This window comes from Anguilla rostrata, chromosome 13 (assembly GCF_018555375.3).
Source record: "Anguilla rostrata isolate EN2019 chromosome 13, ASM1855537v3, whole genome shotgun sequence".
Lineage (NCBI taxonomy): Eukaryota > Metazoa > Chordata > Actinopteri > Anguilliformes > Anguillidae > Anguilla > Anguilla rostrata.
Genome location: NC_057945.1, coordinates 11,547,076 through 11,608,023, shown reverse-complemented (window position 1 = coordinate 11,608,023; position 60,948 = coordinate 11,547,076). Strand labels below are relative to the sequence as shown.

Sequence of the window (60,948 nt, the reverse complement as noted above, 5' to 3'; positions counted from 1 at the left end):
CGCAAAAGTTCTAACAGGTCTCAACGAAGTGAAATTCTTAGTGCTGCCAGCCATTCGATGTAGGCTACGCAGTCTCCATGCGCATGCGACATGAACGCTAGCGCTTGAGAGCTACGATTTCCGGGTTTCAGTAGGTTTTTTGTAACACAGTTCTTTGGGTTTCAGGGATATGGCGTTTATCTGCTTCTTCGGACTCGGGAATAACATGATGTCAGAAAATAACTTGCCGCTGTATTGCGGCACGATTATACTCACCAAATGAGTATAAGCGAAGGAATGCAGAAAAATAAAATAAAATAAAAATAAAAAATTGACATGCACTTCCGCGAATCTGAAGAAAGTCAAAGAAAATGTCCATATTTGGCTCGCCAGGATGTTAAACTTATTAATTTATTTATGTAATCATTTGATGTACAAGGCATAATAGTCAGCATATTGTCTACTACACAGTAGCCGAACACAATACGTTGTTTTCACCGAGCAGCTATTTTTAGGAACTCCCTTTCTCTTTTTGTTCTCACAGACCTCCCCACAGCTCGGGCTTGTGTCACAGCCAGCCAGGGATTCCACTACGTCAATGAGAACCTTGATTTACGTCATCCGATAGACTCGCCCCGTTGTTCTGAGCGAGACAAGCATCTTAGGGTTTCTGGCGAAGGGAAAGCTCTTGCGTTGCACAATAGAAAAAAAGTAACCAAACTGGAAAAACGGCGGGCATATATCATATTACGCGGGGAGTCACGAAGAAGAAAACCCTTCACTGTTTTGTGGTTCGACTGGTTTTCCTTTTTCATATCAGCATGGCCTCTACAATGAAAGAGACGAATAAAAGACACGGGCGCTGTTCCAGATCTGCAGGCGTCCGTAAGCGGAGTATGAGATGGAAAAGAAGACATGCTGCGATAGGACACGGATGAACGGATGAACAGATGGACTCCCGAATGGCTACATGTATCACTGCACTGGCTACAGTATTGCTGTTCATTCAGGCAAGTTAAGGCGTATCTATCACATTTTTATTTAAAGAGTGAGGAACATTCTATAGTTATTTACGCATCACGCATTTCATTTGCGAAGAATACTAATGGTATAACTCAAAGTAATGCCTTTGAGCATCTCGGTTCCATCTCATTCACAGGGACGTCTGCTGGCTCTGATAACTGAGTGGAAAAGGACTAGAGGCATATGACATCTAAAATTGGAGGCATCATGTAGGAGAAGAGACCCGAACGTCTGTTTGGCCATTTGTCACCTTAAATCAATAAGTTTGGAAGATCCACGGCAATTCTACCGATTTATATAAAGCATTATATAGAGATTGTATATGGGTATTTCATTGTATGAGCAGGATGGGTACCCAATCAGTGTCTGTGTATACAACACACACACACACACACACACACACACACCTAGGGTGTAATACACATGGCAGCGTGTTTAAAACTTCTTTCCTTAATTCATATTTCAGTCGTGTCTCCAGCCAGTCTGTGAGATGCAAACCTGCGCTTAGCCTTCCATTCAACCTCAATTGAAAAGGAGTTAAAGAATCGATCCTTTAAAGCTGAAACGGCATCCAGTTCAGCGTTGTGGGGAGGCCGTCGGTCTGACCTGGCTGAACGGGTGACATAAGCATCCGCAGTTTGTGTATGTGGGCGTGTGCGTGTTGACTCACTGAGGGTTCCTTAGCTGTCATCTCCAGACCAGTGCGTGGCTGCAGCACAGGATATAACGTAAGGGTTGAGTGGGCCAGCGTGATAGACGAGACAGCCCTACAGACATCAGACGTGTGGTGTTAACTGCGTATGGAGCTTCCGCCTCAACCTACGGGGGTGGAGGGGGGGAACCTAACCCACTGAGGTGTATTTCCTGTGATGAGACCCAGTTGTTTAAAACCAGTGGGTTGGGTTTCATTGGGTCAGTAATGGTCCCATATCTGCTCTGGTAAAAGCAGTCAACTGGAAAAAAGAAGAAAAAAAAAAGGTGTGGTAAAGTACCCGTCTGGCAGAAGGGACCGTGGGTAAAACAACTGCCTACGAAAAGGGGTGTGACTAAAACACCCACATAGGAAAAAATGTGCGTGAGAGACATAGAATTTAAATTGAGGCAGATACCCAAAACGCACTTTGAGGAAGGCGTCCACCCCCTCCGCCTCAGTCCCCCACCCTGTTTATTTTCCTTGATCTAAAGCTGACCTCTCCCTCAGGAATCTCAAGTTTCTGTCCAGTGAAGTTATCATACGCTCGGCTTAAAATATACCCGTTTGCATGTGCAGAAAATGCATTAGTGTATTTATGTTTACACACACTACCAAACAGACAAAAAACACCAAAGCAGAAAGTGTATTTTGGTAGTTCATAGGTTTGTCTCAGTGAGCTATTAGGCTTAATATGCTGTAATATGCCCACAGACTCAGAGGGCCTGGAGGATAGGTGAGGACAGGCTGTATGCATTGTGGGAATCACCAGTCCCTTCTCCATAGACAGCTCACGCACTGCTAGCACTGGACAACCCCCAGCAGGGGCGGCACCAGGGATTTTCGGCCCCATGAAAAGATCTCATGTCGGGCCTCGCCACCCCAGAAAATCCCATGCTCTAATATTTTTTGAGGGCCCCTGTCCGCCAGGGCCCTTGGAATCATCCAAACTTCCCCCTCCCTTGTGGCACCCCTGGCACCCAGCACAGTCCCTCACTCACAGAGGTGTTTGGAGAGAGAAGGATTGTACCAAACAGGAGAGCAGCTGACGCAACGGCCTTTTGCTGGGGTTTAGGTGACGGTTAAATAACACATATGCTGCTAATGTATGTCACGTATTTAATATTATAGTCAATTAACAGGGATATGTCCCAAATACATCATTCGTCTAGCACGTATACTGCATACGTCACATAAAAATAGCACAGACTGTAGAAACTATGCATTTTCCATTTGCTAAACGATGCAGGACTCACCATAGGAGATACTTTATTTGACATCTTTGGTTATTGTGCAATAACCCTATTATGTAATGAAATGACACGGCTGCACTGTGCATGCTCACACTGCTGCTGATGAACGCTAGGCTAAGCTACAGTGTGCTGCTCGGCAGTGAGGAGATGTTGGGTACTCCTATACATGCAGTGGCTGGAGCAGGTCTGGGTTTAGTCTCAGTTATGGACACACTTCTGGGACCCACCCAAGCACATAATATTGTGCGACCCAAAGGAAAATGTCACAGTTGCTTAGATTTTATTCCAAGGCTGAAAACAAACTGATTTTCACTTTGAGCTACCAGTAAAAACCAGGAAACCATACAAAATTTAAAGTATGGGAATCTAATAGACTGTCCATTTTTGTACCATTTACTTAGATGCAATTCTCATGGAGTTTTTTTCTCCCTCTTGAAAGTGCTTTGAATTACAAAGCTACTGTTTCCTCTGGCACGCAGGTGGGTCAGACCAGTGCACAGATCATAACAGGGCCCACAGGGTGGATGTGCGCAGTCTTTGCAAAGCTTTCCACTAGATTTCCTGTGTACGCCACCAGATGTGCAAATATTGACACCATAATATATTTTACGTTGGACTGACGAATGAGTCAGTAAGTCAAATAACGGAATAGAGATTTGAATAACCTCTTTCACTCAGCACATCTCTGGCCAGGATGTAGCTGAGTGTCTGTGCTCTATGCAAAAGCCCAAATACTTTCCATAGATAACATGACTGGCACCCTCACAGCGTTAGGGGGTACACCATTTGCATTACTTTGTATCCCATTTAACTTTTCATCTTTTTTTGCTTCATTACGAAAACAATAATGAATTAATTGCAATTGATGAATTAATAATTTTGTGGAGCCTATCTAAAACATAGGTTCCATGAAATAGAGGGACATTTTGAAACCATGTTAAAGCGTGCCTGTTTGCTGACATCCATTCCTGTTGAACTGAAGTGTCCTTTCTCACAGAGGTACTGCCTGTTTCTTCCTCACAAATAAATGCTAAAATTTAGTTTTCCTGTTTTCAGTGATGTTTATGCCAGCCACTCAAATTTCAAATAGCCTGCAGTGTGTATTTCAATATTTGCATAACTCATTCATGCTTAGAGTGAAAGTTCTAGCTTTATGGCTGAGGGAGTTAAAACTGGTAAATAGGGCCTACTCATTCAAACAAATACGTGACTGACTTTATTATTCATAAAGCTGTAGCTACTATACACATGAGTATACTGCACTTTGCTAAGAAAGACGATCTTGCTATTAAGCTAACAAGCAGATTACTTTGAAATAATAAATTAACTGCTTTAAATGTTGATATCAAAAGAACAGTTATAATCATCGCAATTATATATGTAGTAATGTGCACCGTTATATTTTAAGTGAAGCCGTACATCATTAAAATAGAGAAATCATCTGTATTTTATCGGATTGTATTGTGTAGGCTACATACGCAACACACGTGCACGTATGTTCAGCGCTGCACTTGTAGTCTACAGCCTTGTCTGGACGTGTGCACATGCAGTACTCACATTTGAGTGTGGAAAGTTATTATTACAATAAACTAGAAGTCAACACAATCAAACAAAACATTATTGCGGTAATATGGTAATGCAACAGAGCGTGCCTTACCATTGGAAACCAACAGCAGCTGGTGTTCATTTTAAAAGCATCCCCATTGTTCATATACAGTAAAATGTCCAGTGTTATTTCAACTCTAACCAGATAACATTTGGTCCAACATTCCAGAGTGGGCACAAATGTTATCTGTCATGAGTTGAATTAACGTTGTTAGAAGTGAATGAACACTGCACGTTTACAAATATTGTTGTCCAGTATGACAGTTGGGTTCATTTAAACCAGGCCCATCTACAGCAAACTGGTACTGTAGGGTAAGTACATAAATGTGTCACACTTTAGCTATACACTTGAACAAAGGATGTACAACAGTTGTGTATTGTATTTATACTTTAAAAACAGCCGAAACAAAACAAATAGCTGCCTCTACGTTATGATGTGAATTGTCTGTTTTTATTAATTGTCTACTTAACTCTGTTCGTTTTTAGAATGAAACACCCTCAGTTGTAAAATCTTAAATAATTTTAGTACAAAGAAACATAATTTTAATAGCAACTAAAGATCACAACCAGCATTTAAGGCGAAATGACTGATTTTTGTTCTGGGTAGTTGCTCAAATCTGTACAAGAATGTAAATTGTCTCGTCAGAGCTGCAATGTATTTATTTTTCTTAAAATGCTGTGTTTAAACACACCTCAACGTCAATCAACAGCTCTTAGCAAACTAACTATTGCAACAACGTTATTTGAGGAATCCTCATCTTGTCTTCATTTGACAGTTCACATTTTTTCATCGCTTTTAGCTATTTATGTCATCATTCTGCATCTATTTTTAGGCCATTCCAGGCTGTAATAGCACCGCGCGTGTAGCCTTGTAGTTCATACAGCTAATTTTAGATCAGACACACCGCATGGTGTTTGCGTCAATGGAATCCCGTGTGTGCGTCAGCCTCGAGGACGTCTGCCTGCGAGGGGCGCCATTGGTCCATAGCCGGGAAGTTCTCCGCCCCATTACCATCTATGGAGAGTGGCTCTTCATGCGGCTTTTACCTCCTGACGTAACGGCACAGTAAATTGTATAAATTGCGCTGATCGAGGCAGCAGGCTACCACAGACGTTCATAACGATGGGAGAGAGATAGAGAAGCACTTTCTTATCATTTGGAATACAGACACATTGCTTGAAATCCTTATTAAACAGAGGATATAAAAGCAGGTAGGTTAATGCACTTTGTTGTGTATGTTACAGTTTTCAGTGCGTTATTATTAGGCTATTTGTATGGACCCTGTATGACATTACGAACGGAGGGGGTGTGTCAGTAACAAGGGGGAATAAGCTTTAACAGGCAGAAGTTAAAATCTGAGTTTAACAATTTTGTTATTTAATAAACGTCATCTGTATTTTATTTTTCTCTCAAGCTGCTCATTACGTGTCACGAAGCTGCCGTTAAAAATAAATATTTTAAACTTGAAAACTATGGCTATACTATTCCAGCTATAGTTCTGTAAAATTCATTGTCGTAGTTTAAAAAAAATGTTTTTGCTTCACTTCTTATGTCTTATAATAAAATTGAAGTAGGAAAAAATACTGACAATTTGTTCAGACGTTTTTGAGACCTGTGCACCTGCTAAACCCAATGTATTCACGCGTGACGATATGAAATGCTTCCCAATTCGACTTTAAAGTGAGTTTGCAAACTCAAAAAAAGAAAAAAAAGATATGCAAATACAGCTGTTCGGGAAAGTCGATAATCTGATGTGCTTTACCTAGTTTTAGTAGCAATTACAAGTGCAATGGTCTCGTGGGTGCAATATCTGATACAGTTCTATACAAGTCTTCTCATTGATACTGACTGGCGTGGAAAGCAAGCATAAGGGACGTCTTTATTATGGTTTTTGTTTTCATTTCAGATCTTTTAGCTGTTTAGTCTCAAAATCGGAATTATCTTCATAATACCCCACAAACTAATCGACTCACTGAACATTTACTAGAAAAAACATTGCTTTATTTTTGTTGTTGTCGTTGCTGCTGTGGTGCTACTTTTGTTTACTGTCCTGCTGGTGCTTTTTGCTGTTTGCTTGTTACTTAAACATGGAAATTACTTTGTCAAAATGTGTCATTTGGCCTTGATCAGGGCTTGATCAGGTCTGTGAATCACCGTTTTAGTCTAAATGCGATTACAGGCTCTAGGAGACGAAACTGCAGAATTGTGCCTTTAATGTGATTTGTCTTTAGTGTACATGTGCACGCAATTGCCTGTTTGTATGTACCCTTTGGAGAAAACAAATCACGGCGTTTTCTGTTGGCGCCTTTCATTGGCCAAGGTTGTGTCTTGGTTAGTTAGTGTGCAACTGGTGTGTGGTTACTATCACCAAACTGAGCACTGAAAGAGACACGGAGAACGCCCACACGCAATGTTAAGGGAACCAACTGAAAACCTGGAAACGGTACAGGTCTGAACAATGAGGAAACAGGAGTGAAAGTCTTGTTGGCGTGGACAGTCTCACTGGCGTGGGTGTTCATTTCTTGTCAGATTGGCCAACAATGTTTGAAAACACTATGCTGTTGCTTCAACATTTTTGTTAAGTTCTGAAGTCTGAAAATAATTCTTATACTAGGCTACCATAGGTACTGGAGAAGTTGTCAGCATTGGTACATCTTAATAGCTCCAACTGTCAGAAGCGGAGAGATCAGCAGATTTTAAAAAGCTCTATTGTACGAGAGCAGCATATAAAGCTTCATTCATGGAGGCCTAAAAATAAGTAGTGGTTCTCAGAGTTTTGTTAAACATTGAGGACATTTTGTTCTCCATCTTGAGGGCTAGTATTGCGAGTCACATGGAGTTGCATCAAGTTTTTTCTCATTGGGAATCTGGTGGTCATTTTGTGACAGCTGTCAGCTTGTCGTATTCAGATTCATGTGCAAAAATACTTGCTCATTTTAGCAACCAAGTGAAATTGAATGTGAAAACATGAACAGGGCAATGGAGAAGTTGAAAAATATTTTTTTTCCCAAAATAAATATGTAATATTTAAAATTATTAGCAATTTTTATGTAAAAAGCTTATGTATCCGTTATCACTATTGTAAAACAAAGAAATGTTTAATTGAATGAATAATGCAATTAATACACATTTAAAAGACCTGGACCGTAGGAAATCCCATGTACAAAACCATTTTTCAGTATACTAGACAAAAACGTTTGTAGATCTCACTGATGAACCTGTTGCGCCTGTCCTCTTTAGTACAATCTAAGTATGACAAAAATCTGATTTTTCTGAATCTGATCTGTTTAAATAAAAAAGAAACATTTTTCTGATGTTGCAATTGGCTTTGACCTGAGACAGCGGCACCTATCCTCTCCCCTGCTACCATCACACACATACATACACACACACACACGCATGCACACACTCACACGTACATACACACGCAGGCATGCATGCACACATACATATACACAGACACACACACACACACGTTCACTTTGTTTGGTGTTCAGCCAATTCATGAACTTCAGCTTGTTAGGCTTCTTAGGCCTGTCAGCCCTGCAGGAGGTGTGTAGTGTGTTTATACGTGTGGGGTGTTTGACGCTTTATACACCAGTAATGCAATATCCTGTGGCAAGACTATCCTCCAGCCGGTGGCCAACTTTGTAATCTTTCTCAGAATCTCTGAGGGAAAAAAGGCAACCCTGTCTGTTAGCCATAGTGGGTGGGAGGGGGATGGGTTCCACCAGTACCTTAGGAGAGACTGGAGGGTGTTACAGGTGCCCCCCGTCCCCCGACGCGTTGGGATTCCTGGTGGTGCAGAGCAGTTTGACGATTTGGGCGGGGCTGGCGCATTGTCCCTGGAGCTGCTGTTTACGGCTGCAGGCTGTCCCGGTTCTCCCACCCACGTTGAAATCCGGAGCATGCCAGGGGAACACCTCCCCCTTGAGGGCAGCCTGGCCTTCGTTTAGCTGCAGAATCGTATCTGTCATGTCAGTCCTTGGGGACTACCCTACCCTAATGTTTGACTTTAAAAACAACAAAAATAATTTGCTCATGCTCCTATTTTCAGTAACCAATTTCTCAATGAGTGTAAGTTTGCAAGTTTAAGGGACTAGTTTTATTTTATGACACCTGTCACGTCTCATTTATCAAGGGTGCTCCATCCACCCCGTGTTGCTTTGGAGGTAGCATCCCTAGGTCGTGCACCAGTCCTACATTAGTAGTTCTCTGGTTCCCTTCTTGAGCTGTGAATTCTGAAAGGCGCGAATGCTTTCCCTTTCTCCCGCAGAAATGCCCTGTGTTCAAACCCAGTATGGAACTCTGCCTTACGAGAACAACCACTACCCCTCTGAGTTCCTGAGCTCCGACCCCACCGCCAAGTTGGTCATGGACGTCAGTGGCCAGCGGGACCAGCTGTCCGCCCCCTCCCTGCCCAGCATCAACACCCTGGTGGGCGGGTACGCCGGCGAGTTCGACGCCTACTCCTGCCAGATCACCGCGTCCGCCGCCCCCACCCCCGCCGGCTCGGGCCAGCAGTCGCCCTTCAAGCTGGACGACTTCCAGGTGTACGGCTGCTACCCCGGCACCTTCGCCCTCAGCTACCTGGACGAGACGCTGTCCTCCTGCGGCTCCGACTACTACGGCAGCCCCGTGTCCGTCTCCTCGCCCTCCACGCCCGGCTTCCAGGTCCAGCCCGTGTCCTCCTGGGAGCCCCCCTTCAGCCCCTTCTCGCCCGGCCCCGGGTGCTGGCTGGCCGAAAAGTCGGCCCTGCCCCAGCAGCCCTCGTTCTTCACGTTCAGCCCCCCGTCGGATCAGCAGTCCCCCCTGGCGTCCCAGCAGCCCCAGGGGTCCGAGCAGGAGCCCTTCGGCCCGGCTCAGCACCACTCCTCTCCCTTGCACTTCACGCCCCTCGCCCTCGATCAGGGGTGCTTGGACAGTCCCGTGCTGGCCGAGGGGCCCATGTCGTCCCCCAAGGCCCGGAGCCCCGGGGCCAACGAGGGCCGCTGCGCCGTGTGCGGGGACAACGCCTCCTGCCAGCACTACGGCGTGCGCACCTGCGAGGGATGCAAAGGGTTTTTCAAGGTCAGCCTCGGTTCCTCCTCAGTTTGAGGTCTCTCTGTTCACAATGGATTCATTGTACTTTTGTACTTGTTTGGCTGTGTTAAGGCAGCGTTTTTATAGATGCAGTGTTTCAGACTAAACTAACAGTAAAAGGGTTAATTAAGTATATGTATGTCATCTATATAGTATGTATGTGTGCGTGTGTGTTTGTATATGTTGCGCGCGTGTGTGTGTGTGTGAGTGTGCACGTGTGTGTGTGTGTGATAGGGACCAAGTGAATCAGAGGTCTGAACTTTCCCTGTTCTCTTCTGGTCCAGTCTGTGTGAAATACCCACTGCCACACTTGCTGAACTACGCCTTTTGTGTCCTGCAGAGAACTGTACAGAAAAATGCTAAATACGTGTGCCTAGCCAACAAAGACTGCCCAGTGGACAAACGGCGGAGGAACCGTTGCCAGTTCTGCCGTTTCCAGAAGTGCCTGGCCGTTGGGATGGTGAAAGAAGGTATGACAGATCAGATTCTGGCTGCATCAGCCAGAGTTGGCATGTTCCCTTGCTTTAAGGCTCAGGTTGTGTTTAAGTAATCGGTAAAAGAGCCATATTAGGCTATTATATATTATTGGAACTTGAAGTATGAGTCATCAAGTTCAATGACACACCTACACTTTCAGTTCCCTTTATTGAGTCTAAGTGAGGGCGGGGAGTGTAGCCTCACACTCAGCCCTGTGCCAGAAGAGGACTGCAGGGGGCTAAGGGTACTTCAGTTAGACTTGGGTGACATTGTGAGAAGTTGTGAAGCAGAGTCACCATTTCTTTTTTGATTGGTTGCAGTCATGTAACCACCAGAAGTGAAAACAAACAGCTAAATTCACGCTAGGCTAGTTCATTTGTTTGAAATACAAATGCTATGAAGTAATGTTCTCATTGCACTGCTAGATTAGTTTAGCTAGTTAGTTTAGAATTTTGTCTCAAAAATTTTGTCAGTGAGCATGTTCTTGCGACAGGGGTTTGACAGCTCAGTTTCTATGTCAGAGTTATTAGTTTGCAAAAGACAGTGGAAAAACACCAGGGCTTCCAAAGATGGGACTGGAGTTCATTGCCACCCCTCCTCATCCAGTGGAAAGGTCTCACTCTTGGTCTAACGCTCTTGCTCTGCTCCTTTTCCCTCTTTGTTCCTTCTCAGTTGTTCGGACGGACAGCCTGAAAGGTCGCAGGGGTCGCTTGCCCTCCAAGCCGAAGAACGTGCAGGACTCGGCGTCCGCCACGCCTCCGGTCAATATCATCGCCTCCCTGGTCAGGGCACACATCGACTCCAACCCTTCACTGGGGAAGCTGGACTACTCCAAGGTTCGGGTTCGGGTTTGATCATGGCAGGCCATCTGTGCCCACTGCAGAGTATTCCATAGGTGTCATTGTCTGGAAGAATGGAAGCAGAATGGAAGAGGTAATGTGACTGGCTCATTCACCCGCCTGGCTCTTGCTTCTTCCCCCAGTACCAGGAAACGGTGGCCAGCCTATCAGAGAAGGAAGACGCCAGCGATATCCAGCAGTTCTACGATCTCCTGACCAGCACCATGGACGTGATCCGCAAGTGGGCCGAGACCATCCCCGGATTCACTGACTTCTGCCTGGAGGACCAAGAGCTGCTCCTGGAGTCTGCCTTTGTGGAGCTGTTTATCCTCCGGCTTGCATATAGGTATGGGACCTCTTTATCCTTTGGCTTGCATATAGGTATGTGGAGCTGTTTATACTTTGGCTAGCATATAGGTATGGGAGCAGTTTATCCTTTGGCTAGCATATGGGTATGGGAGCTCTTTATCCTCTGGCTAGCGTATAGGTATGGAAGAGGTTTATCCTTTCGCTAGCATATGGGTATGGGAGCTCTTTATCCTCTGGCTAGCATATAGGTATTTTAGCTGTTTGTCCTCTGGCTAGAATATAGGTATGGGAGCTGTTTATGCCTTCAGTACAGTATAGATCAGTGGTCTCCAACCCTGGTCCTGGAGAGCTACAGGATCTGCTGGTATTCATAGTGACTGCACTTCATGAATCAATTAGAGCAGTTGATTACACAGTTAACTCAAGTCACCTGGTGTCTTTGGTCACAATTGTGTGCTGATTTTAAGGTGAAAACAAAAATCAGCAGACCCTGTAGCTCTCCAGGACCAGGGTTGGAGACCACTGGTATAGATATTGCCTAGGCTATCTTCTACTTATTGCAGTGAAGTATCCATCTTGTCCTTATTGAATCATTTGATTATTAAAAATGGTTGGAGTGAAGTCAGGATGAAGTCTGTATTCCAGAGGCATTCAAAGAAACAAAGAATGTAATATTTACGTCCCTCTTCCAGCTATTAGACAGTTTGTAAAAAACTTCACATTTTGAAGGTAGCATCTCCCCGGCATTGAAAATGTGATTATTGAAAATTAAATGCTGTGTGTTTGTTGTGTGTAGGTCCAGCCCTGAGAAGGATAAGCTGATATTCTGCAACGGCGTCGTTCTCCATCGAATGCAGTGCGTGCGTGGCTTTGGCGACTGGATCGACTCCATCATGGACTTCTCGCAGAGCCTGCACCGGATGAACCTGGACGTCTCGTCCTTCTCCTGCCTCGCTGCCCTCGTCATCATCACAGGTAAACTTACCCGCCGAACAGGACTGCAGGAGAAGCGCACCTCGGCCGGGGAGCAACGAGGGAAATAACATTGTGTGTGAAACCATTTTAGCGAGAAGTACCCGCTTGATCGAAAACGATAGATTTTCAATATTACAAAGGCATTCTGAACATGTCGTAGCAGTCTGTTGTTGATGAAGAAATCACGGTCACGGCTGGGCTATTAAGCAGATTGTGATCTCGCAATTTTAAAATAAATTTAAAACAAAACCTATGGCAAGTAAGCACCCTTGAGAACAAAGAAAACATGCTTTTGTTCCTTTTTAAAAAATGGCTGTTAGATATTTTATCTGATGTGCTTAAAAACGTGACGCTCACACAAAGCCCTAATCTATGCGTGCTCGCCATCTCCGCCCCTCAGACCGCCACGGCCTGAAGGAGCCGAAGCGGGTGGAGGAGTTCCAGAGCCGGCTGATCGCCTGCCTCAAAGACCACGTCACCAGCAGCGGTGGCGACTCCGGCCGGCCCAACTACCTGTCCCGCCTCCTGGGGAAGCTTCCGGAGCTGCGGACGCTGTGCACCCAGGGCCTGCAGCGCATCTTCTACCTGAAGCTGGAGGACCTGGTGCCCCCTCCCCCCATTGTGGATAAAATCTTCATGGACACCCTACCTTTCTGAGGGAAAGGATACGAGACAAAGGATACAGTTGTCTGAACGGTCCGGTGGAGGACAGGGGAAAAGCGGAATCCTGTTTCTGTGGCCTTGGGGATTGCTGGGACATTGCGTTTTGAAGGGCGGAGCTTCCCCCCCCGCCCCAACCCCTTGCAGTGCACTGGCTGACTGGCATCCAGCTATCACTAAGTGACTCGCAAAAGACATTTGAAACAATTTTTACTTAAAGATTAACATGAACTTGCTGCCAGCCACAGTGAAAGAAAGAACTGGACATTGATATTTCTTTTCTGTTGTCTGTGGATTACGTGCAGTGGTACAAACGGGGACGCGAAAAAACGACAGTGAACACTTTCGTATAATCGGTTTTGTACGTGTGTTACATCATGGCGTGGTGGCAGGGGCATAAACCGTTCACACACGTTATAAGAGGGGGCAGGGAGAGGTCGGGCTGGCACACTAGAGCCTCAAGAGTAGGAGAGGACTATATATCCAAATATAACAGCAGTATTAAAGCTCATAGGTTTGACTGCAAAAGGGGTTCCACTGCCCCAGCGCAGTGCAAACAAGCTATCGCAAGCCGACGGTTCAGGTGATTTGAGACTCATCCAGAGAATCAGTAAAGTTCAGTCTCTTCGTTTTGGCTGCAGCCCAGAGATCAGTCCCACGTTTCAATGGCAGATATGATCTGGAGCGCTGCTCATCCTGGCTCTGAAATATCAAACGATGCTTGCAGAGCAATTTATATATCGATACCAGAACTTACATCAGGAAAGGCCTTGGACCAAAAGAAGCCCAAAGGGGTGATGGGGGGCCCTGGCTTTGTAGGTGAAATATCAGTACACCCCCTAAAGCCTTATATACCACAGTGACGCTAGGGCTGGGCGATATGGCCTAAAAGTTTAGTCACCATATGTTTTTAATTTTGCATGGTAGCGATATATATATCATGGTATATATTTTTTCTCCCAATTTCAACAGAATATGCATTAAAAGGAATACAAGACTCAGGCTAGTGACTGTTCCCTGTAGTTAACTATAACTTATAACTGTTACTAATTAACCATTTTTGCTTTCATGTAAAAGTGTGCACCCACATGTTTTTATTGGCCTATCAATATAGCTGTGTTGCCTGAAGTAACAGCCACAAGCATTAGCAAGCTATGATGCAATTGGTGTGAACAATATCTTTTCCTGGGCTCGACATTAAGGATTTTTTTCATCAGGGTTTTCGAATATATTTCCACTGGCCCAGCTGCCAAGATAAACATGGCCTCTTTTTTAACAAGATTCTACAGAAGATTTGTATTCAAAAGTGCCAAAACACCAATCTACAGCATTGGTTTAAAAAAATGTAGTCCTTTATTAAATACGAATCTGCCAATCATCGCCATCAAATTATGGATGCATTCTCCTTTGCCTAGGAATTCAGAATTTTGAGGCTAGATGCTTGCAGTTTAACTGACGACAAAACTATTACTGCAACAGTCAGTTAATAATAGTTAGTGCATTCTTTCAATCGCTTTTAGCTTGCTAGCAATCAATAAAGTACACAAGTTGGGTGGGTAGCTACCGCTATTGTTTCAATCTTACTTCATTCAAGAGCTGAGTTTTATTTTATGAGTAAATCTTAAACCAACTGAGACGTTTGTTGCTACAAATTTTGATAAATAATCAAGCTTAGGTTAGTTAGACTTAAGTTAGTTATTTGTAAGCAAGTGTCGGTACAAAAATAAATGAATGCTAAAGCTGCAACATTATTTATTGATAAGTTTCTGTAGTGAAAGGACACAGTGGTCGCACTAGCCACTAGAATGCTGTGTCTTTGGACCGAAGGACATTTCGGAAATTTTCTTTGAATCTTGCAATGCTACCAACAACTGTGTAAATGTTGTGTTTAAGAAACAACACAAATGTCAGACCAAAAAATGATTGGCTCAAAGGAACATTGCAATTATTTTGGTGGTTCAAGTCTGGGTCACCGTCCCTTGTAAAAACACACCTCAGAGTATCTATGTTTATAGAACGTAGCATATGTTTTTCCCTGTGTTTTAGGACTTTTTTGTGTAAAAGCAGTAAAAAAAGGTAAACAAAAAAAAAAACTTTGTATTCGACCCAGATAAGATTTACTTAGGATACTGGCCTAATTGGACAGGTGACAAATCAATCAACTGCCTTGAACCAATCCCAGGCCAGCGGGAACTCCTTATTGCCGAGCCCTGTTTTCTGACCAAAATCTTTGCACTCTAATGTTATCATCAAAATCCATTCTTTACCGATATGGACGATATTGCCAAATTCATATCGGGGTGCATATTTCTACCGGTATACCTCTTATACCGTTTATACCGCTCACTTCTCAGTGAGGCTTTATAATGTGTAGGAGAATTTTGGTGACATCAGTGTCTACTGTTGGGCAGAAATCCTCCCTTGTGCACACCGTCTCCCAGATCGCCTTGCTCTGTTCTAAGTTAGACGGAGTTCGCAAGTCTAGCAACATTGCCACCCCAGGCAAACAATCAGTATATTGTGCCTTAAGAAGAGATCCTTAAACACAGATTCCATATGACTGAAGAATACGGCAGGCAAAATGTGTGAAATACTAATGACTCAAAATGAAGTAAAAGAAAGAGAGAAATTGGCTGGAGATAGCGCGTGCCCCGATGTTCGTTGGCAGGTTTCTGGGCTTCAAGTGCCAAGCAAACTTTGTAAATACTGCACAAAAAAAAAACAAACAAACAAAAAAAATATATATATGGGGAAAGCTACTGTTAATGTTGCAAGTGTTGCCTTATAAATACTGTATTCTCCTTGAGAAGAATATGTATTTACATATCTTTTTTTTTTAAGTACCTTCAGTGGCTTTTCAAAGTCACACTAAATACGAGCAGCTATGAGCACCTGAGTACAACTTTCTATCAGTCTGTACTTCCTTTTCTAAGTATGAGTATGAATATATGTTTATGAATTTATGTATACTAATGGCAGAAGTACTTTATATTTGTGAAGGTTTTGCCAGTTCTCTGGTTATGTGGTTGTTTTCCTGTGAGTGTATGTATATATATATATATATATACATACATACATACATACATACATACGTACACACACATACAAACACATTCAGCATAAACATTTAATATTAAAAACATCCAAAAATTGATGCTTGTTTTGTTGCTTTTGTGCCCATCAGTTTTAACATAGATCAGACAACAATAGATCAGTAGTGATGGGGAAATCACTACTGAGGGACATGAACACATAGATCAAGCACAGTGGTTTTCATACTTGGGGGTCAGGATTCAAAGAGGCTGTTGCAGGGTGGTCCATGAATGCAGCAAAAAAAATTCATAGCCACCCTAAAACTAGTTATAAATGGATCATTTCCTTTCTCCCACCCCAGGCTATGGCTTCCAAATGGCGCCCTTCCAAAAGTGCACTTTTTGTACAATACCCGGTTGTCTATCTGCAAGAAACACGGTGGTCAAATTTCAGAAACTAAGCCTTACCAAAGGAGAAGGCACTTTAACAAACGAACGCTTGATCGATCACTCAGGGTGCTAACGGTGGAAGAGCGCACCCGTTGGTTTCTAGTCAACTCATGCTCCCTAAAGCTAAGAGGTCTGGCAAGCTCCTGTAATCCAACCCCCCCCCCCCCCCGCGCCCTTACCCCCAACCCACCCCACCCCGTGGAAATCAGACCTGACTGAAGTGGTCTCCGAATTTGTTGGCAGGCCAAGTGGAAAGAGGTGGAAAGGGGAGGGCAGCGAGAGAGAGAGAGAGAAAAGGTGGATTTGTGTGAAAGCCAGCCCAGCGTCTCACATCGTGACAAAACGCATGGCATGCGACCACCACCAGAATAGGTAATGTGAAACCGGCTTCTCAGGACAGGCTCGGGGCGGGTGACTAGGGGCTGACGGGAGGGGTCAAGGACGAGAGTGACAGCATTCCTCCACACCAGTGCAAGACACATGACAATTCTCAGGTCACATTCAAGACTAATGTCAATGTCCCTCACATGTGTATTTAGACACATGCATTCACGCATCTGATTGGTTTAGAGGTAAGAGTACAGTTGTAGTCTCTTACTACGTAGCTACTACTTCCTACTTAGTGACCAGTGAGTAGGGAGCAACGCCTTTATTGTTAATTTGTAAGTAATACCTTTATTCCTGTTTAATGCACTGTTATGATCTATCCCAGGGGTCTGCAACCCAGGTACTGGACCTCTGCTGGGTTTTGTTTCCACCTTAAAATCAGCATCCCATTCAGACCCAAGTAACCAATTGATTAAGTTAATTAACTGTGTCATCAAGTTCTCTAATTTATTAATTAAGTGTAGAGTGTTAAGTGGCTCTCCAGGATTGCAGTCCCCTGATCTATGTAAAGCGATATTCAGAACATTACAATTCAGAAGATGGTATGGTATTTATGATAGGTATTGTACAGTATTGGCACTGATAATATTACCCGATTCAAGTGAATTTCAACACATGACCTAATTCACAATTCTGCCTCTCTACATGAAGAGAGTAGCAGCTGACAACATCAGGAAACATGACGTGCTGCATTGCACAAAAAAACCAGCTAGACATTTTATTCATGGGTAGCAAGCCATGAAGCTGTTGCCCATGTCACTAAATGGACTGAGAATCGCTACTAAAAGTCTGATGTATTCAATAAAATGAATCTCATAAATGGAGACTTATTTGTCACTGTGTTGGCCAAAAGAGGGTGAAGCATGTTTGCGGGAGAATGATGAAATCAGTTCTGACCATCAGGATCGTCTTAGGTCGATTTAATTCCAGGTTTTTTTTTTCTTCCCCTTAAATTCTTCCGCACTTCTTCGGCTACCGCCGCAGAATGTTCCTTTAGCGAAATCTCATATTCGCCCAGGGTTTCGTCACGGCGCACGGCTCTCGCACTCCAGAACGCAGCAGTTCCTCCTTCCAGCGAGCGTGCCAGCGCCGGCAACATGAGCCAGCGGGGGCCAGCCGCCCTTTTTTTAGCCGCAAGGCGCAATTTATGTGCCACAGGTGCAAACTGCGAGCCGGGCCGCCCCGCAAGCAGCTGCCAAAAATACTGTTTCGCTGCGTTTCTGTCAATTTTAGTCGCAGTCCCGGGGCCGCTCTTCTTCTTCTCTTTTTTTTTAAACCCAAATATGGGGATGTTAGGCATAAGGCGCTCGTCCCTCCGGCCTGCTGAGCGTCGCGGGCGAAACCCTGTCACATAACACTTCAGGCCCAGGGACATGCCAGCCGAAATACAAGCCTCACGGAGCACGAAGTTCAAGGCCCTGAACTTGATACGCTTGTCACCATGATTTGCACTGTGACATGCTACCTGACCGTGATGCATGCGTGTAGTTTCCGGTTCCAGAGGAGTGTAGAGTCTCGGAGCAGGCGGTGAATATGGTCTGGGACAGAACGAGGATCGCAGGTTTTCACACACGGCCTGCCGGCTAAACGTGTCAGCCCGCATGATAGGAGTTTGCGGCTAATCTCCTGATATTAGCATAGCTTTTGCGGTTAAGTTCATTTCCAGATGTTCTGCCTGTAGAAATGTGCTCAGCTTAGGTGGCAAGGGTAGCTCAGTGGCATATATGGTACCGATTTCTAATCTTGTTCGTTCTTTCTTTTCTCCACCTAGGAGAAGTTTCAGCCAATTACGTGCTGCTGCACTGTACAGGTACCAGTCACAGCTGGCACAGGCATGATCAGGATTTCATAACAGGCCATGAGGTGGATCACATACAGAAATCTGATGTTTTGCCAGGATGAGCCACCGGGTAGGCCTTCAGAGAGATGTTGACAGGGCGCCACCTGTTAAAATGCACACAAATCGTCTGCGTCCTCCGCCTCACGTCTGTGCAAGCCCAGTTTGCACACACTGCTGTGCTGTGAGACATCAGGTGCTTCTGAGAACAGCACTTGCATATGATTGGGCATTCCGAACTGGGGAGCAAAAGGGGGAAAAAACAATAAAAGCTAATGACCTGTTATTACGACCTTGACATCACCTCATAGTTTAAAACACCTGCACAGATTACAAATGCAATGTTGATTGGAGCAAGATTACCAGTTTGCTGTCTTCCACTGGCAGACAGTTATAATTTGTGAGATTGGTGTCCTGCAATCAGATTAGCTCTAGCATGTTTTAGCCAGGGTAATGTCAACAGTTGTCTTTATTTTCCAGTTCCAACTCAGGCCCCAATCTACGCAAGATCATGCTTCATCAAAAGGAGCAATTTACTAGTTTAATAGTGAAACACAAACCACAAGTAAGCCTGCAACAAGGGTAACCCCCGACCCCCCATCTCTACAACGGTGATGAGTTTACGGCCTTCTGTTGAGCTTGTCACTGTCAGCCAACTCCTACTTGAACTGCCTTGATATGCTCTCTTTCCTCCTGACCTGCCCGGCCCTCCCCAGTCCTTGGCTGTCCAATGCCCTGCATGCTGACACAGCAACATTAACATTCAGCTGAAAGGAACCTATGCCTACTGACCTTATCACACACCAGTCCCATTTCTCTTTTGGTAGGGGTTTCCAGACCGATCCTGGAAGTCCTAGTTTGTTTATGTGTGCGTATATGTGTGTGTGTGTGTGTGTGTATGTGTGTGTTCTGTGTGTGTACATGCGTGTGTGTGTATGTGTGTGGGTGGGTGGGTGTGTGTGTGTGCATGCGTGTGTCTGTATGTATGTCTACCACAACAGAGAGCCTCTACCACTAGATGAATCTTTTATCATAAGGAAATTAAACCTTCATTTGTTGAATCCCAGCACAGAATCATCTGATTTGAAAAATTACGGTGCAAATTTCTGATGATAACCTTTTGCTCCAGGCTCTCTGGGCACAGTGAGTACCTACTGTACCCTGACCTGCTTGTTGCCAAGTGCTTAATTTTTATTGTATACTGCTGTGCCCAGATGCCTGAGCTGCCCCCTTTTTATTAATTCATACGTACATTACATTACGGGTATTTAGCAGACGCTGTTATACAGGGCAACTTACACAATTGCATCCATTTATACAGCTGGATATATACTGAAGCAGTGCAGGTTAAGCACCTTGTTCAAGGGTACAATGGCACAACCCGGGCACTGAACCTTTAGACTTGTGTTTTTAATTTTGTAAATCTGATAAATATAGTTTTTTTTTTTGGAAAGAGATACGTCGTTGTGAATGCAGAGCACTATAAATATTTTTTGTGTTCATCCTGCTGTTCAAGCCTTAGTGTACAGACCAATCGGTTGCTCTACAGAACAGCACTAAATTATCAGACAAGATGTGAAAATAAGAGACGAGTGCCAGAAAATAACGTACTTTGTGTAATTCCCTCTGAATCAATGATGAATCACTATTTGCTACATTTGTCAATAAATGCTAGGATGTGCTCATGTTTGCATATCCATTGTGACGCGTTGATTGCGGAATAAAAACCTGCTTGTCGATGTGAAAAAAAAGTTCCCACAGAGATCCCAGGCAATTGTGTCACAGACAGTCGGATAATTGAAAAGGAAACAGCGTTGCTCCAGAGGATGTAAGCAATACGGCTCTCTAAGGGCGGGACGCCTGTCGTTTTGTTGATGGACCGTGCTGGAAATAACGGCATGATGTCGTTAAGGACCCGAAGCTCCCCCGACTCACTCATCCGCCTTGCTGCCGCTCAACAAAACATGCGAAACAACCAGACCGGAAACAACCGGTACATTCATTCACTCAGCCTAGATGTCGGTGTTCTCCCCCGTCCAGGGTAATCTGCTCTGCCGGACCCTCGAGGCCTTCAGATTGACACCGAGAGCACAGGATATCACATGAGCAGGTAGGTACGTGCATGTTTGTGGGGGTGTGGAGGCCAGTATTAGCATGGCCACTAATATGCTAAGGCACGGATTATCATATTAGTACCCCAAATCGATTAATCTGATGAATAAATGGCTGAAAAGGTAAGTTTTATGGTGATATCACCTTCTAGTTGGAAAGAAAATAAAACATACAGAGGCATTGCTCTCTTAACATTACAATTCAGTATAGCCTAAATGAACAGAATTGAATGGAAAAACCTTTGTCGTTTGTACGTGCTGTAGGCTAATATCCAGATAGCCAAAGACATAAATGCACAAACGCGTATTCTGCTCGTTCATTAAATATCATCGGTGGGGATTATTTCACACAAACATGGGAAGCACGCGCTCCATGTGAGAGCTGGTCAGGCCCGGGGGGCTACGTGCATTTGTTTGGTGCTGCTGGGGACAGGTGCTGGTGGCAGTGGAGACCCTGGACAGGGTATATTTAGCTCGCCATTGTTGGGCAGTGGAAACCACTGTAACCTGAGCTCCCTTCTCACGGCTGCTGTGATAAATGACTTGGCACAGACTTGACCTTCATACCAAAACCGTACACGCAGTGCTTTTCCTGACACTTTGGCTTGCCGGAATTAAAAAAAGTAAAGGAACTGTAAACCTGTGTCAAGATGTGAAAACAATGTCATTACACAGCAAAATGACCATTGGTAATTAGACCCTGGAGAGATCAAATTGAGCTCCCTGAGTCAGTATTCTCTCAGAATTAGCACTGGACATTCTTTGTAGGAAATGGCGTATTCCTTATTCTTATTTTTTCTAAATATCTTTCTGCATAGGCCCATGCTGGATTTATACACGAATAATATAACATCTTTAGATTGTAGTCTGCGAAAAGGATTCTGTTCCACTGTCGAATCAAGGTCTTTGACCCCTCCCCCTCCGTAGACATACTAAAATGAAAATATAAACAGGAGAGGTGGGGGTGGACGGGAGGGGGAATGGTGCAAACAGCAATGCAAATATGTGCGATATTTTTAGGAACCCCTGTAACTTATTTTTGTACATTGTGTAGCTGCTGTCTCGAGGTCCTTTTTCTGTAATTTTGTTTTCATTGTCAAAATGTGGGTTTATATTTTATACAGAGCTACGTATTTCCACATTAGTCGTATGAGGGGTCCCATAGTTTAGGTAGTAAGGTAGCAAATGCTCTGATCTCCATTGGCTATTCGCTGACCTCCTACCTTCCAGACTGAAAGTGGGGACCACCCTAGCCCTGATTAATCAATTTTCCCCGCATTTTTCCCTAAGTAAAGGAAGAAAAGAGAAGAAAATACACACGCACAGGAATTGCTTCTCTCATACAAAGTCAAGTCCACCTCCTCCAAATGCCCATGAATTATTCTTGTTGGATTCTGAGTGCATTTGTAAATTTCTCCATTGTGAAGATCTGGTGGGTTAGCTCCACCCAACCTCGGGAGCCCCTGGTTTAGGCCATTGTCGTGTAATGGCTTTCTTGCTTGCAGCTAAAGGAATTGCCTTAAGTGTTCTATCATCAAAATCTCCAAGTACCTCTGAGATCTTACTCAAGTATATCACATCAAATCCATTAGGGATCCTTGTCCCAGTCACCTCACCCAGAGTTGCAGTGGTACTTCCCTAAATCTACAGGACAGATGTCAGCTACACCTTTTTTTTGCATGAATACTGATATATGGAAAGGATCTCTGGTTTGTAGTCTGAGAACGGGACTGAACCTGGCTTCTGGGGTGAGATGATTGATTCTTCTCCACAGATGTTCATGCTGCGGTAACTGAGTGGATGTGAAGGGTAGGGATCTGATAGCAGATCCATAAGAAGAGAAGATGAGTAGGTACCTGATACCCTAACCACACACATACATACACCCCACCCCCCCAGTCTGTGATCAGTTCCAACACTCTTCTCACTCTACCCCAAATTCCTTGGCCTTGCATTGACTAGCCAAAACTTGTCGTGTCACTGGTACACCAATGACAAAAAACTCTTTCATTCCCTCCCAAAATCTGACCCGGGTCTCTGTACACATCTTAGCTTGCCATCTTGAGCGAGATGCAAAATTACCACCTAAAGCTCAACTCAACTCAACTGTTCTGGCTTCCTCTATCAGAAAAGAACCTTACAGTAGTGTTAGACAACAAGCTTAAAGGGTTATTTCATTTTATTGAGTTTTTAATATTTAGGTTTTAGTGTATTTTTTTCAATTGGTGAACAACAACTGGTACTGTATATGAGCATGGATGGATTTCTGGTTCAACATTTGGCCTGGCCAAGGGGTAGCCTGTCACACTGTCTGTGTTGTTGCATGCTAACATTTGTCAAGCTACTTTCAAATTGAAATGGAAGTTACACTTACTTCTGGTTGTTTAACGGTATAGAATTGCAATTATGTTACTGAACCTTATTTATTCAAGCCTGAATTAGTGCACATCTGACACTTCACCTCACTGTACTTTTCCCTATAGGGAATTTCTACACTTTGATCCCTGATTTTTTGCACTCGTGCTTGCATTGGCCTGCTCCTTGTTTTAGCTTGGCTTGGAACCAACAGTTCCATAGGCTGTCACTGAGACATACCAAGACAAGTAATGAAGAGAAGCAAAGGATTATGGTCCAGGCATGAAGAAGGGGGGGCCTGAAATGGAAAGGCAATGCTGAGCATGTATCATATTTTACACACCTGATATGCAGATGATCTAATTCACTGACTAGCAAGACCTTACAGTGTTCATATATATATAAAATTTAATACAGCAGGGGTAACTGGATAGTCACCGTATCTCAAGTTATGAGCGGTAAGGGATGGCGGCTACAGCACAAAAATAACCTCCCTGTTCCAAGCACCTCATTGATGAAAGGCGAAAAAGTACCCAGTGATACGACTGCAGCATCCAAGCTCCTCCAGATTGCGCGGCTGAAAAAAAATACTGCAGCAAAATAGGTTGCACAGAACACTGAGCAGTTATCAGGTTCAAAGAGCTGATACTACACAACCAATACCCCCCCCCCCAAAAAAAAAAAAAAAAATCACCGTATCACCTCGCATGCTGTATTAGAAATCTGTATGAAAGAATTTTAGCATGCTGCACCTACAAAATAAGCGTGACGGGAAGGCTTGGGTTTCACTGGATTTCCAGCGTGGTCCTGCCAAGTCCGCGCTGGTCAGGAAGAACGCGGCCTGCCCGAAAGGGCGATGGCCGCGTGGCTTCGATACCGACCCAACACAGCGACGCCCGCGTGTTTCCAGGGCGACTTCGGTGTTTGCAGCTGGTGGCTAAAACTGGAAAAAAAATGGAAAAAGGTCAGATGTGCCAAAATGTACACATTCTAACTTGCCGTGCTGTACAGAATACAGTACCTACATCGTACCTAGTCTAAATGTGGCGTGGACACATTGGTACGAACAGGAAAGTGTGAGCTATAGAATGGGTTTGATTTGTTTGTGAAATGTACACAGTTTATTGTATATGACACTCTTGACACAGAAATTCCCTGATGTCCTGCCTGTAAATTGCTGATCAGCATTTAAGTTGCATTTTGCTGTACCCAATCACCGAGATTTTCATCTTATGGATTTGTTTGCTGAAATACACTATTGATTTAAAAGAGTGACCAGGGCTAAAGATTCCTCTCTTATTTTTACAAAGTAAAGAATAAATGTAAAATTTGTTGAATGGGAGAAATGAACGTGTTTGTGATTTATGAACCTCAATACGTAAGCATGCTATCCAATCACGGACTAGGGCCGCGCTCCAGGCACAGTACAGACAGGCTCATTTTTATAAAGAACAAAATCTGCCCCCTTCTGAACACCCCATTCTGCTGCACTCGTATCTCAGAACAGGAAGTACTGAACTATTTTCAGACTATTCACACCCTCCTCCCAGTAATCACCCCATACTTACATACAAAGTACCCAATAGGGCGCAGCAATGTGTAAACCTAGCTGGAGGCTGCAGACAATTTGGCCATGGCACTGCTAACTTTAGAGTGCTCAAATCAAACACGAATACGAATCAAAGAACCCTAGGCAATGGACTTCTCTTTTGCACCGTGTCTAGCAGTGATAACATTTCAATGCTATCAGTTCTTACGAGGAATAACACCTAAGCAGTATAATAATAACATCATAATAATCAGCCTCTCTGTACTATCTTTAACTCTGCTCATCTGTTACAAAGATGAGCTCAAAGGATTTTGCGAAAGCCTGTTCACACCTGAGCACTGTAATAACACCAGTCATCCCTCCTAACAAGCATATCTCTTAGCAGGTGTGACTGTAGTCCCTTTGTGGGAACACATCCTTATAATTAGGGACACCCGTATATCTAGGGAAGATTTTTCACCTTCAGTTCAGTCATCCCTCAGCCAGAGGTCGATAGAGCCTTTTTTTTAAATACCAGAACTGAAAGCCCATGTGAGCAATGCATGTTACTTGCCTGACTTGTGGTACTGTATATGATACACTACATGGCCGAAAGTATGTGGACACCTGAACAACATGCCCATGTGTGCTTGTTGAACATCTCCTTCCAAAACCATGGGCATTGATATGGAGTTGGTTCCCTCTATGCTGCTGTAACAGCCTCCACTCTTCTGGGAGAGCTTTCCAGTAGATTTTGGAACATGGCTGCGGAGATTCGCTTCTATTCAGCCACAGGAGCATTAGTGTGGTCGGGCACTGATGCTAGGTGATATGGCCTGGCCTGCAGTCAGCATTCCAATTAATCCCAATTTGATAAACTGAATTGTTTCTTGTTCTTCAGCATGACCCATTCTACTGCCAATGTTTGTCTATGGAAATTGCATGGCTGTTTACTTGATTTTATGCACCTGTTCCCAATGGGTCTGGCTGAAGTAGCCAAATCCACTCATTTGAATGGGTGTCCACATACTTTTGGCCATGTAGCGTAGTTGCAAATGCTATGCACTCATGACAGACAACTACTGTGTATGTATATACTTTGACCAGATACTGTACGACTTGGCCACAGATGTATGACTGCAAGCAAATGGACCATATCAACTGAGAAAACACACGTGATCATGACTAGACAGACTATGACCAGGCTGTACATGCATGACATATGTATAACCACAATCAGGTGAATATTTGACCAGACCAAACTGACATCATGATGCAAACAAACATATCCACATATGAACGATTATCATGATTTCCAGACTTCAAAGAACAATACCAGTAAATGTACTCACAGCTATGGACAGTACTGTGGCGATATTGCTATCTCTGCCAAAAAAAAAAACATAAAAAAGACAAGGAACCCAAGGTAGATGTTTCATTTTAAAACAACACATGAACATACCTTTTTTTAATATATAAAAACACAATAAGATTTGTACCTTAAAACTGTAAAATAAAATAGAATAATCTCTCAAAACTCTGGAAAACAATACATTTGACAACTAATACTTCTAATTTTTTCCTCATCATATATAGGTACACTCAGAAATTGTTTCTTATGAACCAGCAATGATCATTGTAACCAACAGTGTTTAAACTCTGGGTTCTATTCTCTGTTTCAGGACATCCAACACCAATCCAGTTTTTCTCCCCTCAGGAGTCAGAAACCTTGTCTCCCAAAGATTAAAAGTGTGTTGAATTTCCTTGCATTGCTGCAGCTCTACTCATATTGGAGAGGATGTGGCTGGACTGTGATGTCCTACTGTATGTCTGTTGGAGGTGTTCTGGGACGCAGGCGGCTGTATTACAGGGCTGATGAATGTATTCTCTGACTGCGTCTTGGAAATCCAACGCTAAATGTCACAATTTGCATGCCGGTCCTCTGGGTTTGCGAAATCAGAGCCGGAGATAGAGGCACGGGGGTACGGACCAGTAATTGCCCTGAGAAATTTCTCCCAGGAAAAAATGCTATTCATCTTAAAATATGAAACATTTTCCCACCGATTGAGTCGGACGTTCCACGGCGTAAAAAAAATGTTGCCCCTTTGGCAGAGAAAACAACATTCACCCGAGGAAACGTCGCTTCCATCGCTTTCAGTTTTTAAGAACTTGCCACGGGGAAGCCAAGGACAAAAGAGCCATTGAGGGAACTCAGAACCAGATGATCTCGGGGGCATGAGCACAGTGTACTACAATGCGAGTCATTAGTCATCTTTTATTGCCTCGGTGACAAAAAGACAGAGGAATCTCATTTTCTTTTCTCTTCTCCTTTATGGAAGTGTGGGGACATTTTTGAAGATGTGGGATCAGGGAATCCTGAGTCATACATAAAGCACATTTAATCTTAGCAGAATGGTTTTTGTTTGGAACGCTTTTTGGGAGAAATGTTTTCCCACTGAGCGGGCCCAAACTGGTGAAGAAGTCCATTGTGCGGTGGGTGCGGACGCTGAGGGCTTTTCAGGAAATGTAACCGGGTTCATCTTTTTGCTTTCTCCATTATTTATTTTCGAAATCTCGTTTCCGACTCAGTTGTTTGCGCCTTCCCTCTGCGGTTTTCTTTCCCTCCGTTTGGCTGGTAACCTTAACAGCAAAATGGCCGCAGTGCACAAATCTTCCCTGCGACAGAAAGAGGATCACTCCAAGCCAATAAATTCAAGGGATGCATTTTGTCTTGAACAAAAATCAGCACACAATTGGACTTAGATTAAAAAGAAATAGTGATAATGATAAACATTCTGCATTATATATCATAATTCACTTCTTGTTTTAACTAACACCATAATGTTTTTTAAAAAGTCATTTAAAGAGAGAGTTCACTTTCTGCAGTTTTCAATTAGCCCAGACAGTCTTTTTTTTACATGCAGTGAAAAAAGCTCAGCTCCACTGCCCCGCCCAGAGGTCTCGCCAGAGGTGACAGGTCTGTCGTCCTGTCTAGTGGAGTTGCTGGAGTCTGTAACCCCATCCATTCGGCCCGAGAGGAGCTGCCCTCACAAGCCCTCCAGAGGGTTCCTCGCCCTTATGGCCTGCCGCCTGCCATCATCAGCCTGCCAGAGGCTCCATCTCCAGCCCTGCGGTGGGTCCCTCACCGCTGCTTGATGTCATGAGCGTTCCAGAGGGTGTGCCTGCCTGCCATGACCCCACCGATGCGTCCGCCTGGGCCACCAGTGCCAGGAAGCCAGGTGTTTGATCCTGGGGGTGGCCTTGGACTTCCTGGCACGGGTTATATAACTTCCTCCCAGGGCTCAAAGCTAGGTGAGGGTGTGTGGTGCCAGGAGGGAGTTAGGGTGCTGTCCACCAGGGGGCAGCACCAACCCTATACACAGGTATGGCCACAGCTGTGATGCATCATAATCACTACATCACTACAGAGGCCCCTTCCCTAATCAATGGGCTTAATAAAAGGCCTGATTGTGAGGCCTTTTTGTAGAACTGCTGTGTTGGTGCTTGGGGTGGCATTTTTTGGGTCTTTTTGGGTCTTTGTTTCCCACTCAGTATTTACTAAGTATTTTTGTTTTTGTTCCAGCGTAATAAACTGAAGTCAGCCAATTCACCCTCAGAGAGAAACGGTGATCTGGAAATTCTTGTTTATGTGTCTGTAATGTAACGAGCATTTGTCCAGCAGACTTCAAAAATTAAATTATTTATTGCAGCACTTGACCTAGGACAGTGGTCTCCAACCCTGGTCTTGGAGAGATACAGGGTCTGCTGGTTTTTGTTTTCACCTTAAAATCAGCACCCAATTGAGACCCAAGACACCAGGTGAGTTGAGATAACTGTGTAATCAACTGCTCTAATTGATTAATGAAGTGCAGAGTCACTATGAAAACCAGCAGACCCTGTAGCTCTCCAGGACCAGGGTTGGAGACCACTGACCTAGGGTATATGTTACAAGCATATATAACCATTTACATAGCTGCATTTATTTATATATGCAAAGACATGCACACAGACGCAAGTGCGTGCATGCACACACACGCACACATAGTCCAAACTGTATAGTATAGGTTAATGTTTCTGTTTTTGCAAGCTAAGCAGTACCAAGTGTACAAAATCATAAATCACCACTAAGCGCTACGATATAAATATCTTCTCCTTTCTAGGGTGAAATTTACAGATTGGTCCCATACCTAGTAAAAAAAAAAGAAAGAAGATAGACTAGTCAAGAATTAAGACCATTGAATTTATTTAATATAACTTCTAAAAATGTTAATATGCAAGTACAAATTAAAGGCAACATGTGAGTTTTTCTGGCCTTTTGCCACCTAAAGCACTCTTGCATGAGGAATATAGTGCAAGATGCTGCAGCTGACAATTGCTTTGGTAAATTCTGAAATGCATTAAAAATCTGGGAGCAATGAATTTTAAGTGCATTTTGCTGCAGCACTGAGGAATGACTGCACAGCTCTGCTGCAGGAAAACTCTACAGCCATAAACATGGCAGCTGTGTGCACAAGTCTAGAGGACCCACATGCCAGTGTGCACTCATATAAAATGTAGTCCAAAAAAGAAATGGATTCAAAAAGCATAACTGCCTTTAACATATTATAATCAATGATAAATTGCAAACTAATTTTCCTTAGCTGTTCTGTACGCTGGAAGAAATAATGTGTACTCTATGCAATTTATGCTATATCAGATTTAAATGTATGCTGTATCTGGGATTTTAAAAAATCAACTTGTCATGGAATGTGATATTTTATTGACACGTTGTCAGGAAGCTACAATAGAAGAAAATCTATCGCTTTAAATTTATGTGTTTCAAGTACACCCAATTTAAGAAAACTCTCTTATTGCTTAGGACTAACAGCAGAGACCAGTGTTATGGGGAATCTTTTTACTAGCAAGCTAACAAGGCATTCACACCACATTTTTTCCCCCCATCTACACCTCCCAATATGAAAGGGGAACATTTTGACACACAGCATGTGTAATGCTGCACTGTAGGCGTCGGTCGTCATATAAGATGTGACACCATGCTAAACCACCCCACGGAACACAGGCTGCTCATCTGTATTTTCTCATACGGTAGCATCAGTAGCGCACGCTAACAGCGCCTGGTTAACTTGTAAGCCGTTAGCTAAGCAAACCCAGTAAAGTAGGTATTTATGAAACACGCGAGGACCCCTGCTTGGTTTCACAAGCCTTCAGTAATGGTATTGATTTTCTGGCCTTTCACCTCCCTGCTGTTCCTCAAATCTTTTAGTTCAGTGAACCTACAGTGTGTAAGTTATGCACATGTTACAGTATTGCACAACAACAATATATTCAAGCAGAGCCTTATGTTAATTTAGAACAGGTTTGTTTATCATATTTCATTTACCTTTGTTACAGATGTGTTGATTGAAAGGTTGCACAGGTTTACCTTTGTCACTTTGAATAGTTAGACAGGCATGCCATCAGGATTTAGTTTTGTGGCTTGGCCTCTAGTTTTCCTGTATTTATTTATGTGTTTCTATGTGTGTGTGTGTGTGTGTGTGTGTCAATGCCACCTGTCATTGTCTGTGGTTATTTTAATCTGCTTAAGACTGAACAAACACAAACACATAGCACATTATCAAACAATACCAGTATATTATTACTATGGCTATGCAAACTCTACAGTATATATTACTGTATATATATATATATATATATATATATAATTATATATATACACAATAACAGAGTATGATTAAATTATAGCTATTGCAATCTACAGTGATATATTACTGTATATTTATAATATTAATTAATGGTTGTGTGTGGTGTATGTAGATATGTACAATAACAGTATATTATTACTATGTAAACTCTACAGGGTTCTTCCTGCATAGCGAAATCTTTAGCGTGAACCAAAGCAAAATTTGCGAGCACCGAAGTGGGGAAAAAAGGAGAATAGTTAAATGCAAACAATATGGGATGACCCTACATTTGACAGCAAGCACTGGCCCTAGGATGGGGAGCACTAAAGACCCGTTTCATGCCAGGAAAAACCCTGCTCTATCCCTTCTCATCTCATTATAGATGATAACATGCACATACTAAGCTTTTCACACACAACATTCTCCAGTGCTTGTCGGATGCAACCACACACCTTTGGCGTTGAAAATATAATATAGTTGATAATAATTTTAAGCAGATGCTCTTATCCAGAGCAACTTACACAACTTTTTTTTTTAACATTGAATCCATTTATACAATAATAACTACACTGCAGCAATGCAGGTTAAGTATCTTGCTACCGCATACTTGGGAATCGAACCTGCGACCTTTCGGTTACCAGACGAGCTTCTTACCCGTTATACTACACCGCCACCCCAGTTAATGTGCTATTGAATTGGATGTGAACATTGGAAAGTAATTATCGCAGCATATTTTGTGACGGGAGGAGCGGATAGTGACAGAGGCGGTTAAAACCCGAAGCAGTTTGGAAGCCTGGCCTCGCAGCCGGGGGTCCTGATGAATGTACACAGTGTTCCTGCAGACTCACATTTTATCTGCCCACATGGTAGTGGCAGAGTCATTAAAGCCGTTCCAATATTAGCCAAGAGGTCAAAAATAGCGGCTCTCCACATGAAATCAATAATGCCACTTGAAAGTGACGGCCTGTTTGTGTTGGCTGCACGGGCCCGTCTTGGATTATCGCTGCAGTTGTCAGCTGCTCTGATTGGACACTGATCGTGTGCACTCATCTAATCTAAGGCCTGAGGGAGCTCAACCCGCACCAGGCCTGGGGCCTCATTTATAAAAATGTTATAAAAATTTATAAAAAGATTTATACTTGAACTTAGTCTTCGGATCATTTCCGACGGTGTGCTTACGTTCGATTCATAAAAGATACTGAGCATAAAAAAACCTTGCTTACGCAGGTTCTAAGAAGCCCATTTGTAACTTATGCACCTGTGATCTATAAATCTCAAATTAACTTAAAATTGACGGCACCTGAATGTGCCTTACAATGAGTGATTTCCCCTTATATAATGCTAGCACAAATGAAGGTTTAGTCAGGAATAACCATGGACCAAAAGAGAAAAGCAAACTTTTAGGAAGATCATCATGCGCAAAAAAGTCATTCCGGTCTCTGAAAACTCTCTCCCTTCTAAAAGCACGGTTTTCAATGTCTTCCAATAACGCAAGAACAGCCATGGTTACTTTTTTCTAATTTAACACACTATTTATAGAACATTGCATCCTGTTTTTAATTTCTCACAGCTTGTGTCTGGCAATTAATTCCTCACACCTTTAATTGATAATTCATATCAAATTGTTCATAAAGCTAATGCTAAGTTCACCACAGGCTTGGACGCGTATGCGTCCCAAACTGCAATACCCCTACATAACCAGCAGGAAAATCACTTGCGTAAAGTCTAGACTTTGCGTAGGGATAAGATAATTTCCACGTCAAAGTAAGATTCTATAAATAAATACTTATATGTGGTTTTCTGCGTAAGTCATACTTTGATTAAGATCAAAATTGATCGTAAGTCCGTTCTATAAATGAGGCCCCTTGACTCAGGATTTGCACGGGAAAAAGAAAGTGCAGACGGACATTCATTTCAGTATGTTTGTGTTAAAATGATTATGTTGAGCTAAAAAAGAGTGTCTATATAAAGTAATAAATAACCCAATTAATGTATGGATTGAGATCCAGTTTGTTGCAGTATTATTGGACCCTACCATCATGATCTGTCCATGTATCTAAACAGGAATTTTAATGCTGGATTAAATGAGTATGTATTATTCCAATAGCATCGATATACATATCTGAAACTCAAAAGTGGCAAAACAAACCAAAATTTAAAGCAATGCGCTTAATTATGTGCTTCCCCTCCTATGTGATGCTGCATTGTGAAATAATACTGGGTAGAAAGTTGCCATTGTGTTGTGAATTGATGAGAAGCCAAGCATTTTCTGATGTAAAACTGTAAGGACACTACAGCTGTGGTTCAGCAAGTGACAGAGTATACCATCCAGACCTGTAAACCTACAGCCGGTAAGTTTACAATATTTGTTCCTCAAGACTTATCAGTCCTATATCAGGCCCTAGATCTGACTGAGCACCAGACCCCTACTCAGTTTGCTTTATTGCTTGAAATGGCACCCATATATACAGCTGAGTGAAGGGATAGTGAAATGTGTTCTATAACAGTGTCGTGATGTGTGTACATCAGACAGACTCCAGCAGGAGGAACCTGACGAAGTAGTCACTGCAGACCAGGGATGTTCCAGCATGTTGCACTGAGGAGAACTCTAAGCTCTCTTCATCATGTGTGCTGCCCCTGGTTGCTTGATATGATATATGATTTACTGTACTTCACCTTTCTAAAATATTAATTGCATGGAAAGCCCTACGCATTTGTTTCTTTACTGTTTCCCAATTATTTTTAGATATGGCAACTTTTCAGATTGGAAACTAATCATCTTTGAATTTGGAAACATATACATGCGCAAGCTATGCTGTGCCTGCTCGTTCCACTGTATTCCTAACATTGGTAGCTTTGCAACTTTATATATATACTGCAGCCTGCTCAACTTGTTGAATCATTGATTGATTGATGAGAGCAATTAAATGTTGCAGCGCTTTCTATTTGTGGCAGTTTCCACACACTGGTCTCAGGTGTGGCCATCACTGCCAGATGAATGGAATTGCTCATGCAGTACTACTACCTCAATACTGTTGATACATAAACTATGTTGTGCTGCTTGTTTCCCAGCATTCCCGTGAGAAGGGATATATATATATATATATATATATATATATATACATTTTTGTATTGTGTATCTAAATGTGTATCTACACTTGTGTCTATAATATTCCCTCATTCTATATCTTGAGCATAACAATTAATTTCATATGTTATCAGAACAATGCATGTGGATGTGATACATTTGAAATTATGGGACGTCATTTAGAAGAAGAGGCATTACCTCACGGTGGAGCTTGTTTTCACCGGTTACAAATCTTTTAGCGTTCCACTGAGCCCACTCTTCGACCACACAGATGACATTATCGGTCAGAAGTGCCATGAAGCAAGAGGTCGCTAAGAGGTAGGGGATCACGGAAACCACTTTAACCAATGAGCTGTTTTTGTCAGGCTTAACTCCAGTAATTTGGCACTGATGGGCAGCTTATGTCTTTTACATAACTGAACTTTTCCATTGCTCTGCATCAAATGCATTAGCTATCCTGACAATTATTTTTAGTAAATGTTTTTTTCAAATGTACCCATATTAAAAAGCTTCTCCAGATACAAACTGGCAACCTTGGAATCTCTAGAACTCAATGTTATAATCAAGATATAAATAGCCTGCCTGTCACCACACCCTGGATACCTCAAGACAACACCCTTTTCTGACCCGACCTTCTTACGCTGAGTTACATCTCATTACATTTATTTGGCAGACGCTTTTATCCAAAGCGATGTACAATAAGTGCATAAACACCTTACACACCTTACACAACTTCATCTAACGTTCTGTACCTTGGCAGGAGTTCAGGTCATAGTGTTCTAGTTCTACGGTTAGTGGAGGCACAGGCTAAGTGTTTCTTGTGGAATGAATATGTTTAACATGATCCAGCCATGTCTTATGGGCCTCAAAATAAAACCGTAACGTCTCTCATGCCAAGCTCTCATAGGGTTACATCTTCGTCAGAACGTTTCAGTCCAAATTCTGTGTATTCCTGCATTGTATCCCAGTGTATTCTACAGCTGCTAATATATTTTCGACCACCTTTCCCCTGATAGAATGACATAATTTCAACATAAAGAGGAGATTGATCGCAGATATTTTTTTTTTTTGAGTGTTGCACTGGGTTAGCTGACAATTCTTTGTTAGATTGTAGTCTTATTCAGTAACTTCAAGTGGAACAAGGAGTAGTAACCTTCGGGAAAGGACCTCAGTTCCAAAAGGGGCCCTCAAAAGATGCCCAGTGATTCTCAGGATGGATGTGTTGATCAGCTGTTTTCATTACATCACGGCACCTCATCAACGTTCCTCTGCTTTAGTTTCAGTGTCAAGCTCCGCATTTTAGCACTCTGCAAATTGGTAGCAGGGATTAATCAGTATTTCATATTGACTTCAATTAAAAATAATCAGTGATTGCTTTCCCCTTTGCTGTCTTTGGTCTGAAGGCACACAAAGGCACACAAGTAAGGATATTGAACAAAGCATAAATTCAGAAAATGTTAGAACCGTGCATGCATTTCATAGCTCTGGAAATTGGTGGAATGTAATGCTAGCCTCGCACATTAATGTAATCTACTGTCCATATGATATTTGCCCCGGAAAAAAGTGAATGACGTGAGCCAACTGGGGGATGAGCATAGAAATAGCTAGGGTGACAAAGTGTGCAACAATGGCTCCCTCTGGTGGTCAGCTGGCATGCATAAACACCTCTCTCCCAATCTTTATAGGGGCTTTATAAATAGTTTTTCCAAATATCTTAATATGCAATATATTTTATTAATGCTTTCAAACATTTGTTTATAAATGTTTACAAAATTTAAACACTTAAGCTGTCTTTATTTATATAATTACATGGCACCTAAAACTGGACAGAGAGCTCCACCTGTGGTCTGTTGAAGGCATTGTAAATCATTAATTAACCTTTGATGTATGCTCAATGCTTTTTGCTGTTAGTCCAAAATCTTATTTGCCTTTTTTGTTGCTTCAGCACAATATCTGAATCCAAATAAAATTCATGTATTCTAAGCTCATCTTTGTCAAGCTGAGCACTTGATAATTTAGACCTACCAAGAAATCAATACCATTTGCCCACATGCAACTCTTTACATATGGCTTTATTAAATTTAATTTGCATAAATCTATGCCCAGTTCTGGAATTTCTTAAAGGTAGTTTATTTTATACATTAAAACTATGTTTAAAGCATGAAGTACAGTTGGGCTTCATGTTCATGTGTAAATAGTTTATGAGTTAGAAGTCAGGCACTTTCTGCCTCTCAGAATTCATGGTGAGTTTCTACTTCCTCTAATACTCCCCACAGTTCTTAAATTGACACTGTTCTGTTACTGTTGCCACAAGCAACCAGCAAAATGCACAGTTGCTAAATGTATGTGCTCACACACATACCCGCACGCACGCATGCATACACATACATACATACATACATACACTACATGGTCAAAAGTATGTGGACACCTGACATCCAACATCTCATCCAATATTATGGGCATTAATATGGAGTTGGTCCACCCTTTGCTGCTATAACAACCTCCACTCTTTTGGAAAGGCTTCATACTAGATGTTGAATTGCTACAGGGATTTGCTTCCTTTCAGCCAGAAGAGCATTAGTGAGGTTGGGCGCTGATTGGGCGATTAGGCCTCGCTCACTGTTGGCTTTCCAATTGATTCCAAACATGTTGGATGGGGTTGAGGTCAGGGCTCTGTGCAGGCCAGTCAAGTTTTTCATACACCAAACCACAGACAAAACCATTTCTATATGGACCTCGCTGTGTGCCCAGGGGCATTGTCATGCAGAAACAGGAAAAGGCTTTCCCCAAACTTTTGGGGAAGCACAGAATTTTCTAGAATGTGATTGAATGCTGTAGCATTAAGATTTGCCTTCACTGGAACTAAGGGGCCGAGCCCAAACCATGAAAAACAGTCCCAGATCAAGGGGTGTCATATAGTTTACATATATACATAAATACAAACATACATGCAACCAAATTGCATATGTATGTAACAAATTTAGTCACAGTCTTGATGTAATTTGAATAGAAATGGACCTTCTGTGCCTGTAAAGGGAAGGACAATATTCATTGCAGTTTTTTCAGCACAAAATGAATGACTTTATTCTGTGTTCACCCTAACTACTCCTAAATTCATTTTTTCCATATTGTTATGTGACTTGACGGCACGTGCATTAGACTTTTCATTATTTGGTGCATTTAAATTCGTTTAAAAATCTTTTTAAACAATCACTGTAAGCATCTCTTTTTAATTACGGAGACATTCTAGTGCCCAAGCATTGTAGAGAGACTGTATAAATATAACATCTCTTCAGTTTTTTGCTTCCTCAGTTTCGCTCAGCTATGACCGAAGCCATTTCCTTGCTAATTTCTGTTCCTCCCCTCTGCTTGGGTCTTAAATAAGTAGGCCGCTTTAACCTGCTAATTTGGAACTACAGTCGGGGTGGGCATTTGCGGTCCTGGAGGGCTGGTGTGTATGCACGCTTTTGCTTTCATCAATTAACCTGGCTAAAAGTGTATGTTAAGTTTGTGTTCTCTGTAACATGTATGTACGTTACGTGGCTGCGTACACCAGCACTGATTCACTCGTAGATTAGATCACAAACATTTCATAACAGTGACGCAAGAGCCGCCCTCTGTCATTCACGCGCTCATCAAGAAACATAGCTCAAATATTAGATGGTGTAAATGTCTGGGCTAATTAAATAATAAAGTCTAGAAGTTGGCATGAAATCCCGTACCAGATGCAGCCCTGCTTGCCCACTTCTGAACTACAGTATTCACGACAGTTAATATCTCATGAAAATGGCTGTGTTTTTTGCCCCCCAAAAAACATCACTTGAGCAGTTTGAGACATCAAGTCATAGACTGTTGGTGAGGTGAGGTGGTATGAGGTCATATGAATATTTCTGTGGAAGTGCAAATCAAACTGTTGCACATTAATTGGTTCTGCACGCATTAGGTGCTGGGGTGAGCTGCATTAATGCCATGTCCTCATCACTTCACTACTGAATTCAGTTCATTTCCAGCGCTCTGCGATCTTCCCAGATTCCACGGAGGAACGATGCTCGGTGGACACAGACAAGAACTAACAGGGGTACTGGCTAATGCGAAGTTGTTGCATTCTCTCTTAGAAGACACAAACTTCCCTTCTTTCTCTCTTTGACACAAACCTCCCTTCCTTGGATGTTAGCTATGCCTTTTGTAGCCCATTTATAATTATTCATTAATTAAATTTTTTATTGCAAACCTAGGTGATGAGAGAGGGAACAGTATAAGGTGCTTGGAAATTCCAGTGTGAAAGATGGTCCTTTATGGAATGGACGTATATTGCAATATATTGTAAACATATGGATGATATTTTTCACAGCAGCAAGTGTAATATACACAGTATCTTCAAGTGGTCATAACTTGTATATTTGCAAATATGTTAGGATGTGTTGCAATATATTGATGGCATATTAATTTCATTAAATATATTCGATTTCTCTAAGCTGTGTTTGTGGTTGCGCCATTGTTAGGGGTTTTAATCCCATTTAAACCTGCTCTTAATGGGGTGGGGCAGGCCAGTCGAAGGTCATTGGTCAGTTCCGGTGGGGTCCAGCTCTCGGTGGGGTGGGGGTAGCCATTAATACATATCTCATCACGATTATATGTGGCCACAGTCAGCCTGTACCAAGGCTGTGTAGTGTAACACTGTCAATTGCATACTGCTTTCAGTTGCCCTGCACTCCTATTTTGCCACATTCTTCTTTCTCTTTGCCCTTTGACTTCCTGTCAGGTGAGCATCACATATACCTGCAGCCCAGCCCCGAGCTCTCACACTATTTGGGCGTTCATGTGTGGCTTTTGCTCTGTTTCTTGGCCCTTTTCTGAGTCTTCGGGACAGTTTTCTGTAAATGTAAAAAGTGCTATATGAATAAAATTGATTTAATTTGATTTGACAGTAACCACGAATCGTGGATGTTCGACAAGATTAAACAATCCTTAATAATTAGATATGAATCCTGTTTACGGAAAATTCTAGAATCCCTCCCTAAACATATTTTTGATGAGAGGCCCCCACCTGGAGCTCATCGTTTTCACCAATGGCCATATCTCCGGTTCATGGAGACCTGCGTTCCGTAACTGAGTTTGACACCCCCGAAGACTGGGGAACAGAGCTAGGTTACAAGATATTTAAAGTCGGCTATTGAAAAGTCATTTAAAAATGAACTGCCAGGGCACATACATTACAAAACGTGACGCTATATTTAGGCTATATGAAATACATTTACCAACCGTAAATTTATATTCGACATCTCTCGTCTTTTGTGGTGTTGTTGCTCAATACCCTGACCAGAAGGAAACTAGAATCCTAGTGCGCATCTGAAATGACCCGTGTCGTTAACTACCATGTGTTTTCGAATTTTGATTAAAATCATAATCAATCTGATCATAAGGCAAATGCAACATCAAATCTGGAAATGGTTATCATTATCTTGCAAAACTCCTCTGGCGTACACGTATAGCCCACGTGCGGTAGAAATGCAATAATTGACAATGTAATCTTTCTGTTTAATCCTTTTTTTAATTTTTTTAATTTAAGACACAATTAATACTATACAGAATTCCTGAAACAGGTCAGCTACATTTAAAAGAAAACAAGAAAGCAGAATTCTCTCTGGAGGTACACTGGTTTCAAAGTGAAACCATTGTCTCACTGGTCTTGCCTGTTTTCCTACGTGCCTACATTCTCATTGTGACCCGGTTGTGATGGGATACGCGAACAAAACTGGAAGTTCCTGTTTCTCAGATTTTTTGTTCATCCGATAATGGAAGAAAGTTAATGTCACCCGCTCTCATTAAACGCCGTCAAAATTTAACCGTACAATCATGATTATTTTTGACAGAAAATGAAAGAATTAACAAGTAGATATATACATCTGAGGAACTGGAACATTTAAACCTCCAAAAAGAGAATTCAACGCGCGGATCGCTACCCCGAGCTCACTGTTTTGCGCCTCGTAAGTACACTGTTGAACTCGATTGAGTTTTTATGGATCAGCTGTACTTAATTGCGCGTAAATGATTTGTCCTTTGTTTCTTTGCACACATAAGTCGCACAAAGTTCAGTTATCAGGTAACATCGTGTCACCACATTATTGCTCTTATATCCTGAGCTGCAAGTTGAAATAGGCTTCTAAAATAAAATGTCTCCGTATCACGTTTTATTCGATGTATAATAACTTAGCATTGTTATTGTGACTATAACTTTGTTGTGTTGTCATGAATAAAGATATGGAGTGTCAGCATACATGCAATAGGTTACTTTTCCAATGTATTGTGAAATGATTCGTAATACATTTATCTCCTTGCTGAGTTCGCAGTAGTGGAAGTAAGGTGCACTGCTGTAGCACATCCAGTAGGCACACCCAAATGGAAGTTGGGACTTTTTTTTTTGTTTGATAAATGTCACTTTTTTCTGGACAAACTCAAGTAAAATGGAAGTGTAATTTCGCATCTGAAGTCTTTTGACTTGGTTTATAACCTTTTAAAAGTGGAAATGAAGAAGTGTTTTGGAATATGTGTGCTGTCCTGGCTGCACGGATACCTGGTATATACAAGTCCTAGGTGTTCCAGATAAGGCCACCTCATAAATTATTAATATAAATATTTAAAATGTATGTCAGTACATGTTGCTTTTTGCAGCTGTTTTAAATTTTTTGAGTACATTGTAAATATTGGAATCTTTTCCACATTTTGTTGTGTCAAGTGCAAGATCTCCCCCACTTCTCTACACAGCATGCCCCACATTTTAAATTGCAGCAATGAGTACATTATATTTTTCAGGCAGTTTCTTGTGCAAAGTGTGATTTTAAAACTAAACTTTTGAGTACAGTGTCTTGATTTGTACAGTAATTAAAACATTTTGTCATTTGTTCAACATGGTACCAGATTGTGCATAAAACAACATTGTCATTAATCAGATAAAAGACAGATGAAACTTCTTAGCCAGCAGTCAAACCCAGTAGACAAGCCCTTATAATAGTTTACTACTGATATCTAGCATGCATCCTGACTATTAATGACTCCCCGTGATTTCCTGTCCAAATTGCTCCGGTAGTTCAGCAAGGTTTCTGTTTGTCCCAGGGTGCACGCACGAGGAGAAATGTGCATGTGACCGTCCACAGTTCAGTAATGATAGGTACAATTATTAAGATTAAAAACTGGCATGTGCTGTCACAATCACCAATAACCGCCATACCGATGATTATGCAAATCCACATTATTTCTGTCATTGCTTTATTTTTATTTTTTACTTGAATGTTGCCTGTTAAAATCAGGTGCATGTGTTATATTGTAGAATGAGGAACAACCCTATTTTTATACAGACAATGGGAACAACTGTGATGACGTCTGTTTCGGTTTATGCATCTTCTCCTACTTCTTGAGCTACACGTTGAACTAAGCGGACTGGCCAGCGCCAGTCCAGTAAGGTGTGCCGGGAGAGTGGGGAAAGAGCGACAGTTTTTAACGTGCGCTAACAGTTTTGAAACTGAAAACAGTTTCTGTTAATCATTTCTTCACGGATACAAGGACAACTATTGTCGATTTTATGAGAGCAGACCACAGATTTACCTGTTTTCCTACAATAGCTAATCAAAACACTCACATTAGTAAGTCAACTTGTTTCGATATTGCGGGGTGACTGACAACCCTCGCTCTCCTTTATTAAGGAATATAGAGTGAGCTCCATAATGTTTGGGACAAAGACATATTTTTGGCTCTATATTTTGGCATACATTTGGCTCTTTACTCCAAAATTTTTTATTTGTAATCAAGCAATTGACATGTGGTTAGGGAAGGCAAGTTTCTCAGCTTTTTAAGGAGTATTTTTATACACTTTGGTTTCTGCATATATAAATTTAAGAACTTTTCATACAAAGCCCTCCATTTCTGCGCACTGTCATGTTTAGGACATATTCAAGTTATGTAAATGAAGGATGTTCATGGACAGTTTGGGAGTTTTTCTTTATTATGGTGAGAATTCTTTGGTCATCACCTGTAGAGGTCTTCATTACCCTACTGGGCCCTATGCAATTACTGAGCTCACTATTGCTCTCCTTCTTGTGTTCCAAACAGTTTGATTTTGGTAGGCATAAGGTTTGGCCTATGTCTTAGACAGTTTTTTTTCTTATTTCTCAGCTTCCTTGACTTTCATTAGCGCAACTCTGGTCCTCATGTTGACAAATGCAAATAACAGACTCCAAAGGCAATCAGAAGCATCGAATGAAGACTAAATACCAAAAGCTGTTATAAGGAAGCAATTGAACACAATTGACTAATCAGAAACACCTGTAGAGCCACTCATCCCAAACATCATAGTGCCCAGAAATGGGGGGACTGTGTATGAAAATGCTGTAATTTCTATATGGTGAAACCACACTATAAAAAAAAAAAACCTTTTAATAAAAGCTGAACATCACCACATTTGAATCCATTGATTACAAATCTAACACTGTGGAGTACAGTGCCAAATCAAGAAAAAAAATGTCTTTGTCCCAAACATTATGGAGCTCACTACGTGCATTTCCACTGTAAACGCTCCATCAGAGTAGGTATTCAGTACTACCAGGAAACATAGTTACTCCTGTTCAGTTCCTGAAACCTCACAAATGGTAAATGGACTGCATTTATAAAGCGCTTTTATCCAAAGCGCTTTACAATTGATGCCTCTCATTCACCAGAGCAGTTAGGGGTTAGGTGTCTTGCTCAAGGACACTTCGACACGCCCAGGGCAGGGTTTGAACCGGCAACCCTCCAACTGCCAGACAATCGGTCTTACCTCCTGAGCTATGTCACCCTGTTCACAAAGTGAACGTTCTTGTTTTGCTTGTATGGAACCTCCAGGAAGATGCCTAACGGTGTAGTAATTGACAATAGTGCATATTTCTTTTTGCTTAATGTTTAAGCCTAAAGCCTAACATTTAGTATTTATTTTTTCTATGATAAAGCTATATTAATTAATTTATTTTTCAAATTAAGAAAGTGTGTGTGTGGATGACACTCTTACTTAGAATTCTGATATCAGCCACAATGCTTGCCTGTTTCTTTAAGAAACATGACCACCCCCACCCCCACCCCCACCCGGAAGACAATACCATTCATTGTGGTCATCCCAGCCAGTTTCACAGCTGAATGCTTTTCAGCTGAATGACTATGAAAGTAGTGCAGTTAGCTGTCCTCAAATACAGGTGCGCTGAGACTATTGTGGAGGTGAAAGAGGGAACTGTGAGGTTGGTTTATATTTTGTGTTTGCTGACTGTGGTAAGATTTTACTGCATTAAATGTGGGAGCCATGCTGATGGCTAGGAGAGCGTTCAGATGCTACAAACAATAATACCAAACACACTTCAGCCCACCTAATAAAAGATGACATAAAGAAGATGCATAAAGAAGGATCCTTACTTGGATTACATCACAAGGACCAAACTGACATAACGAGAGTTGGAGCACTGGCTCAGAAACACAGCACCTTACTGTAGAGGGACCTCTCTGCCCCCACTCTTCTTATCACAAGGAAAACGCTTTACAAAATGGCATCATCCAAGATTCCGGTCCTGATATTGCCAAACTGTCAGAATACTGTATTGATTTAGACCTATGTCTGGGATCGTGGGGGAGGATGGCAGTATGGGAGCAGACCCTGGAGGAGCAAGATGTCTACAGACGTGCTTGCTGTACACTCCCTCTCGCTTTTCAACCACCACCTTTCTCAAAGCTTACGTTCCCCCACCAGTCTCCTGGTTAACTAGCACAGTTGCAGGTGCCTCCGAGGGTGATAAGAAATGGAGATGGTTAAGGATGCATTTCATTCAGCTTTTCAGAGTTTTTAAAGCAGTTATTTGCTGAGTGATGCATTCATATTTGTTTGTATGTTAGAGGCTGTAATTGGATGTCAAAGAGGAAGTGCTCTTTTATACAATGTTTGAGAAGAGGTACAGAATACATGTACCCTCCTCTGTGTGTTTCTACTTGTTACAGCTGTTCACACCAGGGCTTTTGACTGATGCACATAACTGTTTGCAAAGATAACGCCTTTTCTCCTGCTTTGCTATTTATAATTATATGCATACATGATGGGTATGTGTTCTCACCCCTTATATTTAAAATGTAAATGTATTGAAACAATCCAAATGATGAGATTAGGCACCATAAATTGTAAATTATGGCCTTTTGTTTCCAAGTTACAGAAACCATGAACATTATTTATATGTAGCCATTTTGTTTGAAATGGAAGTTTGAAAGGCCTCTAGCACCCACATTTCCCTACTTCCTTCTTTTACATCACTTCCTGTTTCACTGGTTGTGGAGTTGCAGGGGAAAACAGTAGTTTCTCTGTAACTTCTTGTGCAGTCATGAAAACTGCTCTGAATGTCTGGCAAGATTCATTTAGCACAAAAATGCACTCAATATACAAAAACTTTTCACACTGAATTATCAATAGCAAATTTGCTATCATCCCAGTGTTTTCATCAGTGGTCTTCTTGAAATAACTATTTGCTGAAAATGGCAAAAGAAACAATGGCATTAATGGAAACATCTGCATGGGAAAAAACATGAAGTACAAATGAAAATGCAGAGAATGATAAATTAAGGATGTCTCTTGTTTGGTTCCTGTTTCAGAAGTGCTTACTTTAAATAAAAAAAATGAAGGCATTCAGCTGAAACAATAAAATGCAAATAAAGGACGATGAAAACTACACCCCTGGGTACCAATAACAGTCAGATAAGCAATCCCATTGTGCATTGCACCGGTGTGTGTATAAAAGACCACACCATGTTTTAAAGCAGATTTTAAAAAATGAGCATTTTTGAAACAAACTAAATGAGATATTCCCCCTAGGAATCAGCATAACAAACCTTGTGTTGCTTCTCTTTAAGGGGGCAGGATTTACAGTAAAGCATTGTGTGGAGGATAGTATTTGTGTTGCTTTGGTTGTCGATCTTGACTCTAGGGGCTGTGAAAATGAGCGATTCGTATGAAGGCTGTGTCCGTGTTTTTGCAGCCTGGGCCTGATGGAGGAGGCATACGAGGAGCTGTACCGGGAGTTCCTGAGGCTGCGATCGCTGTGTCTGAAGCAGGCCGCCCTACTCCGCCACCTCACCCAGGCGCTGGCGCAGCAGAAAGGTCATTTCCTGCTTTACGCAACCGCTCCATCCAAGGGGGGGGATGAATCATCATCATCATCATTGCTAATTAACATGTGTGTTCTCTAGATTTCAGCAAGTTTGTGTGACCCTATAACCACATATAATGTATATTATTTGCGCCTGCAGTTAAAATATACAAATAAAAAATATCTGAAAATGATTTTGGACGGCTCGCATCACAGGACGCCAGTTCCTTGTGTCTGATCTGACCTGTGGTTACACTTGGTTATTTATTGCATGTTCTTTGAGGCACATTCAAATGTACTTGCCATGCTAAGAAGTGGGAGGGGTGTTGGATTGCAATGCAGGATGTCTTGCCTTGTGTAATAGTTTACACAGGTCATATTGTTTACACTCCATATATTGGCTATTATATATTTTAGTTTATGTTGTTACATTTTTGGATAAAAAAAATTAATTAGGTGGTGTCAGGAGCATGTTATGTCTGTCAGACAGGAATCATTATGCAAGCAGCTAAATGAAATGATTAAATGATATAAAAACGCATTTGTTCCTGTGGCTGTCCTGAACATCAATACAGTACACATTTTAAGTTCTTATCTATCTCCAGCAGCGGCCGCTGCTCCTAATGCAGACCCCAGGGGACCTGGTGCTGTCCCCATCCTGTGTACGGAGGACAAACGGGGCTCCACCACTGAAGACTGGGCTCAGGCCATGGCAAGATTACTGCCCTCTGCTGGTCAGACGAGAGCCAGCACTGCTGCTGCAGGAGACGGCCGTGCAGCTGATGTCATCGCTGGGGGAATGGACAGGTTGCAGCTCGGGTCTGCAGAGGAGTGCAGAGGAACAGAGACCCACAGAGCGGCCACCATGGGCCCCTCGGTTTCTCCAGGTTTGAACAGAGAGCCGGCACCCCCCGATGGCCCAGGGGACGCACTGCAGCCAGAACAGCAATTGAGGGAGTTGTTCTACAAAGCAGTGGGAGGCATAAACGGTTTTGATGCTGGCGATGGGACAACGCAAAGAAGAAAGGTAATGTGCATGATTTTGAACGTCTAAATAACTACTGTGGATTTGTGAGAATGTCTTAAAGTTCCCAGGTCTTCTACTTGTTTTCTGTTTCTTATTATTTGGACCGTTGTAAATTTTTCTTTCCTTCCCTCTTTTTTCCCGCCGTCATTCACAATCCCAAATTTTTTGGACCTCCCTTATCATCTATGCCCGCCTCCCACCTCCACTCCCCTATGTGCCCCTCCCACCGCGCCTGCTGGATTGGCTCTCCCCACTCAGCCGCTGTGGATGTTCAGCTCTTTCCTGGACAGTGAGATGTTGAGTCAGGGTGGGGGGCTGATGATGTCAGAGGTGGCGCTGCATTCCCAGGTGTGCGAGTTCTGCCACGCCGTCTTTCCGGGGAACACCACTACACGGGGCGATTTCCTGCGCCACCTGACCGCGCACATCATCTGACAAGGTGCCTCCGCAGGACCACAGCGAGGAACCTCCCCTCTCCAGACCGAACCCCCCCTCTCCAAATGGAACCCCAGACACAAGTCTCAGGCCAAGTGTTATAACTCATGAAGATTTCTTTTCTGTACATATCACATAATGAACATGTGTGTGTATTCAAATTCAAAACATTGGTCCTAGCATACCAGGCAGTCAAGGGATCAGCCCCAGCATACCTCCACAAGATCTTCAAACCCTACATGCCAGCCAGACCCCTCCGTTCCGCTACCTCAGGACGCCTGGCACCTCCCCCTCTTCGCACTTGCGCTTCCCGGTCACGTCTTCTGTCTGTTCTGGCTCCACGATGGTGGAATGACCTTCCCGTGGAGGTCAGAACAGCTGAGACCCTGACCAACTTCAAGCAATGACTGAAGCCTACCTCTTCAGGCTGCATCTCTCCCCATCCCTCCCTACCCCCCTGTAGTCCCTAATTGACTATGTTAGCTTAGGGTTGTAGCTAGGTAAGCTGTTTATCTTAGTTGACTTAGTTATTGCACTCGTGCCTACTCAATTATTGCTTGTATTATTTGCATAGACTGTTTTGTTGCTGCTTTTGTTTGTGTTAATCAGATTAACCTACAGGGTCCAAGTTAAACTACGCAGTCGTTCCCTGCACTTGGTACTGTACTTCCCTCTAGGGTTTTCAACACACTTGTTCCTGGTTATGGTTATACACTTTGTTGTACGTCGCTCTGAATAAGAGCGTCTGCCAAATGCCTGTAATGTAATGTGTATTGCGGTAAATGGTTTTTTAACATATTGTATTTTTCAATCTACCAATATCTTTATTATGACATAAAAATATATAATAAGAAATTAAATACATTTCTTCCAGTTTGATAATAGCCGTGATCTATTTGTACTGTGTATTTGCCCACCTGTGTATATGAAGGCATATGAGTCTGGAGGGGAGTGCCTGTGTCGGACGTCACAAAAAGGATCTAGTGATACAAACATCCATTCCATATTGAGAATAACAGAGAGAAGAATTCTGTGATAAAATACTGTATTTAAAAAAGAGACACCATCCATCCTTTGATTATTCATAAAATGTCTTAAGAACCATCAGGGAACAAGTTTTGTGGAAAGAAGTGCAGCCACTGGTAACCAAATTACAGTTCTGATTAGGTTGAATCAAACTCATATTTCATCGTTTGATTTATTTATACATAATGCTTAAGAATGGGGATAATGTGCATAGAAGGGGGTGTCTGTAAGGACGGCAATGTGAACAGATCTGTTCTCTCACAACTGCACTTGATTATTTTAGACTGTAACATTTAATGCAACACAGTTATTCAGACGGTACCAGACACCTGATGAGCTTGACAGACAACTGGCAACAAAAAAAAACCAACTAAGAATAACATAATGCTCAATTTAGCATAAGAGAAGCGGACTAGTCTGAAGAGGATAGCAGTCTACGTGTGCTTGAGATACAGAGGATTTCAGCCTATAGGTAAATGGTAAAATGGTGCTTTACAGTTGATGCTTCTCATTCACCAGAGCAGTTAGGGGTTAGGTGTCTTGCTCAAGGACACTTCGACACGCCCAGGGCGGGGATCGAACGGGGATCGAACCGGCAACCCTTCGATTGCCAGACAACCGCTCTTACCTCCTGAGCTATGTCGGACACATTACTCCTCTGCTTTCCAAATACAAACTATTTGTTCTTAAATTTTTATATTTTATGGTACAACAAAGGGAAAATGAAAAAAATGAAAAATCACTATCCTTTAAAAACAGTTAAATCTAAATAAATGTTCTGATGTGCATTCTCAGTCGCTGGGTGCTTCGCCCCAATCACATGACCTGATAGCCACTGCGAATGCTCTTCATAAGAATGCAGGCAAACACGATCCCCAGCACCTGAAACAAGGAAGTGATGTCAGGACATTGTACGCAGTCCTGTACGAAGCAAAAGGCGCTGTTCTGTAAATGTGTCGTAAAAAGGGTAGACAAATAGCAAAAGGCTAAATGCTACAGCACGTTGTAACGGTGTCTTTAATTGAGAAGTTAACTTTAACAGGTAGGTGACCTGGAAGAAAGCATACACGTACCTGCAAGAAAGCAATCACTACAGCGGCTACTATGACCAGCTGCACATTCTTCCTCAGGGAGTCTTTGACAAGAGAGAGGCATCCCTGGGACACAAACACAAAAGTGAGCAAGTCAGCCTCAGTCACTGCTGTGACTTTCATGCACAGCTAAAGTCAGCCACAGTCACTGCTATGGATTACACACTCAGTCATCCTCAGTCAGTGCTATGGATTACACACTCAGTCATCCTCAGTCACTGCTGTGACGTACATGCACAGCTAAAGTCAGCCTCAGGCACTGCTATGGATTACACACTCAGTCATCCTCAGTCACTGCTGTGACGTACATGCACAGCTAAAGTCAGCCTCAGTCACTGCTACGGCTTTCTCAGTCAGCCTCAGTCACTGCTATGGCTTTCACACTCAGTCAGCCGCAGTCACTGCTATGGCTTTCACCCAGGCCTCAATCACAAAGTCTCTGCCTCAGTCATAAGCTCCAGTGTAATCATGTATGCTTATAAATGTTGCAGAGTGAGTGAGCCCTGCCTTTTGGTACACTTTGTCAGCATCCTGCATGGCTTCTTTTCCACAGTCCAGGGTCTGTTTGATACAGCACGAGTCGGGAACAGACTTTCCATCTGGCCTGAAGCTCGTCCAATCAGCAGAAGAATTCACCCCGCAGCACTTCAGCTGCAGAGAGAAGACAGAGAAGCCAAAGTTGACACCAGAGAGCCAGGCGCAATGTCAGAGTAAATGGTACATTTCTAAAAAGCAAAACTGTTTAAGCAGAGGTAAATGTTAGATAAGACATTAGACACACATGATGTACAACAAGCCACTTAAGAGAAACAGTTAATACAAAAAAGTTGTCAAAATAATGACAGTTCAACAGATTAACTACTTCCATAGTCACCATACAGCTGGAACAAGGCTTGGATTTTCTGTTAGCCACTTCAAGAAACCATCAGGAAATACAGTAATTGTCATGTAAGATACTTGCTGTTCATAAACAGCCAGTCTGGTTCCAGCTCTATAGTGGTACAGTGGCTACAGTATATCTACCTCTTATTGGAAACTTATTGGTTACTAGCCTGTTGGCTAAAGAAGTTATTAGCTACTGCTACATATGCAACTAGGTGCAACCCAATGTTCACAGTGCACTCAAAGAAATCTGTAGCGTCAACATTAGATAAATCCAAATTTATGTTATTTGAATGGAATCAAATTTAACTTGGCTTTCCAATCTCAAAAGCTAACTATATTTTGGTATCTGTAGCTAACATTAGCCATGTAAATCACACCTGGTAGGTAGGCTACGTAGCTAGTTAGTTAGTTAGTTGGCTCAACCTACCTAGATATTTCCCAGGCTATTATCCTGTCCTAATTGCTTCACAAGGTTTGTAAGTGTATCCACCTAGCTAACAAAGATTAGCTACAGCAAACATTAGCTATCTAACAACTGCCAGCTAGGTAGCCTTTTTAGCTACCTTTATAGTCGATATATTTGGGTAGCTATAACTAATGTTAGCTATGTAAATCACCACTGGTAACTATGTAGCTAGCTAGCTAGCTAGCAAACATTAGTTATCAAGTGTAATTCACAACTGTTAGCTAGCAAGTTAGCCAATGTACCAATAAAGATAGTTTTTCGCCTGCGTACCCATGTTTCAAAGTACACAATTAAGTTCATTACACGTTAAGTCTTTGGTGAATGGCAACGAAACTGGAGCAGACTGTGCAGTAACACTGGTCTGGTTCCAGTTGTAGATTTGGAAAGGAGTATAACGAGCCAGTCAGGCTCAAGCTCTACAGTTGGAAAGGAGTATAACGACCCAGACCGGTTCCATATTTCATGCTTACGTCCTTCTGCATTTCGTCCACAGCTTTCTTGAATTCTGCAGAACTGTTGGTGTACTTGCTAACCATATCTTTGAGATCGGAATCCACAATTTCATTTAGCTGTAAGGAAAGAGAAGGAAAAGAAAACTATATATTCATATCTTGCCACAAAATGGTATGCATATTACATATTATGTAGATATTACAAGAAGATATTCAGTAATATTCAGAACTTACTTTGCCCCGATAGATATAACCAGCGATGGCAGCGCCGATCTGAATGAGGACAATGAAACTGAGGAGGACAGAGAACTGGACATAGAAGAAGAGAGAACAATAAGCAATATTAAAACGCTGAAAGCCAGACAGAACCAGCTGGGGTGGTGTATTGGTAAGAAAGTGCCTGGTACCTATAAGAAAATTGAAACTACACTTTGTAACCTCACCTTATATGGAATGTACTCCAGATATGTTCTCATGTCAGTTTTCTTTTATGTCAGTTTTATTTTAGTCAACCATAATCATCTGATATGAACAACACAACAAGTCAGAGTTACTTTTATGATCGTTTATGAAGGGGCAAAGGTGATCACACTGGAGATAATAAAATTAGCCAGCAGCTAAAAGCTGCCATGTGCAATTTTTAATACGTTAAAAATACACCCAAGAAGATGGAAATGGGGCCTGCTGGATGGTTCTTATTCTGGAGCGTGGATGAGCCCCACAGTTCTTGCAAGGTGCTGCGTGATAATAAGGCATGCTCGGCATTGCTTCAGAGGCGAGCACGAATGTCTGCACTGTACCAAATGGAGAGCAGAGGATCCAGAAATGAGTGTGGATATAAGTGCAAGGGCATTCCAAATTGGGAGAGAGGAGAAGGACAAAACAAGACCAGGAAACCTAGTATATGGCTGGACCTAAAACACGTGATCCGGCCGACCAATAGTGTAACTTCATAACTTGGCCGACCAATGGTGTAACTTCCTCACTCAGTCAGTCACAGACATTCGCGTTTGTAGGGCTGGCCCCGCTGCTGTGGTCCAGCCAAAAAGACAACAAGATATAAAACTGAAAATGGGAACATTCAATTAAACATTAATGTGACGAAATCAATGATAAATGGCAAACAGACCGCAACAAACAAAGAAACGGAAGCTGTCCAGTTACGGGGTTTAAAAAAAAACAATGTGCGTATCTGCTGTCACACAGTGAGGAACCAATAAGGCTGCCAAATGTTGTGGTTAGCTGGCGAACTCAACTACATACTGCAATGTCCCCAGAAAGTGATCACAGTTGAAGAGTTTAAAAACAAAAAACTACTGTCTTTTATTCCTCTAATTAAAAACTAGGGTGCGCCACATGTCGTGAGAATTACAATTTATACGCACAAAGTTGCATATAATTACCAGGCAGTATTAACTAAATCAAACTATCCATATTTAAACCTATCAAACTGGCACATTCAAGCTCAACACTGCTTACATACAAAGAGAAATTAACTTAATGGTTAATTGTATCCCTGGACTTTCAGGGTGTGAAGACCTAAATCCTAAAGAAACTTATGAAAAAAGGAAGAGACATGAGGGAAAAGTCCATAGAAATCAGTATATAACAGTTGCGGTTTTAAAAAAAGCCCTCATCACAAGACAATTTGAAAAGACTGGTAATGGAGCATGCATGCGTGAATGCGCTGTTACCGTGGTGATCATCCAGTGGCTCTCCCTAAAGGCCCCACAGCACCCGAAGAAGGCGATGAAGAAGACGATCGCGCCCACCACGATGACGACCAGGGGTACGGCTGAGATGGATTCCTTCTCAATCGCAAGGGTGTTATTCAAGGCCAGCTGAGCTAGGACGCCCAGTATAATCAGGGCCAGGCCACATATCTGTGCAGTGAGAGGGAGGGAGAGAGGGGACATTAATGGCATAAACAATCATTTATTAAAACTATATTATGTTTTTTTAAAAATCACAAAAGCAGTTATAGATAAATCTCTCATGCAGGCAAGCATGAGTACGTTTAGAGCCATATTACAAGTAGGGGGAAATGTCATACCATAAGCAGGCAACATAAATGTATTGCTACATATGCTAGCCACTGAATTGCCCATCCATGCAAATGCATTCTTACCCTTTGTGTGTGTGTGTGTATGCACACAAGTGTGTGCGTGTGTGTGTAGTACAAGTAAACCACCCCAAGGAAAATACTTGTTAATAAACTGGCACTAAAATCACACCAGAAATGCTATCGATACTCAAATGAAATCAGAAAAGAGTTGGAAGACAGAATTTCCTTATTACATCAGATACAGCAAGACAAGCTCATCGAATCGTTTGTGTCCCTTGGCCTTGCACCAGCCACCACTGCCCTGTGCAGAGACACTGCCCCGACCCTGGCTAGGGAACCCCCTGTTCCAGCTAGACGTCAAGCCAAAAATCCCAGTCAGCTCCACTCTGCAACAGCTGGCACCTTGGACTGTATGCTGGATGTTGTAAAAGGTGATGGGAGGCACTCCTTTCACCCCCCTCCAACCCAAGACATTCAACTGGCAAACAGATTTGTCATCCTGGATCGGGAACATAAAGTGCGTTTGTGCCTTTTGCAGTGAGCTAACTGAGTAAATTGATCCTGCTGAAGTCATGTACTATTAGTCTACATTTACACCACCTGGTAAGCAGAACTAGTAATACTAAAACTTGATTTCTCGGGTTGGCATAGGCTACTTCTCTCTTTACTCCACTTTCCCATTAAGGCCCCATTAAACTGAAATTGAAGCCTGAATTGAAGCCTGCTTTTCTGACCACAGCCAGATAGCTTTCAATATGATGCTGCCTTGTCATAACCGTAGTATCCCCTAGTACCCCAGCCCACTACTCTTGGTATATAAACTCCCCAACTACTGCCCAGTCCTCAGATGCCTACTTAAAGGAGTACCATGGTGGTTGAACGTGACACTTCCCAGTTGTCTTTAGGCAACAACAAAACGAATGTGCATATTTTTTTTATTCTTCAGTCATTTCAATGTACTTTAAATCGTATTTTTCTAAGCCTTAATTTCCCACTATAAAAATTCACCCGAACCGTCTGGGCGTGGTAATGAGAACTGTCAGTTAGCTATGATTGACAGACCGTGCCCCGTTACCATAGCTACCCCCATGATACGCTCTCTTTGGGAGACTGAATTTTCACAAGCTAGCTAGCTTAGTAGTATATCAAGTATCAATAGATAGCTAAGGTAAGGACGTTGACTTATATCCAATTATAATTTTGCTATCTAGCTAGCCAAGTTAAGATAAAAGCACAACTATAACGTCCTTATAAAAGCAAACTAGCAAGCTAACGTTATCGATAACATTGCCTTATGAAAGCAAACCTCCTAGCTAGCTAACGTTAGCTAGCTAGCTAAATGAATATAACCAGAAATAATCTAAAGGCACTCTAATTTAAGTGAACCTAACGTTAGTCAAATATTTGCATTGTCTGAACAGCAGGACGGTGTGTCCTGTCAGATTTCTTTACGGGGCGTGGAAATGGGAGTGGTTACTGTATTCATGACGTAGCAAAATGACAACTTTCTCAACCGGTTGAAAATAGGACGATGGATTTAAAATGCATATTTCTCAAAAAATACAGAACGGACATATTTAATACTTTGCTCATTGTGTTTCTTCAATGCCTCTTGTGCAAATAGCACATAAAACCGAGAAAGTGTGAAAATCGCCATGGTACTCCTTTAAAGGCCCCATTGCCCCTATTAAAGTGAAATGGCTCAAACACAAAACCCGGCTACGCTTAGTGAAACCACCTGGGCCCTAAGGCAAGAATGCAGGAAAGCAAAGCGGAAATGGAATGAAGATCAACTGAACATTTTTAAAGATAGTCTGGCCACTTTTCAAGAAGAAAGCAAGAGCAAATATTTCAGACATAATTTCCAAAAACTTCCATAAACCTAGTTCTCTTCAGCACAATCAATTATATACCCTTTCTGCCATGGTGTTGATGTCTCCACTGAATCATGTTAAGATTTTCTGAATTGTTTTGTAAATAAAGTTTAGAACATTAGATCTAACATCACTTCCTCACTTTCTGACTCTTCATATGTGGCAAGCTCCACAGTCTTGAACAAGTTTGAACCAGTTTTTCTCTCCTCCTTATCGAATCTTCTATCGCACATGAATCTTATAGCCTCTCCACTTGACGTCATCCCTTCTCGTCATGGTAAAGAGTCATTTCATGTGGTTGGTACCAGCATTCTCTCTATTATTAACACCTATTTAGCCACTGGTAGTACCCCACACAGTTGTTCCACACCATCTTAACACTTAGTAACTTTCATCCCTTCTCTAAGCTGTCTTTCCTTTCCAAAATCCTGGAAAAATGAATCCTTTCCAAATTTCTGTCTTTCTTGAACAATTATGACATTCTCAGAATGTTCTAGTCTGGTTTCAGACCCCTTCATTACACAGAGTCTGCCCTCCAGAAAGTGACAAATGACCTGCTACTTGCCATCGATGCTGGTAATTCTGCCATTTTAATCCTATTAGATCGAAGTGAGGCCTTCGACACTGTTGACCACAAAACACTCATCAAACTTCTTGAGTATACGATTGGCTTTCAGGGTACAGCATTAAATTGGGTTACTTCCTACCTCAGGCATAGTAGTTTTTCAGTGAACATCAGTAATCATTTCTGTTCTACTGCCTCCATCCTGTGGAGTCCCTCAAGGGTCCATCTTAGGGTCTATTCTCTTTTCTATATATACAGTATACTCCCTCTGGGACATATCATCTGTAAGTACAATATTTCTTTTCATTGCTATGTGGATGATGCCTAAATCTACCAATGATCTGTGCTCCCTGCAGAGCCTAAATGACTGTCTGATGGAGGTTAAGAGCCGACAACTAAATGACTCCAAATCCAAAATGCTTTTATTTGGCCCACCTAAATACTTTAACAGCCTCCGTCAATATTTCGGTAATTCATTAGTTAAATCACATGCTAGAAATTTAGGGGTTATCTTTCATTTGGATCTTTCATTTGGATCTCCGATTTGATAGGCAGATCTCATCCAGCTTAGAGCAATCACCAAGGTCAAATTGTTTCTCCTTCCACAATTTAGAGAGTCATCCATGCTTTCATCTCTTCTCAGCTAGATTATTATAACTCTCTCTATGCTGGTATCAATCTTGTCACACTTACAGCTAGTGCAAAAATGCTGCTGCTAGATTACTTACTGGCACTAAGAAGTGGGTCCACATCATTCCCATCTTAGCATCTTTGCACTGGCTTCCAGAAAATTTTAGAATTAATTTTCAGGTTTTGCTTTTATTTTAAAAGGCTCCCTTTTTATCATTGACCCACTCTGCCCTTATGCCACTCCTAGGGCACTGAGCTGCCCACCCAGTTGCTTCTGGCTGTTCCACGGTCCCGGCCAAAGCTCGAGGGCACCCATGCTTTTGCAGTCCTAGCTTCAATACTGTGGAACAGCCTACCACTCAACATCAGATCTGCCCTTTCCATCTCTGTTTTTAAATCAAGACTTGAAACACACCTCTCTGCCCTAGCATTTCCAAGTGCTTAAACATTTTTATGTTAAGATTTTCCTTTTTTGTACTGTGTGTGCTCATGTAATGCACATTTATTTTGTATTAATGTATTCTGTGCAGTACATCAGTTCAACAATTGTTTCAAATGTGCTTTATACATAAAATTTTGTTACTTCCTATTACAGGAGCTAACCAATAACCTCTGTTGAGGTGGAACACTGATGCCACCCAGCCAAAGGGTGATCGCTCAGCGTCCTTAAATTACACATTTAAGGGATTGTCCTGTGAGCCTGGTGCAATACAGTACAGCTCATTAAATGTGTCATGTCTTGTGGTACAACATAATGAACGTGACGGCATGTAAACTGTGATAAACCATGTCTTGAAACAAGTAGCAAAACCTGGCACAGTGTGTTTTGGATTTTTGGTAGTGTAACAGTTGAAATGGTTTTTGTTCTTCAGTATTTCAAAAGTGTAAAGTGTTGTCTTTTTTGGGTCGTAATAGTGTAAAGTGATTTGAATCCTCAGGTTACAATGGTGAAAAATGTTTAGGTTTTTTTTACAGGTTATAATGACCTAAAGTTTTTTGATTCCTTATTGTATAACAATGCAAAGTGTTTTGAGTAATCAGGTTATAATAATGCAAAGTGTTTAGCTTGTTCTGTGTTATAAATTGGTCCGTTGGTTGTTTATAGTAGAGCACAGTGATGACTCAGAAGATTCTCATAACTTTTGCCAAAGAACTGTATTCTAGTTCCTCAGCAGTCGAACTACAAATTCAGAATTAGATAGTTTTACAAAACCGTCTAACGAGTTCATAAACAATGAGTTTTTATTAGAAAGGAGTACATGACAGAAAAGGTCCAGAAACAATTATTTTTCCCCCACCTTGTGAATCCATGCCAACCCTAATGTACCTGTACATCCCCTCCCAACCAACCCTCTACCCTGAAAAACATTCCAAACATGCCTTTGAGAATGAAGCTCCTCCCCTCACTCCTACAAAGCCAGGAATGGGGAACTTCCTAAAAGCTCTTACTTTGGTTTCAGGTTTGTTTGAAGGCCAATGACACACAGGTCCAAACTCAGACCGAGTTACGTTTAATCAGCCACACGGTCAAGAAATGTACTTCACAAGCCGAACACCACAAGCCCAGTGACTGAGGAATGTGCTTGTTCACAGTCAAAAATAGGCGATGGATTACTTTAGCCTGAATGCATTTACATGCAGTTCTTTTTTTTTCATTTTTTTAGTTTTTTTTTTACCAACGCCCTTTAGTTATGGTTTCCTGAGTCCAAACCACAGAAGTTGCTGCACATGCCTTCCGCACAGCTCAGACTCTGGCGTGGAGTGTTCGAGCCGGAGTACTCCAGACCATGTGTACAGGCTCATCACTGCCACGAGTCACTTTCATCACACTAGACTACATCAATCGCACCAGATAGCTGGTTCAGATGCAGACCTGTCAATAGTCCAAGTGAGAGGATCTGGCATTCATGGGCAATGGCTATATTTCACTGTCAGGATACGTTTCAACACCGTTATCAATGCTAGTCTAGCTTCTAAACGGAACTGCGATTCCCAGCGCCCATTTATAAGTGGTCAATGAACTGTGTACGTGTGTATAACTATTCTGTTCAGTAAGAATTCGCTCTGTCACTTTAATAGCAGACTGCAATCCTTTGTTTTTCTCCAGTAGTGGTATTTCACAGTTCCTTTCTGCACTTCCACAATTCACTTCTGGAGGTAGGTGATTACAGCCCTGCTGACCCTTACACACACTGTGCTTCTATGGAAGCAGAACACAGAGGAAGTGAAATGTGTAACCACGGACATGGGTGGTGTCGTAAACCAATATAGTATTGAGTGTCAGTGTCTGACAAACACCAGGTCTGACCACCCATACAACATGACACACGCACACACGAGGAGCACACAGTCCACCATTTTGGTGCTTGGAATGGAATGGAATAAGATTTTAATGTGTCCTCCTGCCCTGCTAGTGTAGCTGGTGCAGTTTGCCCCAGTATATTACTCTTCTGATACCCCTTTCAACTCACAATGTCAGATGTAGGACAAATATCCTAAGGGTTTTGCCCCCCATTGTTTCAGGCAGGATTTCTATCGCTGAACAAACAATCACAACGAGCTCCTCAGGAGAGAGAGAGAGTGTGTGCGTGCATGCGTGTGTGTGTTTGCATACTGTATGTATGTGTGTGTGTGTGTGTGCATGTGTTTGGGGGGGGGGGGGGGGTTGGTTCTTTGAAATGGCTTTGAAATACATGACTGACTTACCCAGAAGAGGAAGTTGAAAAAGAACAGTAGGTATTTAATGCACTTAGCCCCTCCTTCAACTGCCATTATGGTTCCTGGTTGAGCCCCTGGGTAATGGTAAAAGAGAGGAACATTTTGAAGTTAGACTTCACATGTTCATAAAAGTGTACAGTAGATAAAACCCACAACCTCATGCTGTAAAATGGCTACTTATGGGAATACTCCAACTTGAGCAAAAGTTATGGACTTTAATTGGTTTATAGCACATTTTAGAGACACATATTCTGGCCTGAGACAAGCTAAAAAAATTCTAAGCTCACCCCCACCCGTCAGAACAAATTTTAAGTTTAACTTCTTTTACAATACTGGTGTGTGATGAGCGGTTAATTTACTCAAAGCCTGAGACACACCGTGTAAGTTGCTATCATCCTATCCTTCACAAACATACATATTATAGCCTATACCGACATAACAGGAGGATTGTATTAATATTCACACATTTGAAATTAATTTCAGTTCAGTCATTTTTTCTCATGAATTCAAACATGAACAAGATATATGCCACTTCTAAGCCTCCTTGCAAATGACAAATGATAGACTTGGCAAAGTGGAGCTCGGTGCACAGTAAATCAAATAAAGTCAGGAGATGCACATAAAACCCCGACATCTCTACTAAATTACAACTTCTAATTCTAGACTGCTACTCCTGCATATGTCAGTCTTAGAGTTTAAAGATTGTAGCCAGTGATATGTTAGCTACTTGGCTTGCGGTTGAAGTCAACGTGCTAGTGGAACATAACACTGTGGTAAAAGACAGGAGGCAGACACTGCCCACGTGTAAAAACAGTGTACTAAGCATACTTGATATAAACTTTAATTATACTTCAAGTATTCTCATGTATAAAATAGTATACTTCAGGTATACTTCCGTATGATATTTTTTTTCACACAGGAGTAAACCCAGTTTTACTGTCAAAACTGCCACCACGACTGAACCAAATGTTTTCACTGCTTCCTGTCTTCATTTTATAAATACACCGGAACATTAAATCAATAGCACTGGGCACTTACACTCTGCCGTCGTCTGGAAAGATGATCCCAACACGGTGTTTAGTAGTGCAAGTGGTGGACAGGCAATTGCAGCATTGCTTACAATGCAGAAACTGGACTCCCAACTGCTACAGCTCTTAAATGGCCGAGCCTGCTCTTTTCTCAGCACAATGATGCAGCAGATTGCTTGCATGTGATTACAATGGACCAAAGTGCAAATCAGATTCTGACTATCTTGAATGATTTACATTTTGAAGTCAGAGATTTCACAAACATATAGGATGATGAATAGATATACTCTACAGCCAAAGATGGGTTGGTTAAATATCACCACCTCCCAGCTATTCTGTCATCTGTCATATACACCGATCAGCCACAACATTAAAACCACCTGCATTTTTCTGCTTTTTTCTCATTTAATATGTTATTTTCTCCGTTTGTAATCAAACAATTCACACGTGGTCAAAGCGCAGACTCACAGCTTTTATTAAAGGGTATTCTTATACATTTTGGTTTCACCATGTAGTCCCCCATTTCAGTGTTTTAGACAAGTTAACATAATGGAAAATAAAAGAGTCATGGTTTGTATTTGGTTGCATATCCTTTGCATGCCATGACTTCCTGATGTCTGTGACCTATCATCATCATCAGAGTCTGGAAATCGTATTGTCAGGTGGTCCTACAAGCAATACAAAAACTCTTTGCATTTGAATGGATTTCTATGGGAATTGGGGGGTGGGACTAGATTCAGCTGTAAATAATGCTTATACTGTATGGAACACATTTGTTGGCTAAATGGCTTTAGGTCATCAAGGGTCAAAGGTATCAATTGAGCTTCAAACCACCGTGCTGCTGCCAGATATGCAGTAGATACTACAAGCATTGTTTCTCGTAATTAATTTTCCCAACTAATCAGGAAAAACAATGCTTGTAGTATCTACAGAAAAAAGCAGAAAAACGCAGGTGGTTTTAATGTTATGGCTGATCAGTGTATGTTATTAGAAGACAAAAGATCAAACTGAAGCAGGACCAGTACCAAGGGCCTTCACTGGTTGCAAAACACTGACGTTTGTCAAGTATATGCTGGTGTTCTGACAATGTCGGCAGTGCAAAAAATGTACTGTATTTGCATTTATTTTCATTACTAAAATGCTTTTGTTAATTCATTTAATCTTGGACTAGACCATGTGATCAGCGCCACAGCTGTAACGGCTGAGTGGTCAGTGCTGTAGTTTGTTATGGCTTTGATACCTGTGCTGATACCAGTTTCAGTGCACATACACGCATATGTAGGCACGAACGCGTGTAAGTACACACCCAACACAATGCACGCACACACACGTACGCATGCACATACATATATGCACACACACACGCACAGGCTGAAGGACAAAGCTCAGGGAGACTACACAGTTAGAGCAGTGAACAGAAACCATACCGCCGCACAATCACTTTGTTCCAAAGTGCAGAACAAATATTTCATTCTTGTTCTTTATGACCTGAGAACCTAATAAATTTCCTAACTGATCAGAACAAAATAAAGCAAAGGTAACACCAATGATAATAGTTATGCATAGTATTTATAAGCAACACATCTATGGAGCCTTCGACTACTCAGGAATAAAATATAGAATAAAATTTGTAGGCTATGTGAAATATAATGAAATCTAAAATAGAAGAAAACATTTTCATTTCCACAAATGCAACTACCCTAATGTGGTCATTTTAATAATTTGTCAAAAATACAGGTTATCAATCAGACGTATTAAGTGGTAGACTGTGGGTTTAGGGTTTAATGCTGTAGTTTGAATGCAACTATTTTAAAATGTGGCTATTCCACAATGTTGGACTTTAACATGATTGTACAATGCTACATTAGGCCGCGGTACGGAAATAATAATAATAATAATAGGCCCCCATGCACTAAGGTACCAGTATGGTTGATACGATGTTAAAACCGTGGAACGCTGACGAACTTGTTGGACCTTGGACCACGTGATTACAAGTAGCATCACGAGATGAAAACATTTTTTTTTTTTAACAGAATAAAAAACTTCCCCTCGAATGTCTCGAACTCGGCCGGCGCGGGGGGTGGGGGGAGGACGTTGACGTGATAAAGTCCCCATTCATGGTGTCATGTGGTTAACCACTCCGTTAATTGAAACTTGAAAGAGATCTGAACGGGAA

The 60,948-nt window shown here is 42.1% G+C and overlaps 3 protein-coding genes and 1 long non-coding RNA gene across 8 annotated transcripts in view; 3 read left to right on the top strand and 1 right to left on the bottom strand.

The window, feature by feature from the left end:
• The first annotated feature begins 617 nt into the window (after positions 1-617).
• Positions 618-16,046, top strand: LOC135237474 (nuclear receptor subfamily 4 group A member 1-like). Of its 3 annotated transcripts, none has more exons than XM_064304629.1 (7): positions 628-989; positions 8,829-9,622; positions 9,975-10,104; positions 10,784-10,947; positions 11,094-11,296; positions 12,056-12,234; positions 12,635-16,046. In XM_064304629.1, exons 1-7 carry the CDS (start codon positions 950-952, stop codon positions 12,889-12,891), a joined length of 1,767 nt encoding a protein of 588 aa, XP_064160699.1. In that variant the 5' UTR covers positions 628-949; the 3' UTR covers positions 12,892-16,046. The 3 variants fall into 3 exon arrangements, with proteins under 3 accessions (XP_064160701.1, XP_064160699.1, XP_064160700.1); XM_064304630.1 differs by lacking the exon at positions 628-989 and adding an exon at positions 5,520-5,763; XM_064304631.1 differs by lacking the exons at positions 12,056-12,234; positions 12,635-16,046 and adding an exon at positions 11,368-11,487 and having other exon boundaries at positions 618-989; positions 11,094-11,331.
• A 4,390-nt stretch (positions 16,047-20,436) lies between these two features.
• Positions 20,437-28,702, top strand: LOC135238372 (uncharacterized). The gene is made up of 3 exons (XR_010325098.1): positions 20,437-20,710; positions 25,702-25,834; positions 26,277-28,702. It is a non-coding gene; the product is annotated as an uncharacterized LOC135238372 (long non-coding RNA).
• A 10,399-nt stretch (positions 28,703-39,101) lies between these two features.
• On the top strand, positions 39,102-46,854 carry zgc:113184 (uncharacterized protein LOC553745 homolog). Of its 2 annotated transcripts, none has more exons than XM_064304364.1 (4): positions 39,102-39,353; positions 44,400-44,521; positions 45,119-45,537; positions 45,796-46,854. In XM_064304364.1, exons 2-4 carry the CDS (start codon positions 44,410-44,412, stop codon positions 45,970-45,972), a joined length of 708 nt encoding a protein of 235 aa, XP_064160434.1. In that variant the 5' UTR covers positions 39,102-39,353; positions 44,400-44,409; the 3' UTR covers positions 45,973-46,854. The 2 variants fall into 2 exon arrangements, with proteins under 2 accessions (XP_064160434.1, XP_064160433.1); XM_064304363.1 differs by having other exon boundaries at positions 39,104-39,353; positions 45,116-45,537.
• A 146-nt stretch (positions 46,855-47,000) lies between these two features.
• The window catches only part of LOC135237317 (CD63 antigen-like), a 14,573-nt gene continuing 625 nt past the window's right edge, over positions 47,001-60,948 (bottom strand). The window contains exons 1-8 of one of the 2 annotated variants that reach the window (XM_064304361.1): positions 58,783-58,907; positions 57,733-57,818; positions 51,587-51,775; positions 50,127-50,201; positions 49,911-50,009; positions 48,597-48,740; positions 48,072-48,155; positions 47,001-47,880 (exon numbers count right to left, since the gene is read on the bottom strand). In XM_064304361.1, coding sequence (XP_064160431.1) covers positions 47,815-47,880; positions 48,072-48,155; positions 48,597-48,740; positions 49,911-50,009; positions 50,127-50,201; positions 51,587-51,775; positions 57,733-57,798 — 723 coding nt within the window. In that variant the 5' untranslated portion in view covers positions 57,799-57,818; positions 58,783-58,907 and the 3' untranslated portion in view covers positions 47,001-47,814. Of the gene's footprint in view, positions 47,881-48,071; positions 48,156-48,596; positions 48,741-49,910; positions 50,010-50,126; positions 50,202-51,586; positions 51,776-57,732; positions 57,819-58,782; positions 58,908-60,948 lie in introns of those variants that run through there. The other variant, XM_064304362.1, reaches the window with a different exon arrangement.

Bases quoted from the DNA above. Each gene is read 5' to 3' on its own strand.
- LOC135237474 (XM_064304629.1), top strand. From the start codon at position 950: ATGTATCACTGCACTGGCTACAGTATTGCTGTTCATTCAG. The intron at 9,623-9,974 runs GTCAGCCTCGGT...TGTGTCCTGCAG, and splicing joins GATGCAAAGGGTTTTTCAAG to AGAACTGTACAGAAAAATGC. The intron at 12,235-12,634 runs GTAAACTTACCC...TCCGCCCCTCAG, and splicing joins TGCCCTCGTCATCATCACAG to ACCGCCACGGCCTGAAGGAG.
- zgc:113184 (XM_064304363.1), top strand. From the start codon at position 44,410: ATGGAGGAGGCATACGAGGAGCTGTACCGGGAGTTCCTGAGGCTGCGA. The intron at 44,522-45,115 runs GTCATTTCCTGC...ATCTATCTCCAG, and splicing joins GGCGCTGGCGCAGCAGAAAG to CAGCGGCCGCTGCTCCTAAT. The intron at 45,538-45,795 runs GTAATGTGCATG...CTCCCCACTCAG, and splicing joins GGACAACGCAAAGAAGAAAG to CCGCTGTGGATGTTCAGCTC.